Raw genomic sequence first — 72,089 nt, 5'->3', positions numbered from 1 at the left:
AAGCATTCGAGGCACAAGAAGCCAGAATGACCAAAACATTTGTCCCTTTTATTGTAGCAAGTTAACATAAGCATCAAAGCATAGACGCTAGGATGACCTAAATGTTGCTTGCATAGCAGACACACCAAACACACAGGAGATCCATCTTATGCTAAGTACTCAGTATTTATACTGTTAGCAATGACCCTTGTGTTTGTAATCTAAGACAGAAGTGTGCTAGATATACTCGCAGTGACCCGTACGTTCACTTAATAGGATGAGTATTAGTATGTACTATAGCATGAAGAGTTTACTCCAACAAACAAGGAGAAGAACCAATGTCATTGATGTATCTTTATAAAAGGAGTCGAGGTACACATGGCCATCCAATACGAGATGGAGGCTCTTATAATGGGCACGCCTTTTATAGGAATATATCAACTTGTTGGAACCAAACCACAGACAGAAAGCCAAGAAAAGATCATGCTCCCAGTCATTACTTCTCTAGTCGAAGATGACATCATCGAGTTGCTCAAGGAGATATGATAATGAAAAAACAAAGAAAACAAAGAAAAAGCTCAGCATATCCAAACAAATATATCATTTTTGAGCTTATTTTTTGGATTGATGTCAAGTGTCAGTGTTCAAAATATGTTTGAAAGAAATCTCTTTAGCAGGGTGACGACAGTAGGTAGATGCAGCCAAAATGACTAGTGACTGAGCTCAAAGAGGAATATTCATGATGAAGAACCTAAGAAGGACTAAGCAATAATAGACAGACACAGCCAGGACGACTGGTGATTGACGCAAAAGAGATCTTCCATAAAGGAATCTGGAGACATGAACTTAGCAATAGTAGGCAGACACAGTTGAAACAATTGGTGATTGTTGCGAAAGAGATTCTATTAGGAGAATCTTGAAGAGAGTGTCACTGGTGATAGTAGGCAGACGCAGTGTGGACCACTGGTGACTGTCACGAAGGAGATTCTCTGAGGATAATCTCAAAAATAGTGACACTAGTGATAGTAGGTAGACGCAGTGAGAACCATTGGTGACTGTCACGAAGGAGATTCTATGAGGAGAATCTCAAAAATAGTGACACTAGCGACAGTAGGCAGATGCAGTGAGAAACACTGGTGACTGTCGCGAAGGAGATTCTATGAGGAGAATCTCAAAAATAGTGACACTAGCAATAGTAGGCAGACGTAGTGAGAACCACTGGTGACTGTCGTGAAGGAGATTCTATGAGGAGAATCTCAAAAATAGTGACACTAAAGGGGGAATGCCCTCGAGCTATGACAAGACTCAATCCATGGATACATGAGTAGAAAGTAAGAAAAGCAGCAAAGCAAAAGCATGAAAGCGACTGTACAGAGTAGCTAGAAGATGCGCTGCAAGATGGAGCATTGGGAACAAGAGGCGCCTGTTTACTAGGTTTTTACCTTCTTGGCAAGATTCTCTTTTTTTTCTACCATGATGCCTATTTCTAGGTTTTCACCAATGGCACTTTTTTTTGTATTTTTCTCTTTTTGAATTTTTTTTTTTTTGGTGTTACGAAGGCGCCTATTTGCTAGGTTTTCACCAAGGTAACAATTTTTTCAAGACTTTTTCTAATTTTTTAGATTTTTTTCAGGACATATAGATATGTACAAAGAGCTTACTGAGATTAAATCAACTGTAAAACCGCTTTAGGTGGAGAGTGTTGACAGGCTTCTCCTTCGATTGTGGAAGGTTGATAGGCGCCAGATCCATATATGGCAGTAATGATATAAGGACCTAACCAGTTTGGTTTGAACTTTCCCTTTTGCACTTGTTGTTATTGATTCTTAGGGTTCTCTCTCAGGACGAGGTCACCCAACTAGAAGTCACGTGGCCTGACCCTCTGATTGTAACTTCTGGTCATTCTTTGTTGATATGCTCGCAGATGATCACATGCCACTTATCATTGCTCATCTAGTAACACAAGCTCTTGAAGCCGAGCTATCCTATAGTCGTCATCAGTGATAAGACCCTTCATAGAGATTCTCAAGGTAGGAATCTTGACCTCTATTGGTAGCACAGCATCAGCCCCATACACCAACGCAAAGGGAGTTGTGCCCATTGGAGTTCTAATGCTTGTCCTATATGCCCACAGGGCTGGGTTGATCTGGAGATGCTAGTCTCTCCCTGACTTACTGAATGTGCGATGAAGAATTTTGAGGATCGCCTTATTGGATACCTCAACTTTGCCATTACCCTGGGGGTAATAAATGGAAGACCAATGTTGTGTGATCTTGAATTTCTTGCATAGTTCCTTGAGGTCTTTATTCTTGAACTATCCTCCATTGTCAGTAATGATTGAGGATGGTACTCATATCTACAGATGATGTAGTTTATGATGAAAAGCATTACAGTTTTTCCATCAACAACTCTGAGAGGGACTACCTCTATCCATTTCATGAAATAATCTGTAGCTGTGATAATGAACTTATGTCCATTAGAAGAGGTTGGGTGAATCTGCCCCACCAAGTTGAAGGCCCATTGTTGAAATGGCCATGTTGTAGTAGAGGGAATCAGCTCTCTAGCTGGAGCGTGAATGAGATTCCCATGTAGCTGACACTGCTTGCAAGACCTAGCATACTTGATAGCTTCTTGCTCCATTTTGGGCCAGTAGTAACCAGCACGAAGGAGTTTACGAGCTAGTGTCAGGCCATTGGAATGAAATCCACAAATGCCTTTGTGAACATCGATTAGTGCACGTTTGGACTCATCAGATTCTAAACACCTAAGGAGTGTTCTGTTGAGACCTCTTCTATAAAAATCGTTAGTAATAATGACATGTTGTGAAGCATTACGGATTAGGTAACATTTCTCATTCCGGGTCAGACCTTCCAGAATGGTTTGATTACGAAGGTAGGAATAGATGTGATGGTAGCGGGATGATTCTTGCCCTATAATAGAATAGATCATCCTCGAATCAAGTGTGTCATAGGCTGGGTAGTGTAATGCTTCCACCAAGAACTCATGTCAGAGATCATTTTCTGGCATTTGTAGCAGGGAGGCTAGAGTGGCCATGGCATCAGCTGCTTTATTATCTGCTTGTGGAACTTGCTAGAAGGTGATGTGTGCAAAATACTTCTTCAAGTCATCAACCATGCACTTGTAAGGAATTATTTTTTCATCCTTTATTTGATACACATCATTTACCTGGTTGATAACAAGCTAAGAGTCACCAAAGATGTCTAACTGATCCACTCTCCATTCAGCTACAATTTTCATGCCATTGATCAAAGCCTCATATTCAGCAATGTTATTTGTACAAGGAAACAAAATCTTGTACGCTTTGGGCAATGAGTATCTTTGTGGTGTAATAAAGAGTAATCCAGCACCTGATCCGTATTGTGTGAAGGACTCATCGAAGAACATAACCCATGTATGGTGCGTGAATCTTAGAATTGACTCATCTGAGAAATCAATGTTCATTGGCAAAAGACTCTATAGGGGTGCCTCAGCCAGCTGGTCTGTAATTTCCTGTCCCTTAATTGCCTTGCGTTCAACATATTGGATGTCAAACTCACTGAGTATCATAACCCATTTAGCCAATCTCCCTATGAGAGCTGCCTTACTAAGTAATTATTTTAGTGGGTCTATTTTAGCCACGAGCCATGTAGTGTGGGTAAGCATGTAGTGTCTCAACTTCTGGGAAGCAAAGACAACTATCAAACAAGCTTTCTCAATAATGCTATAGTTCTTCTCATAAGAGACCAATGTTTGGCTCAAGTAGTAAATAGCCCTTTCTTTTTTTTAATTATCTTCCTGGGCCAATAGGATTCCCAGAGATGTTTCAGTGGCTGAAATGTATAAAAGCAAAGGCTTCCCATGAATAGGAGGCATCAAGATGGGTGGATTAACAAGGTATTGTTTGATATGCATTAAGCTTTGCTCACAATCCTGGCTCCAATTGAATTTCACACCTTTATGTAAGGTCTTTGTAAAGGGTTGTGATCTATCCGCCAATTGTAAAATAAACTTGCAAATAAATTGAAGCCTTCCCTGTAGCCCTCTCATCTAGCTGATGTTCCGAGGTGGTGGCATGCCCATTATTGCTTGTACCTTCTCTGGATCTACTTCAATTCCTTTTGCAAAAAAAATGTATCCCAGCAACTTCCTTGATGTGACACCAAATGCACATTTCTTTGGATAGAGTCAAAGATTGAATTTTTCCATATGATCTAGGATGGGTCCTAAATCTTGCAGATGAGTATTGCGTTTAGCGCTTTTGACCAAGGTATCATTGACGTAGTCCTCCATGGTTCTATGCATCATGTCATGGAAAATTGTAGTAACAGCCCGCTGATATGTAGCACCGGCATTCTTCAAACCAAATGGCATCACATTCCAACAAAAGGTTCCCCATGCACATGTGAAAGCCATTTTCTCCTGGTCTTCTGGCGCAATTTTTATCTGATTGTATCCAAAAAAACCATCCATAAGTGAATACATCTCATAGCCAGCCATCATGTCCATGATCATATCAATATTAGGGAGCGAAAAGTCATCTTTAGGACATGCCAAGTTAAGATCATGAAAGTCTGTACAAACCCTAATAGATTTATCATGCTTGGAAATTGGAACAATGTTGGATATGCATTTAGCATAATCAATTGCACGGATGAAACCAGCTTTTAGGAGTTTCTCCAAATCTGTTTTGACAAGCAATGCAACATGAGGGTGCATTTTTCGAAGCTTATGTTTAACTCGTTTAATGCCTGGTGCTATGGACAAATGATGCATGATAAGATCAAGATCCAATCTTGGCCTGTTAGAGTATGTCCACGCAAAATTTATTTTCTTTTCCATGAAAAAGGCAATGAATTGTTCCTTCTCTTCAAGTGACAGTAACTGCGCCAGATGTATCATATGAGGATGTTCTTCTATGCCCAGGTTAATTGGCTATGTTGGCTCTATTAACACTAATGATCTCTCCTGAAAGTGACTGGGAAGGACATCAAATATCTCATCCGCAGGTGCCTCAGAGAGGTTTTCACCCTTGGATACGTCTTTTGTTTTTACTTTTTTTGGATCTGACACTGCCACAATGTGGTTTTCACCATTGGATCTTTTGTATTTTTTCTTTTTTATTGTGTGACTGAGATATTTGATGTTAGCCTCAGTCATGTTGACGTTGTGCTCATTGGTGGAAGACGTTACAGGTTCGATAGCGTTTAGGTAACAAGCGAGAGCATAGTCATTCTGGAACAATGGGACTTCACTAGATGTATTAGGGTTCCAATCTATAAGCTCAAGATGTGTGAGTGAGAGAGTAGTGGTTGGTTCAATTGTGTTCACAGTATAGTCATTAAGTGCGTGGACCAACAATTTGAGACCTACGGTGACTTCGTCCATAGGTGTGTTCAAATGCCTCAGAGTATGAACATTAGTAATTGACGACTCTAGGACACTAGTTGAATCCAACCCATGTGGCCTAACCCTAGACGTTTCACCCACTTCGATTTGGTTTTCATAGACATGCACTTGGTCAATGTCTTTATCAGTAGTGGCTTCTGAAAGAGAGTCAAACTCATATTCCTTAGAATTAGTGCTACATGGTGAGAGATTATAGAAATCTCCCACAGTGATAGGGACATAGTCTCCTTGATCCTTTGGATTCTTACACAAATACTCAACACGATAGGATTGACTAGATTCTCCCTTTTTTGAATGATATTTGAGTTGCTCAGCATTGTCCTTAGAAGAATTACTAGTATCATCCACAGTGCTAACACGTGGCACAAAGTCATCTGGCTCAGCAAAGAATTTAGTGAGATCATAAGGGATAGGATACGGATAGGAATCCTCATCATTAGATTCTTCCTCTTGAGTATCTGACTCAGCTTGTGACTCAGTTTCAAAGGGACCTTCTTAAATCCTAGGCCTATTGTATCACTATTGCTTCGAGCTCTTGTTTTGATAGGATCAATTAGGCCATTTTTATTACACCCAATAGGGCCAGTTCTCTTGTAACCAAAACACTTCATATGCCTAAGACCAAGTCCATATTTCTTAGGAGTGATTTCTCGAGCTTGTTCTGTTAGGTCCACTGGAGCCTCTTCTTTGTAAAGCCATGCAGCAATGGCTCTGTTTTCACTTTCATCTTCTAAGGGAACTATAGCCTTGAAAAAAGAGCCATTAAACTTGGTCTGAGGTGTCAGCACGAATGGCTTCTTTGCTTCTGAGGGCCTCCCATAATGTCGAGGGGACTCTGGGAGAGATGTTAATGATAGCACTGGTTCCATGTGGTACTCTCCCATACCAGTTTCTTTCAGTTTAAATGACTGTTCAATTTGTTTTAGTTTATTGTCATGTTAATCAATGGACTCATGGTTAGCAGGGACAAAAATTTTAGCAGCTTTGAGCATATTGCAAGTATAGCTAGTAGTGGGAGGAATAGTAACTTCGGAGCCATGAAATGGGAACTTGATACATTAGTGGTATGTGGATGGTACAGCACACATCTCATGTATCCATGGCCATCCTAACAGAATGTTGTAGGCCAAGGGAATGTCAAGCACCTGACAGGTGACATCCCTTTCGACAGGACCGACGTGAATTGGTAAAACCACAAGACCTAGTAACTTTCATTTCACTTCATCATACGTTTTGATAGTGATCTTTTGCCGAGGATCAACAGAGTCCTCAGAATAATTCAATTGTCTAAGCAGAGTAGTAGAGACAATATTTAGGCCTGCACCATTATCAATGAGTACCCGACAAACATGTGTCTAGTGGATCATAACCTCAATGTGTAGAGGTTGATTGTGTGGATGATTTAGCGAGTTGTCATCCTCCTCAGAGAAGGTCATAAGATATGGTGAGGTTAGGTGACCTACCATGGATTGGAATCACTCAAGATCTAGATCTTGAGGAACATTTGCCTCAGCGAGGGCTTTGTCCAAAATCTTCCTGTGAGCAAGCAAGATTTTAAGCAGCTCAGAGATGGAAATCTGAGCATTAGTTTGTTTTAGCTAATTGAGAACACTATAACTGGTTATGGTCAAGTTCGTTGTGGGTTTTGTACCTTTATCAGATGGACCAGCAAAGGCTTTGTCTTTGTGTTGTTCAGGATTTGAAGTAGGAGGCGCAAGGCCTTTGAGCACCAACCTGGCACGTGAGCAAGTAACAGCATTAGCATAGTGTTGTGAAGGCGTAATATCCATTTCATCAAAATTAGGGCCCCTCAAGATAAATGGTGTCTTGGGTTTGTTATTATCTTGCTTTCCCTTGATGGTAATAACATCGCAATATTCAGAATCCACAAGTTCAACCATGTGAATGACATTGTCATCATTGGAATATGTATAGTTGACCTTGTTGTAGGGTTCTGGTTTTGAAGTCTCTCTTTTTTCATAAGCTGGGAAAGGTTATTTGAATGCCTTGTGATCTGAGTTTTTGTTATGTCCATCTACCACAAGATCACCAGCGTCAATCACGTCTTGGACTTTATGGCACAAGTTTATACAGTTGCTAGTTTTGTGTCCCTTGTTTTGGTGATACTCACATAATGGGGTCTCAGTCCACCATGTGGACATGGTTGTGGATCATAGGGACGAGGGTTATCCATTGGTGAAATAAGCTTATGTTGTAGCAATGTTTTGTAAACCACATCCAAAGGTTCTCCCAAAGGCGTATACTCTTGCTTAGGGCATGTTGTCCATGAGTTTCTCGGTTTGTTCCCAGACATCTTATTGTTAGGGGGAGATTTCTCAGCATTTTTGGTCGCTTTGAGGCAGTCTGTGAGATTAAACACTGCTTTAGCCGATTTGGGTGTGACATTGTCAACAACTCCATCATGTACAATTTCTCGGTTCTTGTTGACATGTTTGGTTTTATCCTTGTTGGAAGTGGAACCTTGTTTTGCGTCTCTTTGAAGAGTGAGTTCACCTTCCTTGACCATAAATTCTTCGATACGGATAGCTTGTGTAATCATGTCTTCAAAGGTACGTGGACCTTGTAGTTGGACTCTATACCCAAAATCAGGTAAGAGGTTATCAGTGAAAATGTCAAGCTTCTCCGTTTCTGGGATTTTACAAGAATACTTAGTGTATAGTTGTCTCCACCTTTGGAGGAAAGTGAGAAAAGGCTCACCAACTTTCTATTTAAGGTTGCATAGATCTCGAATATTGACATGGTGTTATATGTTATGAGAATATTGCTGAACAAATGAATTGGCAATTTCGTCAAACATCTTGATACCAAGAGGTAAATGTGAGAACCACTCCAAAGCCTGACCACCTAGGCTTCTAGGGAATAAATGCATGAGGTAGGTTTGATCATGTATAAACTCCATAGACAAAGAACCAAATTCTCGCAAGTGATCTTGGGGATCAGTAGTACCAAAGTACTTATCATATTTGGGTAGCTCTGTGCCTCATGGGAAAGGTGACATGTTTATACTTTTGTCAAATGGAAATGAACAAAGAGTATCCAATGTGTATGTCTTCATGGGTTTCTCTTTCTTGTGCATCATCTAAGCCAATTGATCTTGCATAATTTTCAATTGATTTTGGAGTTTAGAAGTCTCAGTTTCTTCTTCAGGTGTGACAATGGTTTCCACATTGAAATGAGAAGGTAACTTTGCTCCCTCTTGGGCAAGTTTGAGAAAGTACTTTTCTTTTTCTTCGTTGATTAGAATTCCCATGACCTTTTGGAAGTTTTTTTCTCTTTGACATTTTGCTATGTGCTTAGGGAGTATTTCCACCTCTTCTTGTTCCTCATCGGTGTCATAGTCTTTCTCTTTCTCTTTGTCATTCCTAGGTGGTTCTTGATGTCGACTATGACTACCATGTTTAGGTTCACGATTAGTTATTATAGGAACGTGTCAATTTTCGTATGTTGTGTTTCAAAAGGTTCTCTGGAGAAAGGATCATACATCGTGTTTGGGAATGTAGGACCTCTACCTGTCTCAGTATCCTCTTGGTACAAAGGATTCCTAATTTGTTGCAAATTTATTGAAAATGTTTGTTGAACTCGAGATGACCTGGCAGGTGAGGGAGATCGTGAAAATGCCTCACTAGCCGAACTGGATATAGATTGCGTAACGAAAGGTAAGCGACCTCTGACGCGATTACAACCCCTAGCACAACCACGTCTAAGGTTATAGGGATAAAACACGTTGCCACTTCTGGTTGTGACAGTCATAGACAAGGACAAGAAGCTAGAACCTAGACAAGGACTACACTAAGACTGAGTCTCAAAAAGGACAAGATAATAGTAAGAATGTTGTTCACTAAGGTACAAATGATCTAATTTAAAGGTTAGAACAGCCAGAGATTATGACCAATGCGAAACAAAGTATGACAAGCATTAAGACAAGGACCAAAAAAAACTTATGAGATGACTCTAGTCAAAGTACAAGACACAAGTCTTTGGCTAAGTGAAGTGTCACTGTTTTAAGACTGTTTGCAGATAGAGAGCGATAAATGGATGCAAAAAAAGATAGCATGCAGGCTGCAGATAGTTAAAACAGACCCAAATTAGTAATGCTGACACAAAGTCTCACGCGAGAAACCTTTACAGGCCATGCGAAGAAGTTTCTTGAATCACGCGAAAGTCAATAATAGTGTTTTAATTTTGCGTGAAGAAGTTCACAAGGTCGTGTGAAGACTGATGATAGAGGTTTAATTTTGCACGAGAACAAAATGATTTCATGGTAGGACAAGATGATTTTGCACGAGACCCAACTGATTTCGCATAAGAAGGCAGACCAGTTTTACAATACCAACTAATTTTAACAAGGTTTATGGACTTTTTAGATCGTTTTAGTAAGCAAGCAGATAAACAGGCACATAGAATAGCAAGTAGGTGATATCAAGCATGTCTGAAAACAACGAGCAAGGGCAAAAGCAACCTTGCGCATGAACAATCAAGTGACTTAGTACGCGCTGATTCCTAAGAGAGCTAATTGTATATGTTTTCAAAAAGTTTTGCAATCATGCATACATCCCTAGAAAATAAAAGTTGGTCTCTCTAAGGTTTTTAGTAATGTTTTGACTCTATAACTTTTATGACTCACAGGGGTGACCTCCAATCCCGATGCACCGAGGTTTCAACACAGTCTGAAAACTTAATCTTCAAGAGCTGCTGGGGAGATCTGACAACCCACAATGAACCACACCCATGGAGATTTTTTCCACAAGGACATTTATATAGCGGTTGTCACTACCACATCAAAAATGGCTGTTACTGCTCGAGGTTCCGTCAACATAGTTTTCTCTATAAAGGGATTGTCTGCTATGGTTAACCCTCTCTAAAGGTGACCGACTCATAATAGTGTACCACAAAGGGACTTAGCTTCTAGATTCAAGGTCTTGACACCTTTTCACTTTTAGCCCAATCAAAGAAGATAGATTAATCTGACATGCTAAATTAAGAGTATCTCTTAAAGATCTACGATATCAACTCTCAGTGATCTATCAACCTCTCCGGAGAAAGGATGCCTCAATCAACAAGTTGAAGATTCATCTATCTGTGAGATGCTCAAAGTATCCTCCCCACCTACAAGGAATCCATCATAGAGAGGAGTTTCACTAGGAACCCACTCTCTCAAGATCCACGAATCGTGTTCATGGGGCCTAATTACTATGTGTGTACAGATGTTGATTCCCGAAAGCAAATCTATCCAAAAGTAGTCAAAGAGCACAAGGTGGTACACTTAACGCTTTAACTAATGCGAGGTGAGTCCAAAGATGCGAAACATTTAACCCCTCACACAAGCCAAAACGAGTCCACAACTCAGAAACTAGTGAGTTCTAGAAAGCACAAAAGGGTTGCCTAATGGAGCATTTAACGCTTTTTTCCTGTAGACCCCTCCCCTTTAACGTGGTGATGATCTTGCAACCACAGTGTGAAACGAGGGGACAATGGATTTAGCAAGTCCAATAACCCAAAATAGCTATCTAAATCTATCACTAGTACCTAAGCCTACTAAATGAATACTAACGAAGATCACACCCTAGTATCAAATTATGCATGTGTTGTAAAATGAAAACATGGAAGGAAACACACACAAGCTTGACATGAGAGATGTTTTTTTTAGATCCAAATGAATTGTTATCAGTTGAGGAAGGTTACCTGGTGATCCTCGCAACTCGCTTAGTAGATTTTACCTGATTTTTAACAATTCTTGTGCTATTTTCGAAGCTAGCAAAAGCGAGATGCATTTTTTTTTTCTTTTTTTTCTTTTTTTTTTGTCATATTTGGATGGCCTTTCTTTCTTCCTTGTTGTTTTCCAAAAAAAAACTGCAATAAAAATTATTGATTAAAATTCCAAGATTTGCATCATGAGTTAATATTTTTTTTATGAAAACACGTAAAAAATTTATTAAAAAAAGAATTATAATCCAAAAAATTTGAAATTTTTACTGTAGTCTATAGAAAGTGTCCCAAATTGGCAATAAAAATTTTAGATCAAAATGTTGAGATTTATCTGATAAATTAATTTTTTTTATGGAAAACCATAAAAGAATTAATAAAAATATATTTTAAATCTAAAAACACTGAATTTTTTATTACAATATTTGGACATCATCCTAAACTTTTAGTAAAAATTTTAGATTTTAATTCGATGATTTGCTATGTAAATTAATTTTTCAATGAAAAAATCATTAACGAATTACTAAAAATCCAATTTTGATCCAAAAATTTTGCAATTTTTATTGTAGACGCCAAACATTGTCAAAAATCTGCAAAAAAAAATTCAAATCAAAACGTGTTATTTTACTAGCTCAAATAATTTTCATATGACAAAATCATTATAAATATATATATATAATAAAGTTTTAATCAGAAAAATCTGAAATTTTGCATGTGATTTTTTCTTATTGTCTAGAACCTTTAGTAAAAATTTCAAACCAAAATTCATCAAGTTAGTCTACTTTCTATGATTTTTATGAAAAATCATAAAAAGGATAAAAAAAAGAATTTTGATCAATTTTTATTTATTTATTTTTATTTAACTTTAGAACATGAGAAGGAAGAAAAAGAAGAAAAAGAAGAGAAATAGAAGAAGATTAAGAGGAGAAGAGGAAGAGGTTTCTCAAATGCTCATTTTCTCATCATTGTTGGATGTCTTCTCGAAGTGTCTTCAAACCTGTAACAAGACAAACCTGCAAAACAAGATATAAATAAAAAACTAAAATGCAAAACAAAAAGAATGAGGCTAGAAAATTGATTTCTTAGCCCCACGGTGGGTGCCAAAAATGTATGCGTGAATATGCGGCCTATGCTAACACACACACTTCAACATGGTCCTTATTTGCGGATTCATCCCAGAATGAACATTGGATTGTTCATTCGAAAATTAGCCGGCAAGGCGACTTGTTGCCTTCTATCTAAAGGGAATTGCTTGTTAGATATCCTCAGATTTGAGGTGTTAAGCAACCAGACCCTCTAAGAATGAAGGATTTAAGAAATGAAATTAATCTATATGATTATGCAGATTAATCTAGAATGATAAATGCATTCTAATCTAAGAACAAGTAAAGGAAACTAGATTGATCATATGCATATTATGCTAAATGAAATTAAGCTAAGGATGCAAATGTATGTAAAATATGAGCAAATGTGAGCAAATGTGAGTATGAATTCTAGCGGCAATTTGATGCAAATTCCAAATTCATCCTCTCCCAAAATGAAGAGATGAGAGTCTCTTAAATAGACCTTCCTGGAATCCATCAATGGTTGAGATCGATTTCAATCAATGGTCAGGATTAAAGATGAAGTTTAGTCATAAAGGAAGATTCCCAAATTAAAGGGAGTTAACTTATTTAATTTGAGTAGAATAAGGAGTTAACTGATTTAATTTGAGTAGAATAAGGAGTTAACTAATTTAATTCCTTTTTTATTAACAGTGAACTCGAAATTTCCCTTTTTGAACTGAAGAAGGATTTTGGAGAGATATTTAATTTAATAAAATGAGATATGCTCTCATAAATATATTTCCTATTTAATTAAATAATTTCATTTAATTAATTAGAGACACTTTCTTATTTAATTAAATAACTATATTTAATTAATTAGGAATTACTCCTATTTAATTAAATAATTTTGTTTAATTAATTTAAAAATAGCCTTCCAATTAATTAAATAATTTTCTTTAATTAATTAGAAATATCTTTCCCATTTAATTAAATAATTACATTTAATTAATCAAGATAGGCATATTTATTAAATTAAATAAATTTAATCCCATAGTACATTAGTCTTAGGAGATAATTTAATTTAATAAAGTATAAATACTTTTAAATTAAATTATAATTAAATCAAGTAGGTTTAATGTGACTAATATGAGTACGTACTATAGGAATTAAATAAGAAATGTGATGAATGCAGATTAGGGTCTTCTGCATCTGACAATTAAGTCAAGTAGGAAGTTAGATCAAGAATGTATCTAATGAAATAGGACTTTAGCAATGATCAAAATAGACCAGAATTGGTATCATAGCAATGAGCCAATTTTGGGGTATTACATTCGTGAGATTGTATGTGTGACTTTTTTGGAGTTGCGGACCCTAGAGAGTGTGATATTATAGGTTCCATTTTTCTCTTCAGGGAGACATTCCTTCTCTTGCGGTGTCGAGTGCTAGGAAAATCATAAGGAATCAATACACACATCCTTTGTGGAAGATAAATTGAGAGGGTTGTTGGATCATTCCTCACAAAGTTCTAAAAATTAATAATGATGGTTCTTCTCAGGGGAATAATGGTCATGTTGGTATTGCTAGAGTAGCGCATGATAGCTCAAGTGATGTTCAATTTTTTTTCAACTTATAAGGGTCTTCATATAAGTAATTATATGGAGGCTCCCAGTTTTGTGTATGTTGTGCTCTTGGTTGGAAATGGATTATTTGTAAATTTAAATCCCAAGTGGTGGTCACTTTGTTGAATGAGTAATGGCTAGATGATGTTAATTGTCATTTAGCTTTTGTTATTAAACAAATTCTTTGTTTATGCAGCTCTTTGGAATATGTTAGTTTTATTCACATTCCTAAGGAACGGAATGGAGTACTCGACTATCTGGCCAAATGAGCTTCTAATCAAATGTCGAGTTAGAATATTGTAGACATTAGACAATTAAGCATTGTTTTACTAGACTTCATGTAAATGAAACATGCTCTACAAAGTAAAAGGTACTTACCTTAGATGATACCCATCAGTTCTATAGAATTACCAAATGTCATTGAGTAAACAAATGTATATTTTTCTTATGAACTAAAATAATAATTAACATTTTTTTCTAATGATCTAAAATAATAATTAAATAATATATTTAAATTTTATATGATTCTTATTCAAACTACTTAAAAATCTTTAATTACAATTACTAAAAATACAATAGCTCTACCTAAATAGGTGGGAGAAGTAGAATCCTACTAATTTCAATACTTTCAATGAACATTAGATAGTAAACAAGTTATAAATGTAAAACATATCTCCTCTATTAGTACTTATAATTACCAATGGTTTTGATATAAATTCATTTATGTTTGGTGGTGGTTTTGGTTGAATTTAGGAAATTAACTTGTTTTACCTATGTTGAATTTTGATGGATGCTAATCTTACAATCAATGATAAACATACAAAGGCGCCTTGCTCCTTATTTGGTTCATCTTGGAATTTGTGCACTGTATCACTCTAATTTTCAATATCATAGTATTGTGTATTTTTTACTTTAGAGCATTTTTCTTTCTTGTATGAAAACCTCTTTCTTTATTGATTCATAAACACTTTGTTATTTGTGAGATTAGATTAAATAAATTATTTCTTGATGAGGAGATAAGTTTTTAAATTGTTTCCATTTTCAAAAGTTGTTTGGTGGATAATTTCTCCAGTTTCCAAAATCAATATCATTAGTTTCTTTGACAATTGTTGTGTGACGATTAATGTACATTTGTGTGATCAATAAGAGTTGTTGATCTTTTCTCTTGGTTTAAAAGCAATTGGAGTTTTCTATGTAAATTTATGTTGTCTATTTTATATTGTTATTTTACTTATTTTGAGCAATATTTTAGGTATTTGGTTGCACACAATATTTTGGTAACAACCGGTATCAAAGCCTATTAAACCTTTATTCCAGATTTGGTGTATATAAGTTTTATTAAAAAGCTTATAGGGGCACACTTTAATATATGGAGATCAAAAATAGAAGAAATACTCGCTTTCATAGATCTAGAGTTGTCGATTTAGAGAAAATCAAAGAAGCCACAAAATATAAATGATGAAGATTGGAAAATATTACTATGACCAATGCAAAGCCTTCAGGTACACCATTTGCTTCTCATTTTAACTGGTCATCTAATCAATGTCCCACTAGTATTGAAAAAAAAGAAGAAAGATTCAAAATTCCACATGCCTCTCCAATAAGAAATCTTATGTATTCTATGGTATGCATATGTGTCCTGACATTACACATTTAGTGGGAGTTGTAAGAAGAAATCTTGACATTCAACATTGGGCCACAGTTAAATGGATTCTTATAAGATACATCAAGGGATCAATTAATCATTGCTTGTGTTTTAAGGATGTTGATATCTTGTTGGAAGGATTTACAATGTTGATGTAGCAGGTAACATAGATTCTTGAAGATCTACAGTTGAGGAAATATTTATACTTTCCCAAGAACTGTAGTTTCATGGGTATATAGGTTACAAAAAGTAGCGGGCTATTTTCCACAAAAGTTGTTGCAGCAACTGAAGTGGGAAAATAAATGCTTCGGATTAGGAGATTTTTGGAAAAACTAGGTTTGCAACAAGAAAATTATGTATTGAATTGTGATAGCCAAAGTGAGATTCACCTTACCAAAAGTTTGGCCTTTCACTGGATTTGCCAAGTGCTTAATGATGGTCTACTACAATTGGAGAAAATATACACAAAAGATGATTGATATGTTAACAAAATTTTTACTTATGGATAAGCAATATCACCTCGGTTGCTTTGATACAAACTTGATAAAATATAGCCTGGAATTCAGTGCAACAAGGAAATATTAAAAAATAATGCATAAAACTCTATTTAATCTCAAGTAGGAGATTATTATTTGGGAGATCAAATAAAATAAATTGTTGATATTTCATAACGCACACATCCTCAAGCTTATTTTATTTTTCTCAAGGGAATCATGATCATGTTGGTATTGTTGGAGTAGGGTTAATAGCTCAAGAGATGTTCAATTTGTTTTTCCAATTTATAAGAGTCTTCATACAAATAATTACATGGAGGCTCTGGCCAATTTGTATTTTTTGGAGTGTTATTGTGCTCTTGGTTGTAAAAGGATTATTTGTAAATTCGAATGGGATGGTGGTGATTTTGTTGAATGATAGTGGCTAGATGATTCAATTAGCATTTAGCTTTGGTTATTAAGCAATTTTTTGGTCAAGTGGCTCTTCAGAATCTTTATTTTTATTTGCATTCCTAAGAAACGTAATGGAGAAGCTGATTGTCTGGCCAAATGAGCTTCTAATTAAATGCAGGGTTAGAATATTGTTGATAGGGGACGATTATCTCTGGAATCACCTCTCATGTTGAATCACTTAATGATTAAAGGCAAGGTTGTGTAGTGCTCTTCTCTCTACTAGCATATTAGCCCTTCTCTCTTTATCTCTTTTTATGTTAAATAAATTTGTATCCCTATCTGTTTATTATACATGTTATTATTTTCATTTACTTTCCACTTCACCTTTCCTACATTGAATTGATACTATTCTTAGCTTTGTAAGTTCAACTCTTCTTGAGAACCAGTAAAAAGTTCATCTCTTTCCTATACACATACGTGTGTGTGTGTGTGTGTGTGTGTGTGTGTATTTCGATATAGAAGAAGCTACCGATAATTCAATTACCAAAACAATTCTAAAATCTTTTAAGCATGCAGACTAAATGAATTTTACAGCCAAATAAAAATGTAGTATAGTAGCCAGGAAATCATTCATACTATAAATTTTTAAATAATATCTTCCCAATGAATTGGGAAGGTAAATATTCTTTTAAAAAAATCCTGAAGAATGATATATAATAGCAAACTTTGGATGTGGTTAATCAAAGAAAAGTTTGCAATATCATCATGCATGTTTTCCAAGACTTCTAACATGCCAAAAGAATCAAGGCGTCTACCCAGTGGACAGATTAGATATTAATTTATTATTTAATATTAAATTAAACTTATAAATTCACTATTTTTTAATTTTCTAAGAGTTTTAAATTTCTAAGAGTTAATAAATTAAAATATTCAGCCATTCTGTCGGATGCATAGCCAATTCGGAGAATCAATGCACCCAGCATATTCAAGCATATTCAATCCCAGATGAATAGTTTTGTCCGTAGGATTACAAATTAAGAGAATAACAAATTTTTGTTTATAGTTATATAAATAAAATGACGTTACAGATATAACTGATACAGTGGAAGCAAGGTGGAGGTATGGTTTTTCAGATGGAATTTATCGTGTCAACCCATTACATGCTACCTACAGAGTGTGCACTGTTGGGTTTTTAACCCAGATCAGAAATGTCGAAAGCACATTGTAATAACAAATTACAAAATTAGAAGTGATTGAGCAGTCCTTGTGGAACTCTCATAACATGAAGTTAGTTTTTAGGTAGAATTTTCTGTGCTTGAAGGTGCAGTCTTTTTGTATTTGTAGCAGCTGGCTAAGGTAATGAACATGCCCAGGTTGAGTAGACTCAAAGAGGCCAGAAGCCAATAAAAGTAATCCAAATGAGCTTTGTTCAAGTTGTCTGCAAACCAGCATTGATCCTGCTTTCTGCAAGTAACCTTCTCAGTAGCCAAAATCAGGAAACTACTCAAAAAACTACCAACTCCTATAACACTCAAATAGACAGCAATACCCAAGCTTTTCATTGTGTCTGGCATCTGATCATAAAAGTATTCTTGCATCCCTACCATTGTAAACACATCAGCTATGCCAAAAAGTACATATTGTGGAAGTAGCCAAAAAACACTTAGGACTCCATTATCCTTTGCTGCCTTGAGCCTTTTAATTTCTATCCCTGCAGCGACTATCATTGAAAAAGCAGAAAAGAACATACCGGTGCCTATCCTTTGGAGCAATGTTATACCTCTCTCATTTCCTGTTAATCTTTTTGCAATTGGAACAAAGAGGCGGTCATAGACAGGGACCAATAGCATAATAGGTATACCAATAAATAGCTGCATACTTGCAGAAGGGATCACAAAATGTTGACCAATTTTTCTGTCCATTGCGTTACCCTGTTTTGTGAAGAATGTGGAGGACTGTGCATAGACAACGCCATACATCAAACACGCCAACCAAATAGGTAACATGCCTAGAAGAAGTTTTACCTCTTCAACCTGTTGGACAGTGCAAAGTCTCCAATTGCGTTTTGTTTTGCACTCAAAGTCTAATTCATCTTCGATCGTTGCTTTGTCAAGAAACCTGAGAAAACAAGACTGGGACACTCATTGAAAAGAATCTCCAAAATATATAGTGCTAAAACAAACACAAATGAGAACTTGAAGAACTTGAACTAGCATTATTCCCAAATACTATTGCTGTCTACATCGATTTCCTAGCTTAGATGAAAAGTCAAGAAATTGCATCCAATATCCCTTCTGATTGGATTTTGGACTGCCCTGGAATGGAAGCTAAGGGAACATCTTGAAACTCCCTTCAGCTTCATCAGTAAATCATTGCCCATTCCCCAGTTTGAAAACACAAAAAAATCTCTGTTGCAATAATTTGAGCCTAAACTCTAAAACAACATTCTGCTTAAATATAATGGCACTAGATTCAAGGCAAATAGTACCATGGAGTGCTTACCTGAACTTGTTTGTTTTCAAGAGTTGTCGTCTTGTCTCTCTCCTGAGAAGCTCTACTTCTTGAATAGAAGCTAATTGATTTTGTTCTCGGAAAGGGATAGGAACATTCCGCTTGAAGAATGCTGCAACAAACACATGGATGACCCGAGTGAGAGAGCTTCCACTAGGCTGTTTGTTTCGGTAATACCTAGTCCCACACAAGAACACAATAAGTGACATTGCCATGGTGATGGCAGGTGTGCCAAATCCCACACCCCATCCGATATCATCTTGGATGTATGCAAGGACAGTGACCCCTCCAACAGTTCCCAAGCAAATACCAAAATACCACCAGTTAAAGAATGAAGTTTTATATTTTTTCTCGTTTGGGTCCTCGTCATCAAATTGGTCTGCACCAAAGGCCTGTAGGCATGGCTTGTGACCTCCTTGTCCCAAAGCAACCAGGTAGAGTGAGAAATAAAAAAAACCAATCTTAAAATTTGAAGCTCTGGAGCAAGACTTGGAATTATAACCGCATGATAAGGCTTGGAGACTCCTGAGAGAGGCTGATAGAGTTACCAAGATTAGCCCCTGTCACATTCCATTATATGACATGTTAATTGAATATAACAAACATGGTTAAAATACAGGAAAATGGAAATATATTCAGCTATTTTGAAAGCAAATGGACCTCCAATTCAGTTTCCACTTTCCAACATGGTCACAAATTCAGAGTACGGTCTTCAGTTTCCATATTCACAAGAACTCCCAGATTTGTAGATATGTGTCCTAAGCCAAAAGACCAAACAAGATCTTCAGCAAGGTAGACATTTTCCTTGTTATCCATTCACACATGCAGTAATGGGTGCTGAACCAAAAGACCAATCTGAGTTTTTGAGTCCAGTATGATCTACATTTGTTGTTGATTCATACATATAACAGATATGGCTGCTTAATTAAAAGGCCTAACTGAGATCTTTGGCAAGATGCCCACTGTTATTGTTTTACACATGCACCAAACATGGCTCCTTAACTAAAATTCCAATATGGATCCTTTGTCATCAGAATAAACAAGGTTCTTGGGCAACATGTAATGTTAATTGTTGATATAGATACCAACAGACTACTAGGGTTTGTTATTTGTCCTGTGATCCCTCAAGTGCTATGTTACTCTATGTTTAGCTGGTGACGTCTTCTAATGTTCTTTTATGCAATTTTGTTTGTCTTCAATATGAGCTTCTTAGAACACATATGTATGTTTAAAAACAGCCAAAACTAACTCTTTACACTGCTGATTAAGTTAGTTCAAGTGGTTGTACCATGATATTAAAATCTTTGGGGGTTTGTAACTTTGTTGTGTCCTAATGAGTCGAGATATTAGTATCGTCCTTACCTATTGTATATAAAATAGCTCCCATTTTTGGCTTTCACTTACAAACATCATAAAATAGAGTGACATTAGACTGGTTGGGAAATATGTTCGAATTTACTCTCCTCATCGATAATAATGACAAAATAAAAGTATTTTGCTGATAAGGAGAAGAATACTGACAAGCAAATAGACGAGTGAAGCAAAAAGAATTGTCCAGTACCGACCCAGATATGAATCTGCAACAAAAGCTCCCAAAAAAGGCAACAAGGATGCCACCCCTGACCATATGTTCACATTGCTTGCAGCACTGGCAGTGCTTTCATTTAAAACACTTGTGAGATAAGTTATCAAATTGTAAGCTATGCCAGCATAAGCAAACCTCTCCGCAATCTCCACCCCTGTGAGTAGCAAATGAACAAAATGGACGAGATCAAGATATAACAGCTGTAAATTGACAGATTCATCAAAAGCAAAGAAGAAAAGGGTTGTGATAGAACTTTCTACATTGTCAAAGTATAAAAGGTAATGTAGCTCAGTGTTGCGATATAAAAGTACACCAAATGGGAGGTCATTAGGATGGGTTATAACTGAATAATTATCAGCTCAAGTAGATTTTATTCAACGGCCTCAGAAAGAACAACCATAAAATAATATCTGTATCGATTCACATCAAGAAAGAAAACAACTGTGTTCCATTCCCTCTCATTTGCTGAATTTAAAGCCTAACATCGAGTACAAGACAAATTAAAGTGAATGCCAGAGTTGTTTTTTTCTCAGAATATCAATAAAACCCTAAAATATGATAAAATTAGTGTAAATCAACTACTTGCGTCAAAATTGCCACTGTACTGAATCTGATTCCAAACACTGATGTTATCAACTCTATGTCACAAGTTTTTCAGAAAAAATATATTAATTTTGGAAAACCTTGAAAAAGCCCAAAAAAGAGGGTTTATTCATACAAACCAATTATAAAAAGGGATGCCTTCAATGTTCCAGTGTGAGCTCTGATAACATAGTGGCCATGGAGATCCACTGATCCATCTTTAGCAAACTCTTCAGATGAGTGATTTTCCTCCATTGCCGTTGACCAGTCTCTAAACAAGTAGTGGGTGTTTCTCTGCGAGGGAAGAGGCCATGTTATGATTTTGGAGATAATGTATGGAGTCTGGATCGTTGGGCCGAGTTAAACTTATTTTTTAAACTATTATTATAACATCAGAAGCCAGAGTATATGGGTCAATGAGTTTGACTGGAAGATCAAATCTTAATGGCAATATTTTGTTAGGTGACATGACATTTCATTCTTATTAGGTGGCATGATTTTTCAATTATTGTTCTATTCTTTTAAACTTTAAAAAACGAAGTTTAAGAAATGATATAGAAATTGACAAGTTTTTGAAATGTAAGGTTAGACTATTGAATTTCAGGCTATTCAATTTTTCTATATAATTTTTAAAAAAATTATCAATCATTTATCGTCTATTTGTATTCAATTATATACATTTCTATTATATTTTATTACAAGCTCTTCTTCAAGTCATTTTAGATTAGATTTCAAATTCAAAATGTTAAACGTAAAAATTTAAATATATGTTTTTTATACTAATAAGTTTTATTAATCAATTTAATTTATTTAATGAATTGTTATTATATTTATTATAGACATTGTAGCATTTGTACAAACCTAGAAATAAGAGGGCTATACAAGTACACTTCAATGTATGAAAGAGAAAATGAATCAAAATTGGATTGAGATTTATATATTTGTGCATGTTGTCTACAAACATTACACTTAACCACAAGCTAGCATGTCTAAGGGGTTGACCAAAAAATAACTCGACCATAATAATCTAGAAATATCCTCCAATATGTTTGTTTGTACACACCACGCCACATTGACAACTTTAGACACAAGGAATGCAAAGGAGAATAAATCTCTATATACACATTTTGTTAGTTCAATCTTGTGTAACAAGGATCATTCTTGCACATTGAATCAAGGTTGTGACACTTAAGATTGCACTTTGAGAAATTGGATGTAAATCATACTAGCTTATAAGACTACACCAACACAAGGAATATCTTATAAACTAGGTGCATGAATTTATATACTATGGTACATTTATTTGACTAACTTCCATAGTAGTAGTGTGAATTTATGTAAGACGGAAAATATATTTAAGTGCACCATTAAAATAATCTAGGAGGTGTCATGCAATTACTAAGGCAAGGTGTCCTCATCGTATTGTCTAATTTTTACAAGAAAATAGACGATTAAATAATTGCAAACTCTCAACACACGAAGAAAAAGAAGGATCATGACATAAATCTATTATGATGTCCTTGTCTTGAAGGCAATTTGATTTTGTAAGTTGTGCAAGAATAAGACACAGTAGGTAGAACACACCCCCCCCGACCCCCCCCCCCCCCCCCCCCGCTAAAAAAAAAAAAAAAAAAAAAAAACCCACTTTGAAAGGTCCCCCCATGCATACTCATTTGGAACAAGAGAAAGAATTAGAGAAGGGCATAGAAGAGAAGAGAGGAGTAAAGGAAAATAATTGTGTGAAACTATGAAAATGTGTGTGTGAGTGTGTGTGTGTGTGTGTGTGTGTGTGTGTGTGTGTGTGTGTGTGTGAGAGAGAGAGAGAGAGAGAGAGAGAGAGATGCCAAGTGTTACCAAAATTGTGAAGAAGGCAACTAACAATATCACTAAGGTCACTAGGTAGTATATCTCAAAAGCTAATACTTCCTAGTTGGACAAACTATTGTTAGTGATCTATAGGCAATTGAAATTGGAATCCATTGAGATAGGTTGGCTCACTACTTGTATAAATCCTTGGAATTGAGGATGAACCTACAATGTAGTGTAGTATGCATTGCTTCCTCTTTCAATTGGTTGATTATATACTCTTCCTGTTTGGGCTGAGTATGAACCCTTAATTTAGTATGAGATACACTAAATCATCTTCTTGGCTTTCAAATCTGTATAAGAATGGGGAAAAGAACCCGACCCCCAATATATTGCACAATGCACTAGTATTCCTTTTCTTTATGGGATTTATTATGAATAAGAGATTTATATCCATTATGGATGAGTCAGTTGCTATTATCTTTGTGATGTATATATGAGCCAGTAACTAGCTGTTACAATTATCTTTGTAATTCCTTTTTGTATATGTGTAGTATGCTTGAGATGGTCGCTATATGTAAGATTTTTTATATAACCCTTGTGCATATATGTAAGTTTGTACAATAAGGATTGATATTGATGGGTATAGAACCAACGCTTAATGAGAATGGATTAAAGACTAAGTATATTCACTTAATTAATGGGCAAGGTAAAAGAGAGATTAAAGATATCAATAAGGGGGAGAATGAACTCCTTCTAACATTTGAGTGTAAAATCTTTCTCGTAAGAGCATACATAGGTAGGATCATTGTGAATGAACCCTCAAGGCTTAGGTTGGGTTGAAGGATGATCATTATAGACACCTAAAAATGGTAAGTGCTTGTATCTTTGGTTTACAATGTGTCATCTATCTAGTCTTGGCCTCTTGTTTGCACCGTTAACAAATTTTTATCTTTTTTTTTTCCTTAATTGAGCATTCATCTTATCATTTATTTTGTTCATGTTACTATAGTTTATCCTTTGTGGATATTTTTCACTTGTGAATAAATTATTTTGATAATTATTTAACCTAGGTCATTAGTTTGTTCTTAGGAGAATAATTATTTAATCATTTCTCCTTTGACTTGACATGTCCCCATTTAAGCACAAATGAATTATATGTATTTATGTACCTCTGTCACTTTTTATCACAATTAAATATAGAATAATTAATAAATGAGTTTTATTAATTGTACTTTCTTTTCATTTTATTTTGTCCTCTAGCTTTTTTTTTTCCACTTGTTCATTCAACTCCCTTTGCTTGGCCTTCTTATTTCAATCTTTTGTGTTCATTATCTTCAATCCAACCCATTCATGTTAGATCATAAATCTATAAATTATGCTCTCACCTCTCACTTTTACCAACCATGATTTCTAGTATCCTTTCATAAATGTTGTCAAATATCCTTTCTTTTTACTATATTTTTGTGCTTGTCAATACAAATAAAAATATATCAATAGAGGATAAAGAAAAAACAATTAGGCATCAGCAAAGAAATGCTTGTATATGGTTTGAAATACACTATTATTTATGTATTTTGTTTTGATATTCTTATGGTCAAAGGATTTTGATTAACATAGTTGTTATGGATTTTTGTGGCTCGCAAATCGTGTTTGAATCTTATCCCTTGATTGTTTGGATCTGTATATGGTGAACCCGATGTGAACCAACCCTATGTTTTAAAATTTTGGATTTTTATGTATATTTGTAGATTTGGAATTGGCTCTGGGCATTGACCTATCAACTTGTACATTTGGTTGAATCCATGCACACTCACAACTCATATTGTGCAATTACAACCCAAATTTGCACACTTGTTAAGCCTAGCTATGCAATTGCTTCAAAAGTTGCCCAATTGTCCCTATTTCCTATGCAATTGATTGTATCTGACTCCAATTTTGTTTACTTTTTATATATTTGATTGAAATTGCAGGGCTTTGATATGTTTGGTTAATTTATGTTTCTATTTTGGGTTGAAATTGAACCACATATTGTCTTTACTTATCACCTAGTGTAGTTAGAGGATGAAATTGACAACTAATTATCAATTGGTCATTTACAACAACCAAAAAAAATCTTTATTTGAGCTGGTTTGAATAATCACGATAATTTGGTAGGTCATGTTTTTGCATTTAAATATGATTTTGTGCACTTTCTCTAATTCCTGCATGCTTGCTTCAATTATTTTTCAATTGATTAATTAATTCAAGCTATGCATTTGTTTAGATTGTATTTGCATTTGATAAGGATTGTTGGTTCGTAAATTTTTGGTTTTTTGGTTTTCATTATGTCCTTTCAATTACCTAAATTTTATTAGGATAGTGGATTTTTTGTTACTAGTCTAAATTTGTGTAGTGTCTTGGTGATCATGTGGTCGAGAATATTATTCAAAAGTACCAATGAGTTTGTTGCAAGATCTTGGACAAATACATGTAATTTGAAACTTCATATTTTTTTTACTTAGATCACTCTTGACTTCTAATTGGTAAATGGACTCTATCTATGCAAAGTGTTTGGTGTGCTTGCACATTGTAGTGTACACTAGCTATTGCACTTAGTGTCCTCTCCCCTTGCCTTCTTGTATCTTCGATGTAAGGGAAAAGAAAAAGTAATTTTCAAACTTTTTCTTTGGTGGGAAAATAGGTGATCACCCAAAGGATGATCATGGGAGGTGATTTTCTTTGGTGTTCTATATAAATCTCTCCTGCATGTTGAAGCATTTCTTCAGTCTCCTTAATAACCACATTTACACGAGGTACATTAAAACCATGTTTTTCTTACTATAAAAAGAACTAGGGTTGTTTCTAAAATGTATAATAGTTGAATGGCTCACAAAAAACCTACCAGTGATCAAGTCTTGTTTAGTGCAAGGCGTTGACGTCATAAGGAATGAGGTTGGGATCATTCCCCAGGTGATTTTGATGGCGTAGATGCCCCTCAGTCTTTGGCTCTAGCCAAAGAGGTTTCAGGCGCGAGTGTATTAAATTTCTAAATCATTTAAGTGACGACATTTGTTTGTTAGTATCTTGCAGACCTCATACCTTCACTGGACTGCCTCCACACAAAAAAATGTTTAATAGTTCCCCAAATATTTGGCCCCTTTGAACGAATTGTTTTAGCAATTTGAAGCCCCCATAATCTAAATACAAGCATAATATCAAAATGAACTTCATAATCTAAAGACGAACATAACCATAACAAATCAATTATCATCCATAGGGTGTCGGCTCCCTGATCCCTTTGGCCCACGATGAGAAAAGTAGTCACGGAGTAGAGGAATATCTACGAGATCCCATGGGCCGTGACTGTCTCTTGGAAGTGCTTCAAATCTCATAGCCCCAAATGACACCTGACAACTCCTATGACTCATCTCGAGATCTCAAGCTCACATCTAGCCTCAACTAACTCCTTCTCCATCATATCCAGTGCGCACATAAGTGTCTTCACTCCTCTCTCCCTATCTGCATAGGTGTGAACAAGTCCTTGTGTAGATCAACATCTCATTGTGATTCATAAGTAATCTGTGATGATAGGGTATCCGTGCTACATGAGCCATATCTCTCACAACTTGACCCACAAGGTTAAACCGATTTCTTGTGTCAAATGCAATAGTTCAAAAACTTATTACCAACATATATACATAATGAGATACATACCTATATTTTAAAACTCAATATCAAATTTCTTACTATAATCTCCCCAATAGTATTTAGGATTGGTAGTAGCAGGAGCCTATGATATTGCTCAAACCTCAGGATGCTTCTAGGGGCATGGAGGCACTACTCTCTCCCCACACCTAAGTCACAAGGTTCGAATTCGAATTCGGCAAGGTCCAAAAATTCGAAAAAAATTCGACAATAAATTCGCATTGTATAATTTCAAAAAAAATGTAAATATATGATCCATTCTAAAATTAATAAAAAAATTACTTTAATTTACTTATTTACAAATTAATCAATAAATTATATTAATAATAACTAAAATAAACTATTTATTACAATATGATTTTTTTAATTTAGATTAACAAGTATATTAAAATAATACTAACTATTAGATATTAAAATAAAAAAATAATATTCAATTAAACTTTTAACTTCTAAAATAATAAATAAAATTAAAGCGATGTAATATTAATAATAATAATAATAAGTAAACAAATTAGAACTTCATGTTATAAACATTCGTAACTCTAAAATAAACAATAAATAAATAAATGAAACCGAAAAACCTATAGTAAAATGTAAAGTTTTAAATACATTGAAAAACTTCAGAAATTTTAAACATTTTAGCTCTATGTGGCCTGTTAGCTAGCTTTGGCAGAGAGTAAACAACTTCGGCAGGTAAACAGCTTCGGCGGAGAGTAAACAACTTCGGCAGAGAGCAAACAACTTCGGCAGAGAGTAAGCAACCAACACCAACGCAAGGGTTCCGAGCAATGCCAAGTCAGGCAGTGTTTCCACCAATGAAGCAACCACAAGCGACGGAGAGCCACTGAAGAATAGACGATTTCCAAGAACATAGTGATAAATTTTGCCCTGGCCAGTTTTCTCGTACGAATTTGATGCGAACGTTTTCGAACTTTAATTTTTTTTATACATTCGCCGAATTTCAAACCTCATGCCGAAAATTCGGCGAACCTTGTGACACAGCCCCACACTCACATAGTGATACCCCTTGATGGTGGTCACTCTGATGTGGCTCTCTGTAGTTGCCTCCTTAAGGGGTGTTAGAGTAAATAATTAATTATTAATTATTTATTCTATTACTTAAGCTTACTTAGGTTAATGCATATTTAGTATTTAATGCATGTAGTGGTTGTTGTTGACAACTCGGGAGTTTTCTCCTTTTTTAGCATATTCCACTTTCTGAGGATATGTGTTGAGTTGTCGTTTTTGTCCTCTACCTCCTTCCAGCTTGTTCTACAAGCTTCCATGAGGCCTTTTTAAACGGTCTCTCTCTCATTGTAATAAATTCCATTCACATAGCAATCTCATTTTTCCTATTGTGAAATATTTGCTCTTGCTCTTTCGGTTTCTCTTCAGCAAGCTATTTGCATGTAGGTGATCTTGGCGACTGCGGAGTTGGATTTCATCAACTCCTACATGGTATCAGAGCCTCCCTGCTGCTTCTTGTTTGAAGGATTTGTGAAGCCGTGATTCGAAGTCACAAACCCTAGTTTGTTTGTGCATTTTTTCTTCAAATCAGGGCTAGAGCAAATTTTTGGAGCACTTTCAGCCCAAACGGGCATCACCATTGGATCCGGAAGGCCGTTTGCAGTCAAGATTCATATAAAGCTTTTCGTTTTTGGAGACAGGGCAATTTTGGCGATTTTTTGAGGATCCCGGGTTCGCTGCCGTACGGATCGTACAGACGCAGCGCGAATTTTTTTTAAAAAATATTTTATTTCGGGCGCCGCCGCCGCGCCACCGCGGGGCCGCCGCCGCGCCACCCGCGCGCCGCCCGCAGCGGCCGCAGCAGGCAGCGCCGCCCGCGCTCTGCCGCGGCTCCTCCCGGCTCCGCCACTGCCCGGCCTCCTCCTGTCCGCCGCCCGGGCGCAGCAGCCTCCGCCACTGTAGACAGCGGCGCCGCCGGGTTTTCCTCCCGGGCGCCACTGCCACCGGCGGTTTCCACTGCTCCGCCGCCCTGCGGCCTCTCCAACCACCGACCGCCACGTGGCTTCTGCTGACGTCATATTCCGGTGCGCTGACGTCATTTTCCGGGCAGTGACATCATTTTCCGGTAAACGGATTTTTTTGCCGGCGACTGGTCTGTGACAGGCATACGGCCGTCAAATTTATGCCACTGTCTGTAATTTTCCAGCAAGTGCATTTTTGGAGCAGCAGTCGGTTTTTTGGCTATAACTTGAGCATACAGAGGTCTTTTTCCGATCCGAAAGAAGCGTCGGAAAGCTGACTCAGAGACGGACGCATTGGTGCTAGTTTAGCACGATTTTGAGTTCGTTTGAGCTTCCATTTTTAGTGTCAAAGTAGAGGTTTTTTCTGCACAACAAATCCAGGTTCCTTTCCAGTTTTTTTGCTCTCCTTAGTTGTTTTTTTGTGGTATTTGGGAGATATTTTTGTACGTTTGTGGGGGGGTGTCTTTCTTTTCTGTAATTTACTTCAGTTAAGACCCTTCTACTTCCGTCTTCTTCTTTCTCTCAATGGCGGATCCATCTATATCCCGTCTCACACCACACAACTACCACACATGGAAGGCACAAATGACTAGACTTCTAATGTCAAGAGGTATATGGTCTTGTCTGGATGAGCATCAGCCCAATCTCCAATGACCTTTTGAGATTCTACAACACAGGAACAAGATGGATGAAGCCATGGGGCTTATTGCACTCAACATTTCAGACAGCTTGTTGTTTCACTTGGATGGTTTGACTACTCCACGGGCTTATTGGCTAAGATTTCAGACTTTGTTTGGACAAGTAAATGAGTTTCGGGCACTTCAGCTAGATGCAGAATTGACTTCTTTGACACCTGATCACTTTCCCACCATTGAGGACTTCTTGATGAAGTTCAAATCTCTACGTACACTTTTGCAGGGATGTGGGAAGAACAAAACAGATGATGAGTGTATCTTTTTGGTACTCTCAAAGTTAAAGGGACAGTATCAGATCTTCTCTTCCACTTTCTACTCCACTATGGATGCCTTGGGTGATAGACATAGGATGCCTTCATTTGAGATATTTTGTAATCGGTTAACCCGTGAACAATCAAAGATTACTCAAATGGATTCACTTTCAAGTTCTCAGTCACAGGTATTGCTTTCCAAGGTTACACAGGAACAGAAGTTGAAGCAGCTATCAGATCCCTCTTCTACTAGTTCATCATCTTCTAACAAGAAGGAGAAAAAGAAGACCGCAACTCCTACCTGTTCCTATTGTGGGAAAGGATCTCATGATGAGGCACGTTGTTTTCAGAAGAGATGTGATGGCTATGAGAAACAGATTGCTGATTTGCACGCTCTCTTTCAGAAGAGCACTATTTCCTCTCCATCCTCTTCTACCTCACAAGGGTCTTCTTTTCAGGCTTCTTCCACCTCTTCAACATCTACATCAGATCTTGGAAAGGGTCATGCATTACAAGCTTCTATTGCATCTTCTTCACAGGTTCCTTGGATACTGGATTCAGGTGCTTCTCACCATATGACATCTTCTCAAGGTGTCTTCTCCACTCTTGAGGCTTCTCCTATTCCTCACATTCTCATGGGGAATAACACTGCATTACCAGTCTGTGGGAAAGGTTCAGTTCACATCCAAGATGGTATATTCAATGATGTATTGTATGTTCCATCTTTGTCTGCCAACCTTCTCTCAATTTCTCAGATTACACGCAGTGGATCAGGGAAGACAGTTGAGTTCACTACTGATTCAGTCTTCATTCGAGATCGTGCTACAGGAGATCTTATTGCTACAGGGGCAGTTGATCCTTCCACTCATCTCTATACCTTCTCACACTTTGGTCCACCATCTCCTTCGCGGGAGCATCGTGTGGTGCAGTCAGGACACTTGAACCTTTGTATTGTTCCTGAGATCCCTATTTTGACTGCCACACCACAACCAGATAAGGGCTTTTCCTCTCTACAAGATTCTCCTTCCGCTCTACCTGATCTTCCAGCTTCATTTATTGAGACTCCAGGTACACTTGTTGCAGATACTTCAATGGACATTCATGACAATGTCATCACACCTGCCTTGGGAATTCCCGTTTCGGTTCCTCATACATTCTCTTCTGGACATCAGCTAGGCTTTCCAATTGCTCCTCTCGCGCAGGGATTTCCTTGTTACGTACCTTTGTTCCTTCCGAATTGGAATTTCATTGGTTCGATCATCTCTACAGGAACTCCATCATTATGGGGGGGGCTTGGTGTCTATTCTCATGGGGGGGCTGGTTGTACTTATGGTTTTGAGAGAGTCTCTTGAAACATTTCTGGCGGAAGTTGTCCTTGGGGGGATTGGTTGAGGCCTTCCTTCCTTCACTTCATGTTTTTTAGCATGTTGTTTTTACCTCTTTTTGGAGGAGGGTTTTTCCCACAGGGTTTTCCCTCTTTCTCCGTTTTACAGAGGTTGCATTGTACATGGGTACCTAACATGGCCTCGTTGCCGGGACCCATTTTGCATTTCATCTTAGTTTTGTGAGCTTAAGGCATTTCCCTAAGTTGCACTTAAGGGGGGGTGTTAGAGTAAATAATTAATTATTAATTATTTATTCTATTACTTAAGCTTACTTAGGTTAATGCATATTTAGTATTTAATGCATGTAGTGGTTGTTGTTGACAACTCGGGAGTTTTCTCCTTTTTTAGCATATTCCACTTTCTGAGGATATGTGCTGAGTTGTCGTTTTTGTCCTCTACCTCCTTCCAGCTTGTTCTACAAGCTTCCATGAGGCCTTTTTAAACGGTCTCTCTCTCATTGTAATAAATTCCATTCACATAGCAATCTCATTTTTCCTATTGTGAAATATTTGCTCTTGCTCTTTCGGTTTCTCTTCAACAAGCTATTTGCATGTAGGTGATCTTGGCGACTGCGGAGTTGGATTTCATCAACTCCTACAAGGGGGTCTAATCTATATCCTCCACTTCCTCATCCCCAGCTCCTCTCAGGTCACCTCCCATTGCCATATACTTCTCACTGGGTATCCAAAGGTCCTAGATCGAATTTTGAGGGGCTTATTAGGACTTCCACTTGCGTACAAATATGTGATGTTTTGATGTTATCTTTGAGATGTGGTTTATTGCATATGATATGTTTATGTGATGCACTTGGGTACATAATGTTTATGTTATGGTAACTTATATTCAAGACAAAATTGTTAAATGCATGTTTTACCCTTTGGTTCTAAGGGTTCCTTTGCAGGGCATTACAATACTTTCTGGGGTGGAATTCAAGCAAGCTAACCTTCTTGACATTTTTTGTTCAAGAACATCTCAAATAGCTACCCTTCCATTAAATTTGGAATGGAGTTCAAATGTCTAATCTTCAATCCTCATCAATATACGAAAACTTGTCAAATTTATTTATTGAATGATTCTTTATTATACTATTATAAACAAATTTTTCTTTAGTCAAATTAATTTGTCTATCAAACCTAACAATTGTCTATTTGTCAATACAACCTAACAACTATCTATTTGTTAAAAATTATGTTGATCAATCAAAATAACTTCTACATAGATTATAACTTATTATAAACTTTGTCAAAGTTAAATTTCCTAATTCTGTAAATAAAATCCAAAGTTCTGTAAATACAATCCAAAAGTCATCTACTTTGTCAAGCTAAAATTTAAAATAAAAGTCATTGTCAATAAAAAAAACCTACCAAGAATTGAACATGAAGTAAACTTTGGTCAAACCTAACGACAATTACTGTGATCCCACTTATTAAAATTGAACTGTGACGATCTGTAGACTTTTTATAAATGGGACAGTTCTTAATTAGATTCCACCCAACAATCCAAACAAATAGATTTTGTAGAAAAAATAGTCCCACCTATAAGAAAGATATACTATTTGTATGTAGTAAGCAAAAGCAATGGAAGAACTTTACTCATCAGATGAGTTTGTTAAAGATGGATCAGTGAATTTTCATGGCCGCCCTGTTATAAGAGCTCACAGTGGAACATGGAAGGCATCCCTTTTCATAATTGGTGTGCATGAATAAGCTCTCCGTTGTGGGTCTACTATTTTCTAGGTTTTACAAAATTGTTACCAGCACTTAAGAGTTCTTGTGAAAAATCTGCGACAGACGTTGAAAACACATAATATAGAATAGATCTCTTGGATTAATATTTTCAAGCTCAACTTCTAATGGAAATTGTTTTACCACGTTGACAATTTAGAATATAGTAGCTGGTTTACACTGATATGAGTCCTCTCTACTCTCATGTTTTTATTTTTACAGCAGGAATAAGGAATAGAATAAGAAACAGTTATTTTGTATTCTCTTTAACGTGCCTAAACTTGAAGGAGGGTCTAGATGTTAGTTCTTCTTAAATAAGAGGAGATGGTACATAGTTATTTTTGTTGAGTATCTGTTTCAAGAAAAATAGATTTTTATATGGTTGTTCTTTCTGAATATATTGAATAAAATCTTACTTTAAGCTGATAATTTGCAAGGCTCAACTAGAACTCGTCCTAATTACCTCCTAATTGGTATCACTGGACTACATGTCCTCTAATACTCAGACATTGTAGATTGTTGCATCAACATGACCAACCCTTTTCTTCTTTTGGTTTTGAGGAGTCTATCTATTCAGAGGCAATTTTCAACCATTAAATTTATTTGTTAATAACAGGGGTGGAGATTGCAGAAAGGTTTGCTCATGCTGGCATATCTTCAAATTTGATGACTTATCTCACGAGTGTTTTGAATGAAAACACTGCAACTGCTGCAAGCAATGTGAATATATGGTCAGGGGTACAATACATATTGCCTTTTTTGGGAGCTTTTGTTGCTGATTCATATTTGGGTCGGTACTGGACAATCTTTGTTTCTTCGCTTGTCTATCTACTTGTTAGTATTCTTTTCCTTCACAAAATCCTTTTCCTTAACGTTACAATCAATGGGTAGAGTAACTTGGAAAAAAATTCCTTAACCAGTATTATCTACAGATTTAGGAGTTCTTGTGAATATTGAAACTGAATATGCACTTGTTCGAAACTGAATCAGATGTCCATTTGCTTTCAAAATAGGTGATTATGTTTTCATTTTCAAGTTTTTTAACATATCCAAGTAACACTTCATACAATGGAACGTGACAGGGGCTAATCTTGGTGACTCTATCAGCCTCCCTCAGGAGTCTGAAGCCCTCACTATGCAAGTATATGTCAGAGTCTTGCTCCATACTCAGAACATCACATTTTAAGATTGGGTTTTTCTTCTTCTCACTCTACTTGGTTGCTTTGGGGTCAGGGGGTTACAAACCATCTCTACAGGCCTTTGGTGCGGATCAATTTGAAGATGAAAACCCTAAAGAAAAGCAGCACAAAAGTTCATTCTTTAACTGGTGGTATTTTGGTATTTGCTTGGGAGCCCTTGCAGGGGTCTCTGGCCTCGTGTATGTCCAAGATAATATCGGATGGGGTGTGGGATTTGGCATTCCTGCTGTTACCATGGCAATGTCGATTCTAGTGTTCTTGTGTGGGACTAGGTTTTACAGAAACAAACTGCCTAGTGGAAGCCCTCTCACTCGAGTGATTCATGTGTTTGTTGCGGCATTCTACAAACGGAATGCCCCTGTTCCTTTCCGAGAACAGAACCGATCATCTTCTAGTCAAGAAGAAGAGGTTTTGACAGAATCAAGAAGACAACTCTTGCAAACAAACAATCACACGTAAGCACTCCATGGTACTACTTGCTTTAAATCTAGTGCTATGATGCTATCACTTTTGCCCAAAATTCTAGTTTAGAGTTCAGGCTCACATAATTGCAACATAGATCATTCTTTTGCTTTCAAACTGGAAATGGACCAAACGGACCTTGGTATACTGCTGAGTTTAAAGGGAATTCAAGATGTCTACCAACTTTCCATTACAAGCATGCCAAACAAATGTTTGATGCAATTTTAAATTCTAGTTTAGTAACAGCATTTGGGAAGTTTTCACTTTTGTTTGTTTTTTAGCCCTATATGCTTGGGAGATTTTTGGTTTTGATGAATGTTGTAGTCTTGCTTTTTCAGGTTCCTTGACAAAGCAACAATTGAAGATGAATTAGACTTTGAGTGCAAAACAGCACGCAACTGGAGACTTTGCACACTCGAACAAGTTGAAGAGGTAAAACTCCTTCTGGGGATATTACCCATTTGGATGGCATGTTTAATGTACGGCGTTGTCACTGCGCAGTCCTCAACATTCTTCACAAAACAGGGCAGCACAATGGATAGAAAGATTGGTCGGCATTTTGTGATCCCTTCAGCAAGTATGCAATGTTTTATCAACATATGTATTATCCTATTGGTTCCTTTCTACGACCGTATCTTTGTTCCAATTGCGAGAAGATTATCAGGGAATGAGAGGGGTATAACATTGCTCCAAAGGATAGGCACTGGTATGTTTATTTCTGCCATTTCAATGATTGTTGCTGCGGGGATAGAAATGAAAAGGGTCAAGGCAGCAAAGGATAATGGACTCATAGACGAACCCTCTGCAACAATCCCAATAAGCGTTTTTTGGCTGCTTCCACAATATGTTCTTTTTGGCATGGCTGATGTGTTTACAATTGTAGGAATGCAGGAATACTTCTATGATCAGATGCCAGACACAATGAAAAGCTTGGGTATTGCTGTCTATTTGAGTGTTGTAGGAGTTGGTAGTCTCCTCAGTAGTCTCCTCATTTTGATCATTGAGAAGGCTACTTGTGGAAAGGAGGAGCATTGCTGGTTTGCAAAAAACTTGAACAGATCTCATTTAGATTACTTTTATTGGCTTCTTGCTTCTTTGAGTGTGCTCAATCTGGGCATGTTCATTACCTTAGCTAGCGGTTACAAGTACAAAAAGACTACATCCACTGACACAGAGAATGTGGCCTAAAAACTAACTTCGTATTATACCTATGAGAGCGCCACTAGTACTTCTTCATCAGTTTTACTGTTGTAATTTGTTATTAAATTGTAGATATATGGCCTTGTAGGTGCTTTCCAAATTTATGAACTGGGTGAATAACCCAACAATGCACCCTTTAAGTAGCAGCATGTAAGTGGAGTCAATCTCTCATATTCTGCTAGAAACCAGATGAAAAACTAAAAATTCTATGGGTTGACACCATAAATTCCATCCAAAAATCCATACCTGCACCTTGTTTCCACCATATCAATTATACTTGAATCGTGGGAACATCAACTTATATATGTAACTGAAAACTTTTATTATTCTCAATTAAGGAGAGTTTATTTTAAACCTTAATGGTTCTACAGGAAAAACTACCCATCTAGGCTTCAATAAGCTTAGTGCATCGATTCTTTCAGATCTTTTCCTAATCTTTACATGTTAGAACTGTTGGAAAACATTCGTCATGATATTGCAAATACTTTGCTTTCATCAACTACATCCAAGTTTGGTATGACATATCATTGTTCAGTTTTTTTTAGCAAGAATGTTTACAACTTGTATGACACATCATGTTCAATGAGTCCTACTTATCAATATCATGTTCAGTTTTTTAGCAACAATGTTTGCATTCACTCTTATAGGACTCATTGAGAAAATATTATTTAAATAACTTTACTATGAATTACTTCCTCTCTCCTAGAGTGTTTTTTTTTCCTTGGAAAATCCATGCAGTGTCTATGAGCTCTCTTTCTATTGGGATACCATCTTCATCGATTTCTTGGATGTTGAATTTAATTTCCCCGTTTTGTGATTATTCAAAGAGGATTTGAATGTTCAGAATTGTTTTGACAGTTAAATTATTAGTGGTTTTTTTCTTATGAGGAAGTAGAACTTTTTAATTTTTAATTTTATATTGAAAGAATACAGGTTACAACCTTATAAGAAGACCAGAGACAAAAGAAACTAAATGGACACAAAAAAATAGCAGTATAACAACATGACTATCATAACATCAGTCGTCACAGCAGTGCAGAATGACCAGCTACATGAAAAAGAGACATCATAGTAGTATATCCATCATTACAGCAGTGTATTAGTCATTACAACAGTAAAGCAACATGACTATGAAATTCTGTCTAATGCCAACCTTATTTGCTCTGAGCAATTGTGTGACTTGCGATTTGATATTTTTTATATTTGGAAGTCCACTTTTTGAGTTCTATCTCAGCCTTGATCTGTAGTTGAGAGAAAGGGGAAGTGAGGCAGTATACTATATCAGAGCTATGTTACCAGAAACAAGAAACGTAATGGCAACAGAAATGTTATGAGAAATAAATGTTTTAAAAGTTAAGTATCAACTATGTATCAGAGTAAAGTCTTCAATATAAAAATTTCTAATAACATCAACAATAGTATTAGCATGAGGGCCTGCTGAGAAGTCCCTCTTTCCAGTTTAATTTGTGTTTAAAAGATAGCGATGAAATGATTAATAATTAATCTTCTTATTTTTTAACAAACTAGCAATCCCAAAATTCATGTCTTATGCTTTCTTGGCTATGACAAGAAGGTTGGACCATCATACATTTCAACTTGTTCACAATAGGCAATTCTTAAAGTAGAATTTTCCAAGCAATCAATTGAGCATTTGAACTAACTTTTGGTTTCTATAATTGAACCAAAAAAATTGTTCAATATTTCTCTTTAAACCTATAATTCCATTTGGAGTTTAATGGAGGCTTTAAGGACATATGAAGAGAGGAAAAAATTAGAAAAGGGTATGAAGACATTCATAACCAATCTTCAAAGAAATTGCATTCGATAAGAGTCCATAGTTTAATAGACACATTCAAACGAACCAAAGATTGCACAAAGTTGAGAGCATCATAGACAAGTAAAAGGAATCATTTGGAAACATTAAGGCAAGAGGTTGATGTTGATTCTGACAAAGAATGTGCTTAATCTACCAAATAGATGAAGTGGAGAAGCTAAATCCATGTTGAAGGCAGTTTTCTCTCCATTTGACAAATATGCTGAAAAGCCTTCCATATTTAAAGGGAAACATGAAGTATTTTATCTAGCCACCCAACTTGTTACCATTTATCTTTAATAGAGGCAAGACTAATGGGATTCTATCTTCCATAGTCCAATCTAGTCATTTCTAATAATCTATTTACAACCAAATAAGTCATTGTGATTTTGGATTTATTAACCTCAAACCATCTTTACATTTAGGCTGATGCATTAACTAGATATAAATCTCCTATAACCATTTCAGTTTGCCTAAAGAAGTTGACACACAATTTTAATTAAATAATCATACCCTTTTTTAGAAGGCATTCAACACTTGTTTCAAAAATATTTTATTAGCAACCTATTTTACTAGTCAATAATAGTAATTTATTTTCTCCATTAAAAAGTTTATTCATAAAGTTAATACATTTGGTGTAGAAGTTTAATCCGAAAAAAAAGTGTATTCCTTACTCTATAAAGATACCCAGTCCACATATGATCTTGAGAGACACAATACAATTTGTAACATCTCAAACCCTATTATTATCCAAAGAAAATATTAACTGCATTCCACTTGAATTGAATTTAACTATTTCTTTTAATTTTCTAAGGAAAGTAAAATGTTGTAGAATATTGAGATAGAAATAATTGAACTAATTGAAAAGAAAAGAACCTATGCATGTTGTCCTTTTTAATAGTTTCTTCTTTAGCTTACATGTATCATGATCGAAATAGTATCATTAGGGGTTTTTACCACCCAACCATGAATCTTTTGACAGTGAGTAATAGTCACCCATAGTCAGTCATCCCAAGGACATATTTGTCTTCATAAGTAAGAATTGCACTATTGGTTCCAAAAATTAATGTATGTTACATGTAGCATAGTACCACCTTGGCCAAGGTTTTAATAAGTACAATAGATTATACCAAACTCATTTAAGAGTCCCCTGACAATATAATTTGGATATAAACATCTTGATGACTTTAACCTCTAAGATATCATAAGTTTGAACAAGTGCATATTTCCCATTCTAGAGCTATTTCTTAACAACAACTTATTAGATTAATCAACAATTTGATCATAATTAAGGAGGTTCACTCTCATTAGAGGACTCTATGGATCAATAAAAAGTTGTTAAAACCTCTCAAAGACTTAGATATAAGTCTCCAACATAATATTGAGAGTGAAAGATTAATGATGTTTCAATCCAATCAAAGTTCATAACAAAAAGGTCTTCATAATGAAATCAAATTAATAAAATTCCACCCTTACTAGATATTTATAAAAATAGAACTTTTATTTTATATATTGTATGCATAGTATCTCAATGAGTCTTTGATAAGTGTTACTATGAATATACATTCTCCTAAATATCAAATCTGTCTGCAAAATTCGGAAAGAAACCATCATTGTTCAAATGTAGATTAAATTTTTGTATTGACTTCAACATTAAGAAAGCAAACATATGAATGCAACTATATGACATAGGCCAAGTATATACAAAGATGTATGGTCCGATCCATTAAATATTCAATGCGCATGCACACCAGAGATTGCATCATTCTCAACATTTTGTGATTTTTTACATGTGGATTCTTAGCAACTAAAAAGTTTATAGTTCGAATAGGAAATGTCAACTTGTAATATAAAAAATGAATGATATCTTTTACTTTATATGACATATTTTCATTAGACAAGTTCTCATAGAGAACAAACTTCAAATATTATGCAAAGAAAATATGCTTAATAACACTTTGAGGGTTTTTGAATTCTAAGAAGGTGGGATTTTATTTTCAATGCAAGATTCTATGTGGGGGCCTCCTCTCTCTACCCAAATGTAGGAGAATAATACTTTCAAAGGGTCTTGCTACTTAGATAAGTCAAAAACCTCATTGGTGTGATTATGTAAATGGGCTTCGGTACACCAAAGAAAGATACACTGACCTATCATAATTTTGGAGATTGAGCATGACTTTTTTCTTAATATTGTTATATTGTCTAATATATAGCATAGTAGCAACAATGGACAATTCCTTTTATGGGCAGGTTTCTTTCCTTCTATCCTAATATACATATAGTCAAGAAATGGGTTGATGAGTTATTAAATTCAAAAGGTTGTGTTACTATGATAGCTACGATGAAAGGTTTATTTATGTACTTTTTCTCCTCTTATTGAAGAACCATGGTGCTTTAGCTACAACATTAGAGACAATATCTTGTTTTTCATAATAAAAGAAACAAGAGGGTTTTGGCCCATGGAACATAAATAAGTAGCACATTAACATCACATTAACCACACTAGCACATTCAATACTTAAGAAAACAACCTTACTCTTACCTATATAAAAAACATAGTACAACCATAGTGCAGAGTATTTAAAGTATCAACATATAAGTCTTTAAGCTGAAAGTAAATATAAATGCTTCGCCACATAGGAAGGGTAATAAAAGTCTTGTTTAAAAAGTTTCCAAAGCCATGCAAGCTTCTATAGACCAAAAAGTAAAAATAATATTAAAAAACATAGCAAGGAATTTTTATAACAACGTAGCAATCCATTCCTTCTTGGGAAGCTCAAAGTTCCTTGTGGTCATTGTTACTCTTGGCCTTAGTGTCAGTTATTTTCTCCTACATCATGCATAAAGTGATGGAGCATACATGCATGACCTTGATTGTGAACTCGTTTTAGTCTTTGATACACTTGTTTAAACTATCCACCTCCTTCTTAAGCTCACGAATAGCACCTTCAAGCATCACCAACTAATTTTTTATATTGCCTAGCATCCCTCCCCATCTTAGGGGTAGTAGTGTCCATCTTTGTAGCCTCCTAGAAAGAAACTTGTGTGGGAGTGGGGTTGGGGTTGGGAATAGGGGTCAAGTTTTGCAAAGGACCAATAGGGGAAAGGGGTGGGATTTTTCTCAGTGGGGGGAGGAGAGTCACGAGTCTTGTTGGAAGAGTGGGTGGAGGACTCAACGATGGTTTTATCAAACACATGTAAGTGCACAAAGATATGGTACCAAAAAGATGCAACTTTATTTTATTTTCCAATTCAAAGCATAGTGCGATCACACAATAGCATGATCACAGTATTGTGCGATCACACTATTGTTCAGATAGTGTGAACCACAAGCTCAATTTTTTATTAAAAAAAACACTAGCACACTTTAGCGCATGCACACTATAGCGTTAGTGCGCTTTGTAAATTTCCAACATAATATATTTCTATGTAATAAAAAATTATTAATTTTCGAATAATGTGTGTTATAAGGGGTTTAAGGACCCCTTAGCACATATAATGGTTTGAATGGGTCACAAGGAGTTATAGATTATCCTATGATCCCTTTTGACCCATTTGGTCACATAATGTGTGTCTTAAGGGGTCATCAGACCCCTTAGCACACATATGATGGATCCAATTGGTCAAAAGTGAAATAGAGTACCTTATAACCCCTTTTGACCCATTTGATTGCATAATGTGTGTTTTAAGGGGTGTAAGGACCCCTTTGCAGACATGTATAATGATTTGAATGGGTCATATGATATCCTATGATCCCTTTTGACCCATTTGATTGCAAATGTGTGGCTTAAGGGGTTTGAGGACCCCACAACACACATAATATGATAAAATGGCATAAAAGGGGTCGTAGGGTACCCTATGACCCTTTTAACACATTTGATCACATAATGTGTGTCTTAAGCAGTCTATGTAATGCCCACCCCTAATTGACTTTTCTGTTATATTATTAGATTCTTTTAGGCTAGTTTTCTGATTGTATTTTATGATTATTGGTACTTGGTTACCAGATTTGATTCAGATGTTGCTTTATATTCAGTTGATTTATGTGATGAGTTATTTAGTTATTTTAGTTATTTTAGGATTATTTTGATGATGACATATATGTTCATTTTGTGACTTTCAGTTATGTCATGATGTTAGTTAGATGAATGATTTATATACATTTTTTATGGTTACTTACCCCATACTAATTGCATGTATATGGTGTACATGTATGATGTTTTCTTTATGTTTAACATTTCTGATGTCGTTGAGGGAGGGAGTCTTAGTCACCTACTAATCGAGATCTACACAATGCACCACTTCCCGCCATTACCTATTTAGTTTAGAATATATGTGTTTGTACATGCATGAATTTTATGTAGATTGTAGGTACCGGGTATCAACTTCACTGAATTTCTAGGATGAGCGTACCCTATCACAACATTTCAATGGTATAAGCGGGGAGATAATTCTTGAGTCAAATCCTAACCTAAGCCAATTTTCCTAAAAAATAGGACAAGTATTTGAGTTAGTTTCACCTTTCTGAATTCATCAAGTGATGTGAATTTGTGATTTTGACCCTGGAATTTGTTTTGGTATTTGGTTTTGTGGGTCCATGATGATTTTCTGTTATGATTAAATCAAATTAAAAGATAATTTAATGATTTAATTTGATGTAAATTTTATTAAAAAAATTCAACATTTAATTATATTTAATTAATTAAGAAATTAATTAAATAAATAAATTGAATTTAAAGATCTTATTAAAGTTCTAATTTAGGCATATTTATATTTATTTAATTTAATAATTATTATTTAGGGGTTTTATTTTTAATAATAAATTCTAAATAATAATATTAGTTAAATTAATAATATTATATTAAAAATGTCTCATTATTTTAATAAGAAAGAGAACACAAATTTAATAAAGTTTATTTTAATTAAATTGTATAAAACTTATGCAAGAAATTAAAATATAATAAATTAATTAAAGAGAGAAAGGAAGTTAATTTGATAAATATATTTTAATTAAATGGCAAAAAGGTTGTGCATGAAATTTAAAATATAATAAAATAATAAACAGATAAAGATCAACAAGTCTTCTTAGGTGATTGCATAATCGAAGCCCTAAATTTAGGGGAGAACTCTTTATTAGAGATCTAGAGCTCATTATGTAATTACACAGGTTTGGAGGCACTGATTTTTGGGAAGGTGGTTTTCGAAAGAGAAGGAAATTCTGGTGTGTTTTGTGCATTCATGGTTTTAGCATCAGATCCAAGTAGGATCTTTTGGGTTTGTGTAGTAGTTGCTCATTCTTGATTTCTCTGTCTTCTTCGTGTTTGTGAATCTATTTTCAAAATTGAATCGATTTGAAACCCTTGTATGTGATTTTATCATTTTTCATCTGAGAAACCTCTATATATGAATTGAATCTGTAACCTTTGTTCGTGATAATACTATTCTTCATTTTGAGATCATTTGTATGTAAATTGGAAAATTGAAACCCTCGTGTTGAATTTATTGTTCTTCGTTTCTTGAAAGACATTTGTGAATGAGATTAGTTTTGAAAACCTTGTTTGTTAATTTGAGGATTTGTATACAGATTGTTAAAATTGGGTTATGGGGTTTGAATAGAAAAAAACAAATTTTTAAATTTAGTTCAATTGTTTATTCCAACTTTTTATCTCAAATCTAGATTGGGAAGATAAAAATATATTTATATATTTAAATGTAAATTGCAAAGGTTATTGTGAGGGCATGGTTTTTTTTTTTTTTTTAATATAAAACAATTTTTTTTTAAAAAGAAGAAGACTTTGGGGGTCTGCATTTTTTGTATGAACGTGTTGGGGGGTGGGGGGCTGGGGTTGGGGTTTGTTTTGATTTGTTTTAGAACAAAAACAAAAAATAATAATAAATAAAATATTTTAGTGGGCAAGGGCCACCACTCCTCCCCACCCACCTTCTTCCTTTCCTCGTGCGCTGATGACAATGTGGCTACCTATGACAAGCCTACTACCGATGCAATAGGTATTGCTGATGGTAGAAGTAGGGCTGCCGTGACAGTACTTCCCAACCGGCGAGCTTTAAAAGTATATTAAAAAGGTAAGGTTTTAATTATTATTTTTAGTTTATTTAAACTTTATTAATAATTTTATTATTATGATAAATATTATAAATGTTAGTATTATTATGTGTTAAAAAGTATTATTTTATTATTAGATTTATAATTATTGTATTAATAAATTAATATAAGTTATTTTATTAATAGATAATTATAATCATTAATAATTTAATGGGTTTTGAATGAATTATAATAATATAATTAATTGAAATTTTAATTAATTTATTATTACAATGTAATTGTGAAATAAATGGGTAATTGTAAATTTGGGAAAATGATTATTTTAAAATAAACTCATATATTACTTGATGATGTAATTATGGAAACAATTTCTATTACTAAGGGAGTTCTTATTACATCTTTTAATAAATCAATAACCATAGTAGTTTTGATAATTTGATAATGAAAACTAGAACCTTGTTTGTGCATCGAATATTCTTTTGTTTTGAAAACCTTGTCAAAATATAATACTTTGAAAAGACAAAAATTGTTAACTAGTTTTTTATTAAATGTTGTGTTTTGATAATGAATTGAACTATGAAACATGTTTAATCAACTTTAGATGAGTTAGTTGAATCATCTAGGATTCTAGTGAACTTGGAAACCTATAGTGAAAATTAAACTGTGTGTTTTCCAAAACCTAATGACTTTTGTATGTACTCTTTATGATGTATGGTTTACGATTATGGGTTTTAGGGTTGACTTAGCTTTGACTAGTCAGGATGTTTACCAGAGGCTTGGGAGTTTTTTCTATGATGTCATGATGATGTTTTGTGCACAATCTTTTATACCTGACCATGGTGATGTGTCATGTGTGTGCTGTGATGAGTTTGATCAGATGTTTTGATGTGCTTTCTAGTTTCTTGTATAGAACTGAGGTGAATAGTGTGACTTTCCTGATATAACCTTTGAGGCTTCGATTAGTTATCCTTGATTGCTTCCTAGTTGCTTGTATAGGACTAAGGTGATTGAATGATTTGTTCTTGGTGATGTCATGTTTTTACATGGATTTGGATTATGTGCACTTGATTTTGGATTAGTCCTATTAGGATGATCATATTGGTGGAATTTGTGATTATGATTAGTGACATTTAAGTGCTTTCTAGTTGCTTGTTTAAGAACTAATGTGTGTTTTATAGTCATTTGAGATCTTTTTCTTTTACTAAGCTTAGCGTAGGTTTTTTGTATTTCATGTTGGGAAGTGGCTTCCAATGGAGGCCAAGGCCCTAAAGAGGTTGACGGGTAACCCATTGTAGGTTATTTTAATAAGTGATAACATTTCATTAAATGGTTTTAAAATAAATTAATAAGATATTGGTACCACAGAAAGTCACTAGGGGGTCAGAGTATTAAAAGACTACCAGGGTAACCTTAGAGCTGACTTGGCAATATGCCTTGTTTGTACGATAGGATACTGACACCGCATAGAGACACTAGGGGGCTGAAGTATTAAAAGATTGTTAGGTAACCTTAGAGTTGGCTCATGTGACAAAACTTGCCCACTTACATAGTAGATTTCCTACGTGTCTTTGTTTGCCTTTGGGATTAGTTGATACTTGTGTCTTGGTACCCTTTGAGATAGTTTTCTTTCAGGTGATTCCTTGAACCTAGATGTTTGTTTTGATTTTTTTTTTGTTATCCTATTTGGGATTTGAGACTAGCTCCTCAACATGGTGGGAGTGCACCTTTTTGGGTTCCACAAGGTCAGGTGGTAGTACATTTTCTTATACCATTGAGATTCGACCATTGGATATTGTTGTTGGATGTGTTTGTGTAGATGCTCCTTTCTATCTAATCTTGTATTTCTATGTTGGATGGTTATACTCTAAGAGTATTTTATTTTATTTCATAGATCTTACAAGATGATGTAATCTATTTCATGATGTATATTATTTTAGCCTTTCATACCCTATGACCTGTACAGTGGATGATTGTGCATTCTAATTGTTGCCATGTGGCATTCGAGATAATTGTATATTGTTTAAATGGAATTTGTACTTGTAGTTATCATTTAAATGTGGAATTATGTTATATTGATTTTAGTATTAATTTAACTTAAATGCGATTCAACGTAATGGGACCCTTAAGAATTGTAATTCATTTATGATGGTGTTGTGTATGTGAGTCAATGCTTTTGCTATATTTTATCTAATGTTTTTGTTTATTATCTTTAAAAACAAATGTTTGAAAAACTTAGTGAAACTTTAGGTTAATTTCTTTTGGATTCCTTGGTGGGGTGTTATAGTCTATGTACCCACTAACACACATATAATGGTTTAAATGGGTTAAAAGGGGACATAGGGTACCCTATGGCCACTTTTAACATATTCGATCACACAATGTATGTCTTAAGGAGTCCCCAAGCCCCTTAGCACACATATAATGGATCTAGTGGGTCAAAAGAGGTTGCAGGGAACCCTATAACCCCTTTTGACCTATTGTATTGTATACTTTTTTTCAGGGGACTGCAAATCCCTTAGCACACATATAATGGTTTGATTGGGTCAAAATGGGACATAGGGTACCATTATGACCCCTTTTGACTCATTTGATCACATAATATGTCTTAAGTGGTCTAAGTACGCTTTAGCACACATATAATGGTTTGAATTGGTCAAAATGCATCATAAGGTGCCATAGGACCCTTTTTGACCCATTGTATCACATAATGTGTGTCGTAAGGGGTTTTAGGATCTCTTAGTACACATAATGTGATTGAATGGGTCAAAAGGTGTCTTAGGATACCCTATCATCACTTTTGACCCATTTAATCACATAATGTGTGTCTTAAGGGGTCCTCAAACCCTTAACACACATATAATGGATCTAATGGGTCAAAAGAGGTCATAGGGTACCTTATAACCCCTTTTGACCCATTTTTATAGTATAATGTGTTTCTTAATGTGTCTAAGAACACATTAGCTCACATATAATGGTTTGAATGGGTTAAAAGGAATCATAGCGCACCCTATGACCCCTTTTAACCCATTTGAAAGCATAATGTATGTCTTAAGGTGTCCAAAGACTCCTTAACACATATAAAATCATTTGAATGGATCAAAAGAGGTCATAAGGTACCTTTTGATCCATTTGACACATTAGATAAATAATATGCCTCTTAAGTGATTTGAGGACCCCTTAACACATATAATATGACCCTTTTGGCACATTTAATCACATAATGTGTGTCCTAAGGGGGCTAAGGACCCCTTAACACACATAATATGATCAAAAGGTTTAAAAGGGGTCATAGGGTACCATATGACCCATTTGATCACATAATTTGTGTCTTAAGGGGTTGAAGGTTCCCTTAACACATATATAATGGTTTGAATGGATCATATGGTGTCTTTAGATATCCTATTAGCCCTTTTGACCCATTTAGTCATATTATATGTATTTTAAGGTGTTTGAGGACCCTCTAGCACACATATAATAGTTCAAATGGGTCAAAAGGTCTCATATACTACTCTCTTACCCCTTTTGGCTTATTTGATCACATAATGTGTACCTTAAGGGAATTAAGGATGCCTTTGCACACATACAATGGTTCAAATGGGTCAAAAGGTGATATAGGGAACTCTATGACCCCTTTTAACCCATTCAATTGCATAATGTGTGTCTTAAGTACCTAAGGACCCCTAAGTACATATATGATGGTTAAAATGGGTCAAAAGGGGTTATAGGGTACCCTTTGATCCCTCTTGACCCATTTGACTGCACAATGTGTTTCTTAAGTGGTCTAAGGATTCCCTTATAACACACATAATGATTCAAATAGGTCAAAAGGGGTTGTCGTGTACCCTATGACCCATTTTGACCCATTTGATCACATAATTTATGTCTTAAGGGGTCATCATAGCCCTTAGTAGTCATATAATATTTCAAATCGGGAAATAGGGGTCATAGGGTACCCTAGGACCTATTTTGACCATTTGATCAATTTATATGTGCTAATGGGTCCTTGAATCCTTTTAACACACATATAAATGTTAAAATGGGTAAAAAATGGTTATAGAGTACTCTATGATCCTTTTAAACCCATTTAATCACATAACGTGTGTCTTGAGGGGTTAGGAGACCCCTTAACAAACATACAATGGTTCAAATTGGTCAAAAGTGGCCATAGGTTACCTTATGCCCCCTTTTGACCCATTCAATTGAAAAATGTGTGTTTTAAGGAGTCCAAGGACCACTTAGCACATATAATGCTTTGAATGGGTCAAGAGGGGTCAAAAGATATCTTATGATCCCTTTTGACCCCTTTGGTCTATAATGTGTCGAGAGAGAGAGAGAGAGAGAGAGAGAGAGAGAGAGAGAGAGAGAGAGAGAGAGAGAGAGAGAGAGAGAGAGAGATCAAATTGGCATGAGTGTGCCCTAAATTTTATATTTTACTATATATATTATGTTTTATGTATATTTAAATGTTATATTTTATGTATATGATCCTAGTGCTCAAATTGACATGAGTATTCCCTATTTGAAAGGGTTTTCTAGTCTTTATTTATTACTATTTAGAAAGTATGCACTATAGTGTGTGCCCACTGTACTGTGTGTGTGCTATTTAAATTACTATATTTTCATAGCGCACTAGCACTATTTAAAAACCAATATATTTTTCATAGAGTGCTTTTTAATGATTCACAAGCCCAAGCCTTTAACTTTCCTTAGGGATCCATCCCAAAGGCTTGGTGGCCTCAAACAAGTTTGTGATGTGTTTTCTAGCAAGCATATCGAAAAATGGATAACTTTTCTTATGTGCTCTCTATCAAGTTTCTTTGTGGTTGAATATCAATAAAATTAGGTTACATGATATTATAGATCTATGTGTTAGCTATATAACCATATAATTTATTTTGAATATAAACTATTTAAAGCATTTCAAGAATAATTTATTTTGAATGTAAGTCCATTTTTTCTCAAAATCCAACGTGTAGTACTTGGGGGTTAGATTTTGGTTCATTTGTTGGATTTTGTAACAAGTTGGTTTTTTAGAAACTAGACTATATTCTACATACTTTTAAAAAAAGACAAGTTTTGACTTTTGATTAGTTTTTGATGATTTCTAAGGGCTATACACAAATATTTCACATTTTTGGGATGTGTCAAATTATAAAATTCATAAAAAAAAATATACATAAAAAAATTACCCAAAAATATGGGATAAACTGCATGGTGTTAGGTAACTTTTTACTAGAGCGATTAAAGAATTTTAGAAAAGAAGTTAGTGTTTTAGGGGGATCACACTTGACACTATATTATGTTTTTACTAAAAAAATAGTACCACTTTGTGAGGCCTCCATTTTTGAGGGCCTTAAACTCCACCTTATTAAAATGAACTTAATAGTTTCAAAACTAGTTTAAAGGACTACGACTTTTGTTTTTGTCATATCTTTAAATTTAGAGTGTAACTATCATCCAATTCTTATCGAAGTTTAAAATTTATTGATTTAAAAGAATAAATGGCATCTTATACCCCCTTTTGGTACCACAACTTGTACACTTACCCACTCTATGCACTCATTTTTTTCAAGGTCTGCGTACATTTTTCCTTAGAAATTATTTTGGACTTGCATGCACCAAGGATCTCAATGTGATAGCCAAAATCAATCGTGGGAGGACTAGTGTGTTTTGTGCAAGTTTTCTCACTAAAACTAGGGAGGAGGAAGACACCATTTTAGTCACTTTCCTACTATTTCTAACCTGAGAGGGACCAACATCATGGGTGGAGCCAAGAGGGGTAGAGTCATTCATAGTAATGACAAGGACATTGATAGGGAGAAAAAGGGCGTGATGAAAATCATACAACCTAAACATAAGGCCCTCATGTAGAATACCATTTTCCCTGCCCTTATGAACAACCTCAATATTACTCTCCATAGAGTGTAACAAAAAGAATAGAATGGAAATGAGGTCTTTAATGCACAAATGATTGAGGAAGGGAGATGATAAAAGTAGAAGATAGTAATCTGACCTTATAGAGTGACGCATTTCATGATAATGTGGCAAATTTAAGGCCAGATTCTTAGAAGGTCCTTCCTACTATATTCGCCTTATTTCTTCATAGGCTCTTCCACAAGTGACCTAAATAATTGGCTGAGAGTGTCATAATCAATTTTTTTTCTCATTTTTTTCCATTTTTTCCCATCAATGGAAAGCCAGTTACCTATATAATGACCTCCTCATTTATCTCAAAGCTAATACCCTACACTGTAACCCTTCACTCAGTCCATGAAGAAAGGAATTTATTGGAGATGATTTCGTCATGACCACTAGTCATATATTCTATAGAAGCAAAGATTCATCCTTCTTCACAAACAAACATCACCTTCAAACTATTCTTGAAGGTGTCATCAATTTGTTTGGATCAATGCGCAGCTTGGCCCTGTAGACACCTAAATCTAATTACACCATTAGGTAATCATATTTAGTCATCTTCTAGGATATTATAAATTAAATATTTATTACTTAATTAATTAATTGTCATCCCCAAGTTAATTAATTTAATTTAATTAACTATAAGTCCAATTGATGAAATCAAATGATAACCCAAAATCAATCTATCAATTAAATCCATATTCCTCTATTAAATTAAATAAATGCTAAAATCTATTTTATTTAATTTTTCATCCCCATTTATTAAATAAATCATTTAATAAATTATCCTAAACCCCTAAACCATCCCTAAAACCTATCCTTACCCCTAATCCAACCCATTCACCCATACTAACCTCACTTAGCCAACTAACCCATCCCATCAAAGCTAAGCCACTTACCTCTTAACCCCCTTCCTAAGCCAAGCCTAAACACCCTCCTAATCATGTGCACAACTTTAAGCAAGGGTTAAGACTTGCTAACCCAAACCAAAGTCAATGGTCTCCCTTGTCCTCTTCCATCCCTATCCAAGAGAATTTATCACTCTTACATGCCATTAATGCCTCTTGCATCCCTCTTCCACACTCTTCCTCCCTCATTACTCCCCTTGACCCTCCATTTTGACTACCCAATCCCCTTGTGACACTTGTCACAAGGCTAGAGCTTTGAAGAAGCACAATCCATGTGCTCTCCTCTCATTACATCCTAGCCCTTCCTCACGTTTTCTCCATCCTTACATCCTAACCCTCCATCTCACTACCCCTTAGCCTATAAATTGAGTCCTTCCCCTCTCACAATCCATCATCTACTAATGCAAACTTATAATGCCCCACCAACCACTACAACATAGCCATTTTACACCATTTCCATGCTAAAATCCACTTACACATCCATTGTTGAATCCTCCACTCATCTCCATGCTTGATAACAAACCCACTACTTGAAGCATGAGCACAACCGAGCACACGTCAATCATTTTTGGACATATCCATGTCATCAAAGGTCACACTCAAGGAGCTTACCATTTTCAGTTTGCCTTCCTTCATGGTGTCTACCTTTTGTCTTATCATAAGTGTTGCTTTAATTTAGTTTGTGGATGTTAAAATAACTCTTAATGTTTGTAGCATGCTAGATTTTATAACATTACATTTTGGCATGCCTGGTGGGACCTCACATTTGGGTCATTTTAATCATATTTGCACTTATTTTGTTAATTAATTGAAACTAACATGTTGTGATTTTTATTTTGTGTGTTAGTTTTTTAACATTAATTATAGGTATATTAGTCTTTATACAGGATATGCACTCCTAGCCACATAATCCATTTTCCAACAGTAAAACCTGACAACACTAATTTTTTACGAACTTGCAGTTGCAATTTCGCGAGAAGAAATTTGTGGGATTATGAACTCATGACCATAGGATCACATTTCTCACAAATTTCATCTTCCCATTTCAATCCTACTCCTTCATATACTTGTGGGCACACTTATTATTGCTAATGAGTGCATTGGGAAAAACCTGCAAGAACGCTTAGCCAAAAAAGCCAACCCAAAAATCTAGTTTCCAAAATTCACCTTCAAAATTGCAGTTTCATTAGTTAGTGGGAACACTTTTCATACTCAAGTGATCACTCTGTTGTGGGATCACACTATAACTATATTTCCTGCGGCCTGCTTTTTCTCTTTTTTCACCAATTTTGGGTACCATGATCTCGCTTTGTCTATTTGCGAGATCGCTATTTGACTCTCACGAGAACGCTATTTAGAATAAAAAAGGAAATTTGACTTTTAGTGGTTTCATAGAATATGAGCTATTATGAGTTGATTTACACATATAAAAAATAAGAAAAAAAGTTAAAACAAATTTTTGCATAGTTAAATATTCATTTTAGGGATTTTTGGGTGACTAATTGAGTTAATTTTTTGCAAAATTACAGATTGGAGCATTTATAAATTCCTAATTATGTATTTTTGCAGGTCTTTCTTAGGAATGAACTTGGATGCTTAAACACTTGTCTTTGAATGCATGTTGCACTTAATTGGATAAATCAAACACATTATTAAATGACTAAAGTTAAAACAAACCAAATCCAATCTTGAGTGCCAACATCGATTGAACAAATCTTTCATTGAATGTATGTTGCTAAAATGTATCTTGAATGTCTATAAGGACCCTCCTCATAAGTAATTATCAAATATGAATTCTCTGTTAAAATCATTTTAAGAGATTTAAATGGATATGAAATAATGTTTATATTGTGAATGTCCTAATGAAATTGAGAGCAGTGACACATCCATGTTTTAATGCTTAGTAATTCGAGAACTACTACATTATCTCAACTATTTAAATATTAAAATTTCACTAACAATGATACAAGGCATTTTCACCTGATGATAAGGGTTTTGATTTTTGGTACCTCAATGATTAGGTTTTATGCTTTCAGATAGTTCAGTATTCCTTAATTGGTGATGTTTATGATGATAAGTATATGCATGCCTAACGATGATTATCCTAGTATATTAATCTAAATTAATGAATAAGTTATGTTATATTGATTATGTGTTTACTGATGATTAAATGTGAGTAGAAATGAATTAAAAAACTAATTATTTGAAAGATGGATGTTTTAGTTATGTGATTTCTCTAATATGTTATATACATATATGCATGTGATTTCTTGAGCTACTGATGTGTGCAGGATATTTTAGCCAGGAAATCTAACAAAGAGACAAAATTGAACCCTATGTACTAATTGTGGAAACTAGGGTTGAATCTAACAAAAGATGCAAACCCTATTGTTTGTATTTTATTTGTATCGTGATTGAATGAATGTATCATTCTATAAGCATTAAGTGTTAATGTTTTGTAACAGTGATGTTTTAGTGTCGCTTGACACTTGTGAATTGTATATGCATTCCAGCATGATAGTTAGGATTAACTGAGTAACCTAAAGATCTAAATTAGATTAGGTTAGCTACCTTTTTGCTAATCAGTGAATAATTGGGGTTAATTACCCTAATCAAGATTAGTTAGTAATCTACATTTTAGAAGGTTGTTATTAAGTCCTAAAACATTTCTAGCTTTTGATAAGTCTTTAATTAATCCTAAAATCCTAAAATCATGAAATCTAAGTACCTGCGAGGTATGGGTATGGGTTGGGGGCATTTTTGATCCCCCTAGCCCCTTTTGTTGACTTTTATGGTCACTCAAAAAACCTCATTTTTGCTTTATTGCGAAAATTGAGTGTTTCATCATAAGTTGGATAACTTTAACTCCACCTTGAGGTTAGCCTTAGGGTTAGTTGTGTTAGAAGCCTCTAGAACTTTAGGCAAGTTGGGGGGAGTTATTGCATTTTAGAGGTAGTTGAGTTTTGATCTTATTTAGAGGCATTTTGAGAGGGTTTGAGTGTTCACCCAACCTCTAGTTTTAGAGGGATTTTCAAAATTGAAGGAGAAGGAGAGGAAAGCTAGCTCTTCTCAAACTTGTTCATTGCCATAACCTATTTTCTTGAAGGTAGGAATACTTTACCTCTTTTTGTTTTCTTATAGTGCTTCATGTTTCAGTTTTATTACTATGTATGTTTATATGTGTGATGAGTATGTTGGGAGGGATTGGAAACAATTTTTCTTCAATGTTTTTCCTTTGTGTTGTTTTGGAATTTCAAAGTTTTCTTTCATGGGTGTTTGGCATTACTCACCCTCGGATAGGGTAGAAGTAGCCATTTTTGGGAAAGGTCTTTAGTTGGACTCCAATAGTGTAGAGTCTCTTTTCAGGACAAGAAGAGGGAGAGAGGGTAGGGTGTTATGGGCTCCTACCTATTAGTACAAACCATGTATGAATTTTGGCATAAAAGAATGGAAGAACGAAAGTTCTTGAGTTATAGCCCCAATTGGGCACCTATTTTGGTGTTGTGGCTGACATCTCCTATTGGAAAAATCCACCTTCCCCCTAGTTTTGATTCAATGTTGAATCTTGTTGTGAAAACCTAGTATGGAAATGAATGTCTGATTTTGTTCCTTGTTATGTTTGTTTGTCACCTGGTCAGTTTTGTTCCCTCCACAATCTTAGTGATGCATTGCAGAAAATGAAATGGATCCCTTGTTAAGGACCATGATGGAAATTTATATTGATTGTTGAAATTCAATTATGTTCAGGATTAAAATCCTGTGTAGAAATGTTGTGTTTAAACTCATTGTTGAAATGGCAACGATGTCGAGTTTTCTTCTTGGTTCTTTCTTGACGGAGCCCTTGAATTAGGTGGTTCAATAAAATGAATGAGAAATGACTGAACCATGTTTGTTGATAAAAATTAAGTAATATTCTTGCTTATGACATTTCGGGTATTTCAGTTTTTGCATATGTTTTCTTAAAATCAGATGTAATGATGTTTCACCTTCTTGCAACATTCTTATGTTTCAAAATTCTAATCATTTGATTGAGGTTAATTATATAACATGGTGATTTATATATATTAAGTTATGCAATTTAAGTTTCAGAATATGTTAAGAAAATTTGCATTTGATTGATACTTAAATTTCGTAATTATAACTAAGTATGAGGAAGTTAAATAATTATATTTGAATACTTACATATTACATTTAATCCTATTGTCACTTGAAAAAAATAAAAAAATAAAAAATTTGTCAGTGTGCTTTTACCTTGTATTTTGGGCACAACAATGTCATGGACTAAAATCTAAAATTTTCATTGGAATGCATGATTAAAATAATAAACACAATCTTGAATGCCAAGGATTAAAGAATCATTTCTCTAACTCACACTTTGAATTTGGGCATAAAACATGTTTAATCAATCTCGAGTGCCTAAAAATCAATGAACCTTGTGGAAAAACACTTCAAATTTTGGAGCTTAAAAAAAAATTCATACAATCTTGAGTGCCTTAAAGTAAAATTGTTCTTATTCCTATCATTTCCAAATCTTTTCACTCGATCAATTTCTTAACCTGATTCAATTTTATTATGTTGACCATTGCTATAAATTAGAAAAGAACTTTGCATGCTAAACACGAGTGTCTTCAAGAGTAGACTACAAAACTTAAAGCTCCATTGGGAAAGAACAAAGTCTCTTTTAAACCTAAGGCCACTTATGTATTCTCTCCTCTCATTCCTTTGGGTGATCTTGAGTGTGTAAGAAATAAGTGACCTTGTCTTTTTATTTTTAGGAGGCCTGCTTGGGGATTTCATCACCTAAGGGGACGACCTCAACTCCCATGTCCTAGCAGAGTATAAATAGTAGGAGGCGAATCTAAAGACACCTCTCTTGGAAGTAGAATCTTATCACTCTTGTCTAAGCCCCAAAGAATTTTATACCTTTGGGAAGTGAAGGTGGAGATTTGGGTTACCATCTCCTCCTGACTGGGTGACATTGTTCTATTTCATCTACGGATTTAGGCCTCATGTACTTTATGTATATCGAGGACACCCCTAGCTAACTTTATATATCCTAGTCAAAACCTTATAAGATTGTTGGTGTATTTAATGAGCTTGAAGTGTCTTTATTGTTGTTAGCCATGTGAAAAACATTTTTTGAACATACATATATTTCAAATCTGGTTATTAGTGTCCTTTTACTAAAAATAAATCCATTACTTGTCTACCTCAAAATTGTTTTTTCCTTTAAAGGATTGCTTGTCCACTTGATCCAAAGAAATTTTCTCAAAGTCAAACTTGGGCATACTTAACATAGTCACTGCCTCATTAGAGATTCATCCAAACTTCCACAACATTGTCATCCTAATCACATCCTTTCTTACACCATTCCAGTCTTACATCAAGTCTTCCTTATCCTTAGATAGAAAGTCTTCATAGTCATTCTCCACCCCATTTTCCATATCCTTTGGAGTTAGTATTTCCTCCTATCCTATCACGAGCTGTAATGGGCACCCCTGGATGTCCAAAAAAACTAAACCAAATTGCTGAAAGGAATTATGTCAAACAGTTTGCATTCAACTCCTTAAAACCCCTTATAACTCCGAAAATCAAACGTTTATTTGTTTGTTGTGTTTCATGCATGGAATTGGTATCATACAACATAAACAAGAAAGGAACTACACTAATATGCAAAGTGGAAATGAACTGCTACTAATAAAATGTTATTTTCAGAATTCATAAAACCAAATACATGGCAGATTTATCAACTCACTAATTACTTCAGCAATATTGTCATAATACTCCAGCCCATGCTTACGAACTTGCTGCTGCAATACTTTGTCCTTCAATCAGTCCACTACCTTCGTAATACCATTCCCTCAAAGCGGCATTAGCGTCGGACAAGTAGTGAAGAAGATATGAGCAAAATACCAAATCTGCCTGTAGCCGGAAATGCAACTAAACTGCCTGATAATGAAGCCAAAAACAAAGAATTCCAAAGGCCAAACCCCAAGGGAATGACGTCTAGAATGTTACAAGAGAGGATAGACGTCCTCAAATGCCAAGAACTGAGCTGCAACTCACATACCAATTTCTTCTCATATTCAACCTGTCTAATGAAGCCACAAATGCTTCCTTTTATTCTATTCCCACGGGTCCCCTCAACTCATATGGGCAATGTGGGATAAAAGATGTGTAATATAAAACATATATTAAAATACCCCTTATGTCTCCCTTGGGTACACATCACCATAAAATATATATATTAAAGTAACACTTTAATATTTTACAATTAAATTAGATGTTACTTTAATAAAACTTCAGGCATTAAAATGTATTAGCAATCGGACTCCGAATAATGCGAGTGATAGCTCATCGGAAAGCTCTCACCGAGGAGTATCGAGTCCAATCACCAAAATTGACCTGCACTGTGTCCTGCCAACTTACTAAAAATAGTAAGTATGCCTGAAACTAAGTAAATCAACTTCGTTTTGGCCCAAACTGGAAATGACTAGACCAAAACACTCCAAGATCCCATTAAACCCTTCGTTAGCCCTCGGGACCATGTAGAAAAAGGCTAACGCGCACACACTTGGTCAACTGCTAAAATGGGGACATTACAGTCTGCCCCCCTTGAAATTGCTTGTCCTCAAGCAACCTCAGTCCAGCCTGCTAAATAACCTGCTCACTCTCCCATGTAGAATCTTCCTCCGGCAGGTCTTTCCATTTGACCAAATACTCCTTCACTATCCTGTTTCTAAGCTTCCTCTCTCTGGTATCCACAATAGCCTCAGGTACTAACACAAGCTTCCCCTCCTCATCCAAAGGGGGTAAATTTGCAGAAGGCACTACACTTTGACCAATGGCTTTCTTAAGCCTAGACACATGAAACACATTGTGCACTCGATTGCCCTCTGGAAGCTCAAGCTCATAGGCGACTTTGCCCACTTTGCGAATCACCCTGTAGGGACCATAAAATCTAGGTTTCAACTTTTCAGCTTCGCTCTTCTTGAGCGATGACTGTCTATATGGTTGTAGCCTCAAGTAAACCATATCCCCTACCTCGAAGCTACGCTCTATTCGTTGCTGATCAGCATACAATTTCTGTTGATTCTGGGCCTGTTGTATATTCTCTTTGAGCACTTTCAGGATGTCCTGACTATCCTGCAATAAGTTTTTGGCTTTGGGCACTCTACTGTCCCCCAAAACTAAATCCATGAAGCTAGGTGCTTCATAACCATAGAGTGCCATGAAAGGAGTCATCTTGATGGACATATGATAAGTGGTGTTATAACAATACTCTCCCATATGCAACCATCTGATCCAAGCCTTTTGTTGTGTAGTTACATAGTTCCTCAAATATCCTTCCGCCCATTTATTCACAATCTCTGTTTGCCCATCTGTTTGCGGATGATAACTAGTGCTAGGTGTAAGATATGTACCACACAACCTAAACAACTCTTGCCAAAAAACACTCATAAACTTACTATCCCGGTCGCTGACAATGAATCTGGGCAGCCCATGTAACCTGAATATCTCTTTAAAGAAAAGATCTGCCACCTGTGCTGCTGTGTAAGTGGACGGAATAGCAAAGAAGTGAGCAAACTTCGTCAAGCGGTCCACCACCACATAGATGCAATCCCTTCCCTGCACTCGTGGTAAACCAGTGATGAAGTCCATCGAAATACTTTCCCATTTCCTATCAGGAATGGGCAAGGGCTGTAATAAACCTGCAGGAAATGTGTGTTCTCCCTTATTTTGTTGACAAACCATACACTCCCTGACATACCTCTGAACATCATCCTTGAGCCCTTTCCATGAAAATCGCTCTCGGATCTGCCTGTAGGTCTTGAAGACCCCCGGATGTCCTGCTGTGGGTGCATCATGAAATGCCTTCAATATCGCCTCTCTCAAATGTGATGACGGAATCAAATAAACCCTGTCCTGAACTCTGATCAATCCATCTATCACCTCATAGCGATCATCCTGTATGGTACCTGAAATCAATCCAGAAGCCCAAGAATCTCTGACATACTCTACTATAATCCGATCTCTCCAATCACCTGAAATCTCTGCCAGAGCACATAAGTGAGGTCTCCGAGATAAGGCATCAGCCACCACATTTTTCTTACCTTTGACAAACTCTATGTCAAAGTCATAAGCCTGCAATTTAGTCACCCATTTTTGTTGCCGGTCATTAAGATCACGCTGGCTCATGAAGTATTTAATACTGTTGTGATCAGTCTTGATCACAAAATGTCCACCTACCAAATATGATCGAAATTTGGCCAATGCATGCATTATGGCCAACATCTCTCGGTCATAGACAGAATAACTTTTCTCAACTCCTCGGAGCTTCCTACTCTCGAATGCAATGGGATGCTTCTCCTGCATCAATACTGCTCCAATCCCATCACCTGATGCATCACAATGAAGCTCAAAAGGCTTTGTGAAATCCGGTAGAGCTAGAACTGGACATGAAGACATTACCTGCTTGAAATGCTCAAAACACCTCTGTGCTGCCCCTGTCCACACAAAGGCTCCTTTCCTGGTAAGATTTTTCAAGGGTGTAGCAATCTGTGAGAATCCCTTAACAAAGCTTCTATAAAAACCACATAAACCAAAGAATCCCTTAAGCTGTGTAAGGTTTGTGGGAGTAGGCCACTCTACAATAGCTCTAATCTTTTCGGGATCAACCCGAACGCCATCTGCACTAATTATATGCCCCAGGTAAAGGAGCTCAGTCATGCCAAACTCACATTTAGATTCCTTGGCATACAATGACTCTCTCTCCAGAATAGATAACACCTCCTCCAGATGATGTAAGTGCTCCTCCCAGGTCTTACTAAAGACCAAGATGTCATCAAAGAAGATCAAGACAAATCTCCTCAGCTGCTTCCTGAATACCTGGTTCATACAACTTTGAAATGTAGCAGGTGCATTGGTTAGACCAAATGGCATAACCATGAACTCAAAGTGGCCATAGTGACATCGGAAGGCTGTTTTCTCAATGTCCTTTGCTCTCATCCTGATCTGATGGTATCCGGATCGCAAATCAATTTTGGTGAAGAAGCATGCCCCATGCAACTCATCAATCAGCTCATCAATCCTAGGAATGGGGTACCTGTTTTTAATTGTTTTCTTATTCAGTGCCCTGTAATCGATGCACATGCGCATTGTCCCATCCTTCTTCTTTACCAATACTACTGCTGAAGCAAAAGGGCTCTTACTGGGCCTGATATGCCCCATCTCCAACAAATCCTTAATCTCCTTCTCTATCTCATCCTTGTGTTTCTTAGGATGACGATAGGGAGTAATCATAACTGGTTTGGCTCCCTCCTCGAGCTCAATAACATGTTCCATCCCTCTGTCAGGAGGAACCCCATGAGGAATATCGCTAAATACTTTAGCGTGTCTATCAAGTATCTTCTGGACATCTAGTGGATGACTCTTTTCTTGTGGCTCTGGTGAAGTTGGCATAATGTGGCACTCTGCCGCCCACTCTATGCCATCATGACGAAAAAGTCTCTGCATTCTCCTCAAGGACACTATTCTGCAACCTCCATCTGAAAGCCCTCTAAGTACCACAGTTCTCCCCTCATGCTGGAATCTCATCTCCAATTTTGCTAGATTGAGTGTGAACTCAACTAGTGAAGCCATCCATGTCATGCCGAGGATGACATCATAATCTCCCATGTCCACAACATAGAACTCATCTTCCAACTCGTAGCCATCTCCAAACCTGATGCGAAGATTAGATATCTTCCAAGTGCATAATAACTTATCACCGCCACCATGACTCTAAACCCATCATGCTCCTCTGTCTGTAACCCTCTCCTGGCTACCAACTGTGCATCTATGAAGTTATGTGTAGCCCCAGTGTCAATAAGAGATATCACTTTCTGCCCCTGGATAGTACCCCTGACCTTAAATGTGATTGCCTTTTGGGCCCCTGTCAAGCGTGCCAACGATCTATCATCCTTAGGAATGTTGCTCTCCTCTATAGTGTTACCCTTATCTGAATCGGAGTGCTGATCCTCCCCTTCTGACTCTGACTCTTCTGCTGAAAAATACTCCATTTGATTTTCCTTAGCCTTGAGAGAACATTTATGAGATAAGTCCCAAGGCTCTCTACAATGGAAGCACAGCTTCTTCTTTCGAAGTTCATTCAAGGTTTCATTGTCTAGTCCTTTTGATCCTTCTTTGGGTTTGCTATACTCTTTCTGAAATGATTTTTTGTCTTTGTCTTTGCGGTAGGAAGAATCTGTTGAATGGTTTTTTCCTTTGTATACCGAAGGGGCTAAATCTCGTGCCTTTTTAGTTGCTTCAGCTAACGTGAGTGGATCATGTCCCTTCACCCAACCTCGTAATGGATCAGCAAGAACATCATAAAATAACACCACCAATCTCCTAGGAGAGATATCAGTAACAAGTACAGACAAGCGCTAAAACTCGGCAATGTAAGCATCCACAAAACCTGACTGTTTTAACTGTGCTAGCTCCTTGAAATGTAACTCGGGATCCTTAGTGTCAAATCTCCCAATCAATGTTTCGGTGAATTCCTCATAAGATGTAATCTGATTATGCCCCAAAGTCACCATGCCATGATGCCACCATTCATGTGCAACGCCATCCAAGTGCATAGCCGCATACTTGATAGCCTCCTCCTCAGGCATAGGATTAAGCTGCAAGTATGTATCTACCTTCTGCACCCAAGCTCGTGCAGTCATCTTCCCTGAAGCATCATAATAAGGTAAAGAAAGTTTTCCAACTTTCTTCCTCAGCTCAAAGTTTTGATTCCTCCCTCCTGCTTTAGGCATGTGTCTCATCCTCAAGTCCATATAATCTCTAAGAGAAATATCTGCCTGAAACTCTGGTCCACTAGCCTCCCAGTCCCTCCTGAACTAATCCTGTAACTCGGTAATCTGCGGTTCATTTACTGGATGAACCGGATCTCTGGGTGGAAAAGTGGGTAGAAGAGGTCTCGAGCTCACAGTCCGTGCTGGGCGTGCAACGTGTCTAAAGTTATCAGCCTCATTCCCATTGTTGCCGTGTCCATTATTACCATTAATGTTATTCTCAGGACCATTGTTGTTGCCTTGGCCTTCATGGTTATTGTTTCCCTCATTGTTATTGTTTCTGTTGTTGGCATCACCTGGATTAATATTGACACCCATCTGTCTAGCCATGAGCTGCAACATCATGTCCATTCGCCTATTCTGCTCCTGCTGCATACGCTGCCCCTGCTTTAATGTATCCAGTAACTGTCAGAACAGTACCTCCCCTTGATCTGGACCAGCATTTCTGCCTCCGCCTAATCCTGTATTCCTGTCATCTCGATCACCCATATTATTGTCCTGATCACAGAATATCTCCTCTGTGTCTGTATGGTTGAATTCAATGTCCCCCTGCACGGATGTACTAGACTGTTTGCTTTGCAAGTCTGAAATCCTATTTTGTCTTGCTCTGGTATCACGAAAATTATAAGACCCCTGTCGCATGCTCAAACATAAATGCTTAGCCTATGTTTTTTTTAACTTACTTTTTCCCTCTATCCGGCTGTTCCAAATTCCCTATAAGACCTCCACAGGATGGCAGGACTTATAGCTCTGATACCACTGTAATGGGCACCCCTGGATGTCCAAAAAAACTAAACCAAATTGCTGAAAGGAATTATGTCAAACAGTTTGCATTCAACTTCTTAAAACCCCTTATAACTCCGAAAATCAAACATTTATTTGTTTGTTGTGTTTCATGCATGGAATTGGTATCATACAACATAAACAAGAAAGGAACTACAATAATATGCAAAGTGGAAATGAACTGCCGCTAATAAAATGTTATTTTCAGAATTCATAAAACCAAATACATGGCAGATTTATCAACTCACTAATTACTTCAGCAATATTGTCATAATACTCCAGCCCATGCTTACGAACTTGCTGTTGCAATACTTTGTCCTTCAATCAGTCCACTACCTTCGTAATACCATTCCCTCAAAGCGGCATTAGCGTCGGACAAGTAGTGAAGAAGATATGAGCAAAATTCCAAATCTGTCTGTAGCCGGAAATGCAACTAAACTGCCTGATAATGAAGCCAAAAACAAAGAATTCCAAAGGCCAAACCCCAAGGGAATGACGTCTAGAATGTTACAAGAGAGGATAGACGTCCTCAAATGCCAAGAACTGAGCTGCAACTCACATACCAATTTCTTCTCATATTCAACCTGTCTAATGAAGCCACAAATGCTTCCTTTTATTCTATTCCCACGGGTCCCCTCAACTCATATGGGCAATGTGGGATAAAAGATGTGTAATATAAAACATATATTAAAATACCCCTTATGTCTCCCTTGGGTACACATCACCATAAAATATATATTAAAGTAACACTTTAATATTTTACAATTAAATTAGACGTTACTTTAATAAAACTTTAGGCATTAAAATGTATTAGCAATCGGACTCCGAATAATGCGAGTGATAGCTCATCGGAAAGCTCTCACCGAGGAGTATCGAGTCCAATCACCAAAATTGACCTGCACTGTGTCCTGCCAACTTACTAAAAATAGTAAGTATGCCTGAAACTAAGTAAATCAACTTCGTTTTGGCCCAAACTGGAAATGACTAGGCCAAAACACTCCAAGATCCCATTAAACCCTTCGTTAGCCCTCGGGACCATGTAGAACAAGGCTAACGCGCACACACTTGGTCAACTGCTAAAATGGGGACATTACACGAGCTTAATCCAAATCCAAATATAAACTTACCAACTTATCCTAATCTACATTTTCATATTCATCCATATTCATCCTTCATCCCCAAATCATAATGTCACAATCCTATTATGATGAATTTAGTCATCCCATTTTATCTCCCACTCCATCTTATTCCAATGATGATGAAGAATTGGTCGACTATGATGGGTATATTGAAAGCCTTAGAGATATTCCTCCAAACATCCTCCAAAATCCAAATATTCCTCCAAACTACTCCATCATTCCTCCATGCATACCCACTAGTACTCCTTACCATGCCTTTTACAAGGGAAATTCGTTATTAAACTCATCCATTCCTTCCTATATTGTGCCCACATATTCCTCTTATATATCATCCACGTATCCATCTTCCTCCACCTTTATATCCCAATCTTCACCCTTCCATAACAATGCTACTCGTTACATCCCTAGTCCAAGCCCACCATCCCAATATCCTCCAAACAACTTTCTAAATGCTCCAAACAATCCTATTTATGTAATGCATCACCCTAATCCTCTTACTCTTCCCAATCCCACACATGCATCTCCAAGGATTTTTACAAGGAAACCCAAAGAAAATCCATCTTCCACCCCCATCATTTCTCTTACATCATACTATCGCTATCATCCCTATTTCATTCACCCCACTTATCAAAACCCTTCCATCTGCTACCTCCCATACATCAAATCCCTCCAAATCCAATCCACATTGCCTCCTCCTAGCATTAACCAAATCCCATGTAATGAACCTAATGAGTCCATCCCTCATCAACTCATCCCCATTGAAGAATCTCCCACCCATCCATCTACCTCACTAAAAGAAACCATCCATGCATCTCCTATCACATCATCCACTCCAATCCAATCTTGTTAAGATCTTGTCCAAAAAAATGTTGAAATATCCCATGGAACAAAAGAAGATCCCACCATCCCACTTATTCCCCTACATGATCCACTTTTACCATTCACTCCACCCAAAGATCAATCACCATCTCCTCCATAGAAAAATCCTACCCTTTCATCCACAATTGCACATCAACATCCTCTTGTTTCCTTCATCCCTCCATCTCAAGATCCATTTCTATCAACCCATCCAAATCAAGATCCTATGCTTCCATCCCCTCTACTTCATGATTATACATACCCCATAATCCATGGTGATAGATCTACAGAAGAAAAACTCACTATCATATTTGAAGCTTCCACTCCTCCACCTAGTAATGGACTTACGTCATGTGTTTCAAATAATAAACATCATATTGAAGAAAGAAAATAAAAGTATATCTCTAGATGTTGGTATCCATTCTATCTCTTTATGGTCCCAAGTCCTTTCATCTTTACCCCAAAGTTCCCATCCATCTTATTCTACATCTATCTTAGGCCCTTATCCTACTACTTCTTTCCATCCCTCCATTTTGGGTCCATATATCCCTTCTCTAAATCCCCCCATCCTTTCCATCCATTTTAGGTACTTATATACCTAATTTGAATCCTTTATCTCCTCCATCTATTTTGGGATTGTTTCCTTCCTTTCTTCCATTTATTCTAGGTACATATCCTTCATTTCCTCCATCCATTTTTGGCATTTATATGCATCCATATCCTATATTCCAATCCATCACTCCATCCCCTCAAATCCACAAGCTAGATCATCAATGACACTCATCCTTGAATACATTCCAACCATCAAACTCTATCATTCCATTTATAATCCCTCCATATCATCCATGCTATTGTTCCCATACCATGGCTATTAGAAGAAAATTGGATACCAAAATCAAAAAAAAAAAATCCAAAAATCTAAAAAAATCCAAGTTTCGACATGTCCCTTCTAAAATACATGTTCCAAAAGAGAAAAATTTGATTCAAATTAAAGAAAAAGTCAAGAGGCCACAAAGGCCCAAGCTGCAAAAGTCAAAAATCATGTAGATACCCAAGATGCTCATAAAAGAAATACATCTCAAAGAAAAATCTCAATTGGCATCCATTCTCGCTACTCATAAAACCTCATCTGTTCATACTTTATCCAAATCTCCATATATACATCCTTCATCCCCCCAATCCACTTTTAGTCCTTATACCTCTTATCCTACATTTCCAATCCTCCACCTTCTGACTCTACTTTTAGTCCTTATATTTCTCTTCCTCCACATTCTACTTAACCTCATTCAACACCATCTTTCCCACTACTTTATCACCTTTCTAGGTGTGTGCCAATGATGATCTTTCCAAATTCCTCATCCATTTTCCCACAAGTCGTGTATCTTCCCATCCATTATCTACCAACTCCCACCCACCATTCCACTCATTTAATCTAATCTTTTTCTACCCATCCTACCAACATCTAGGAGTAAAAATGCATCCAATTTTTTATAAAAAGTGTCCAATGATGAAAACTTGGCAATTCAAGCACCGTGGACAAGTACCATGATGGAAACTTGGCAAACAAGTGTCATGTGTGATCCTTTCATCCAAATGCACTACACACTTGGGGGCAAATTCCATCACCCACAATACCATCCACATCTTATCCATTTCACCCGCCATCCTCCTTCGGATCTTGATAAAAATAAAGTCCACCACTAGATACATGATTTTGGTCATCCTTTTTGACATCCATTTCCCATCAAAGTTTGTATCCACCTATCCTTTATCCACCCATTCTTTCATCCATATAATCCCTCCATCATCCTCATCTGCCAAACATAATTATCCCCTATCATCCCTGCTCATTCACCTTTCCTATCCTAGCTTCCATCTACCCCATTATCCTATTATCATCCAACCCTCTATCCTATCACACCCCTTATAAAACTTCCTCTTGAATAAAATATGATAATTGGGGGTACTATATTCCTTGGAGATCATGTTGTGTCCATCTTTCCAACTGCCAATCTAGTCCTATTTTCATCTAGTCATACCCAAATCCATTCATCTCCCACTCCCTAGATTTTTTGCATTCCTCTATCCAAGCTTCTACCAGTCATACCCTTTTCTTCTATCCTTGCACTTCTCACCATCTCTCCATCTTTCCATTTCCTGGTACATCTCTTGTCATTGGTATCTAGCTCTAGGCTATCACTATATACCCCAATGTTATCCATTCCTATCCTAATGCTCCTAAAAATATACCATCCATTGCACCATCCCATTGCACATATTTCAAATCATCCAATCACATTCTTAATCTTCTACCCAACCTTGTTAAAACCATTGGTCACAACCTAATCATCATCATTGGGATCCATCCTTCCCACTCCTTGTCTTCAGGTATATCATTTCCTTATCCACATCTCCCTATCCACCCTCAATCCCCTCTATCTACTCATCCTAAAAATTTTTCTATCCTCTCATCTTGAACTTTTCATCTGCTATCTCCTCATCCCAAGCTTTTCATTCACTATCTCGTCATCCCAAGCTTTTCATTCGCTATCTTGAGCTTTTCATCCACTATCTTCCCATCCCAATCTTTTCATCCCCTTTATCTTCTCATCCTTTGGTTTTCCTCTATCTCCTTATCCCACACCTTTCCTCTATCTCCTCATCCCAAGATTTTCATCTGTAGTCTTTATATTTTTATTCACTATCTCCTCATCCCAAGCTATTCATCCACTATCTTTTCAATTTGAGATTTTTATTTGCTATCTCCTCATCCTGAGTTTTTTCATCCACTATCTCCTCATCCCAAGCTTTTCATCCTCTCTCTTCCCATCTCAAGCTTTTCATCCCCTTTATCTTCTCATCCCATGGTTTTCCTCTATCTCCTTGTCCCACACTTTTCCTCTATCTCATCATTCCAAGCTTTACATCCGCTATCTTGAGATTTTTACTTGCTATCTCCTCATCCCAAGCTTTTCATCCACTATCTTCTCATTCTGAGCTTTTTCTCTACTATCTCCTCATCTCGAGTTTTTTATCCGCTAAAATTCTCATCCTAAACCTTTCATCCACTATCTTCTCATCTTTATCTTTCTCGCTGCTATCCTATCATGTTGAGATTTTGTATGGTAATCCCTTGTAAATACTTTGGTTTGTCAGTTGTATATTCCTTGCATGCCAGTCCTTTTCTTGGTACCATTGTATATCTCTCATCTTTTCATGTTAGTTCATGCTTGATCATAAATTATAGTTATCTTGGTTAGGTGCTCTAGTGAATCCTTGTACGAGATCCCTTATCATCAAAATGTTTTCCTAAACTATTCTGATTGCCCATCTCATTCTAGTCCTTGATATTCCTGGTAGATCCTTGTAGGATGCATCCTTTGTCTCATCTAATCTTGGCCTGTCAGTAGCCAGTACTACCAATCTTTTTGGAAAAATGTTACTTTTTATGGATTTACATTTTTTTTCGATTTTTTTTTTTTTAGGATTTAAAGTTTGGTTCTTAAAGTATCTCTTCCAAGTGATTTTGGTTATTCCCTCCTCAAGGTCACCACCATCTTTTATATCATGGTGTGCTGTGAATGGGGAAATTTGAGAGCAAGGTCTTGATCAGGTCTTTCATCTTTCTTTTCTTCCTGTGAGTCAGTTGGATGTGACCCTTGCATATTCTAAACATGTGACCACCTATGGTTACATGGTGCACTTGGGAAATATCATTTGTCTATGGGATACTCAATGTCATTTCCACTTTGATTTCTTCGAGATTCATGTGTGATGCTGGGGCAATCCTTGTGTGTTTATTTTGAGTGAGTCCAATGTAATATTGGTGAAAAATCCTTGATGTTCATAGTAACCTTGGCATGTACCCAATATTCCTATATCAAAATAAGTGCTCAACTACATGGTGGTGCTCCCCTTTATAACACCCCCACACTCAAGCTTCAATAAATTCCTTCATATTTTCATCCTATCCAAATATCCCATCCTATCAAAACATCCCATCCTATCTAATCAATCCTATAATCATGATTAGATAGTTCTATCCATATTAGTATCATAGCTCCTACATCAATCATAATCATACTCATCACCATTCATAATCCTAGAATCATAATCTCCCCAACCCTACCATCTTTCAAATCACATCCTTGGGTTCATTTTAAACATCCAATCACCTCCCCCTGTAACCAGTGTTCTTAACCGTTGGTTATCCTTGCACACAAGGTTTTCCTTTGTATCATTCTCCCATAGTGAGAGTATGAGCTTCCTTAAAACCCCCTCTCTTAGCCACTCTAAGCCCTCCTACTTGCCGTAGATTCTTGTACTTTTCAAGAAGTTGTCAAGCCTCACCTTCTATCCCTACCACCTTCTTGAGGGGGCATCACATAGTCCATTCTCTCCTCTTCTATTCAAGACTAGGGCAACCATGTTTCTTTAAAAATCTTCTTCGCGTCATTTATATTTGAACTTCTTTGAAATAGTGTTGTCCCAACACTATGTCAAAGATAGACAAAATGTAGACACCTAAATCAGATTACACCATTAGGTAATCTTATTTAGCCATCTTCTAGGACATTATTAATTAAATATTTATTATTTAATTAATTAATTGTCATCCCCTAGTTTATTTATTTATTTAATTAACTATAAGTCCAATTGATGAAATTAAATGATAACCCAAAATCAATCTATCAATTAAATCCCTATTCCTCTATTAAATTAAATAAATGCCAAAATCTATTTAATTTAATTTATGATCCCCATTTATTAAATAAATTATTTAATAAATTATCCTAAACCCCTAAACCATCCCTAAAACCTATCCATACCCCTAATCCAACCCATTCACCCATACTAACCTCACTTAGCCAACTAACTAACCCATTCCATCAAAGCTAAGCCACTTACCTCTTACCCCCTTCCTAAGCCAAGCCTAAACCCTCTCCTAATGATATGCACAACTTTAAGCAAGGGTTAAGACTTTCTAACCCAAACCAAAGTCAATGGTCTCTCTTTTCCTCTTCCATCCCTATCCAAGAGCATTTATGGCTCTTACATGTCATTAATGCCTCTTACATCCCTCTTACACACTCTTCCTCTCTCATTACTCTCCTTGACCCTCCATTTTGACCACCCAACCCCCTTGTAACACTTGTCACAAGGCTAGAGATTTGAAGAAGCACAATCCATGTGCTCTTCTCTCATTGCATCCTAGCCCTTCCTCACCTTTTCTCTATCCTCACATCCTGACCCTCCATCTCACTACCCCTTAGCCTATAAATTGAGCCCTTCCCCTATCACAATCCATCATCTACCAATGCAAACTTATAATGCCCCACTAAGCACTATGAAATAGCCATTTTACACCATTCCCATGTTAAAATCCACCTACACATCCATTATTGAATTCTCCACTCATCTCCATGCTTGGTAACCAAACCACTACTTGAATATTGAACACAACCAACCACACATCAATGTTTTTTGGACATATCTACATCATCATAGGTCATACTCGAGGAGCTTACCATTTTTGGTTTTCCTTCCTTCATGGTGTCTACCTTTTGTCTTATCATAAGTGTTTCTTTAATTTAGTTTGTGGATGTTAAAATAACTCTTAATGTTCATACCATGCTAGGTTTTATTGCATTATAGGCCCCAACCATGGTAGTGAAATGTAGAAATAATTGAATGATGTTGTAGATGAAAATGACAAGTTGAAAATTACTAAAGTCAAAAAAAGCATTTTGATGGTTGTCATAATCTCCATTTTGCTTGTAATAATGACCATTGGGAAAGTACCACCTTGTAATGTGTCCCAACCGACTGTACCCATGTGAAATTTCAATAATTAGATCCTTTTTGGTATGAGCCCCAAACTTTTTTAAATTAATTTTTACCTTGGGAATGATGACATAATTATTACTTTCATAATTCCAGTAGTGCTCATGCCTTGTTATAATTCAAATATGCTCATATAAAATTGATGGAAGATTTTTGCAATGAACTCTCCAAGTCATCATCAAATCAGACCAGGTGCCACCATAAAGGGTAGTCATCATTATAATGATGGAGAAATTATCACCATAGTTATTAGTACCATTACCCAAGCTCTCTTTAACAATATTATTGGTGTCTTGCATGGTTAACATTATTGACATTGTGTTCTTCCTTCCTTAAAAGGTTCTAGGTATCCTCCAATATCTGATTGTCTACCCTCCAACATCTTAATCCTTCCATTGTAGCCCAACCACAACTATTGACTTAGCAACAACATTATCCTCCCAGTACTTATGGTTGATCATGTAGCTTTGGAAGTAGTGTAGAAGGGTAAAAAAGTCATTAAGGATTGAGTTAGCTTTCTAACCCACACTACACCCTCTTTTAATAGCCTAAACATTAATTTTAGAGTCTCCTTCAATGACATTCCTAGTGATTTGTATAGAGTTAAAAAAAATTCAATCCCCACAACAAGGCCATTCCTTAAACTTGGTTGATTGTGTGATCCTTACTAGTTCGTCATAAGATGCCAAGAGTTGGCCACAATAGTCTTGTAAAATTCGACCACCTACCTACATATGACTTTTGGAAACCCCGTCAAAATTGAGTTTGCACCACCCTGGGGGTGGAGAGCATTTGACATTGGCTCTTTCTACACTTTTGGAGTTGTCTAAATTGTCAAACCCCTATAGGAAGTTCCAGCCCTTAGATATTCCTTGATCTAGAAGCCATGGGAGTGAGTGATTAATTTCCAATTACAACTCAAAATTTTCTTTGAGAGCATGCACAACCTCAAGTGGAGAGTGGTTTGGGGTGTGCTTTCTTCATTTCTAAAACCCCTATTATTTGTTTCCTTCCAAATGCACTAACATATGTGCACTAGTAAAATTCTACACATTTTTTGACATGCATTGGTTGATTTTTTGACAAACTCCATCGTTGCTAATTTTTCATCAAAATTTTGATGACAGAAGGCAACGCCAAAATCTTTGAATTTCAATGCTGGAAAGCATCTAGGTTTGATGAGGATGATATAGTATCGAAGCCATCCTCATCAAAGATAAGTTGTGGGCATCAAAATTTCAACAGCAATGAGTAGTTGGCATCAAAATTTTGACAACAATACTTTTTAAAAATAAAATAAAATTTGGTAACATCAACCATTTCTATCACCATAATCAAAACCATGAGAAGAAGCATTCACAAATTAGAATCTACGCCAGACTCCCCCCTTGCAATCATGAGGGAAGAAATCTTAACTGATAATAAATGTTCCCCAAACACATTATGTTTGTACACAAGTTATTATTCCTTCTTAAAATAAACATAATTGAATGAATTATTTAGGGAGTCTTTACATATTTCAGATTTTCATACATGTTAGTGAGATTTTAGACTTAATAAAAATTCTAAATTAAAATTGAATCAATCAACTTTTAAAAAAAAGAAAGTTGCACAGTTATGGAAAGATCACTTCTTCCTGCCACTAATCTTCTCGAGTAAGGATAAATGATCATCCAAGGGAAGACAATGTGTATAAGAGACAATTATAGAAGATTTTGGGAAATAATATAATAGGATTTAAAAGGGATCAAGCGTAAGAGATGTTTATTTTTAAGGACAATTATATCATTGTAAGTTGTATTAAATAAACTAGAAACAATGTTAAGTATGTTAAAGGTGTAGCATATTGAATAGAAAAGTAGAAAGAGCATTTCCACAATTAAAATATAAAACACAGGTGTCCAAAGATGTTTATTTCTAAAACATTAACATAAAAATATTTTATGTTAAATGATAATGGATGGTATCATCATTTTGTGTTCAAATATTACTGTCACTCATGAAAAGACTATTAAAACCACATTGCACCTAGAAATAGTAAACATTGATCTATAGAGTTCATGTATTAAAAGAGAAATCCTTAGAATTAATAGTAAGTCATGGGGTACATGTATTAGAGGGTCATAGCTTATTTATCTTAGTCGTCATAAGACCCATAATAGAGGTAATGTACCATTTCATAAGTATGAAAATCTTTTAAATGCGCAACTACATCTATTATATAGAAAAAGTGTAAGCTTCCAACATATAAAGAATTGAGTTTTTATATCATTTATTTGATACATTGATATCTATGATATATAAAATGGACCAATCATGATTATTGCATTCTAGCTATCTCAAATGTCTCAATATGAAGAGCATAACCCACAGTTTTATGGCAGAATGAGGCATAAATTTGGTAGAATTGGATCATTATATATTTTTTGAATGGATAAAGGTACAAAAATTACTAAAGCACTTTGTAAAATGGTAGGAAGAGAGTTTCTTCCCATGGTTCATACAATTTCATGATGAAACCAAAGCTTTTTCCAAAGGTCTC

At 36.1% G+C, this 72,089-nt stretch overlaps 2 protein-coding genes across 5 annotated transcripts; one reads left to right on the top strand and one right to left on the bottom strand.

Annotated features, from left to right (window-relative positions):
* Window positions 1-17,340: 17,340 nt before the first annotated feature.
* On the bottom strand, window positions 17,341-21,364 carry LOC149541846 (protein NRT1/ PTR FAMILY 5.10-like). The gene is made up of 4 exons (XM_089796927.1): window positions 21,125-21,364; window positions 20,339-20,556; window positions 18,809-19,377; window positions 17,341-18,424 (listed from the first exon to the last, which is right to left on the bottom strand). Exons 1-4 carry the CDS (start codon window positions 21,237-21,239, stop codon window positions 17,602-17,604), a joined length of 1,725 nt encoding a protein of 574 aa, XP_089653053.1. The 5' UTR covers window positions 21,240-21,364; the 3' UTR covers window positions 17,341-17,601.
* A 10,908-nt stretch (window positions 21,365-32,272) lies between these two features.
* On the top strand, window positions 32,273-35,741 carry LOC149541845 (protein NRT1/ PTR FAMILY 5.10-like). 4 transcript variants are annotated; one of them, XM_089796924.1, is made up of 4 exons: window positions 32,273-32,488; window positions 33,137-33,310; window positions 33,754-34,174; window positions 34,520-35,741. In XM_089796924.1, exons 1-4 carry the CDS (start codon window positions 32,374-32,376, stop codon window positions 35,367-35,369), a joined length of 1,560 nt encoding a protein of 519 aa, XP_089653050.1. In that variant the 5' UTR covers window positions 32,273-32,373; the 3' UTR covers window positions 35,370-35,741. The 4 variants fall into 4 exon arrangements, with proteins under 4 accessions (XP_089653050.1, XP_089653047.1, XP_089653049.1 ...); XM_089796921.1 differs by having other exon boundaries at window positions 33,137-33,354; window positions 33,603-34,174; XM_089796923.1 differs by having other exon boundaries at window positions 32,376-32,512; window positions 33,137-33,354; window positions 33,603-34,174.
* Window positions 35,742-72,089: the final 36,348 nt, after the last annotated feature.

Source organism: Cupressus sempervirens, chromosome 8 (genome assembly GCF_028749045.1).
Source record: "Cupressus sempervirens isolate cs-2001-9-10 chromosome 8, ASM2874904v1, whole genome shotgun sequence".
Lineage (NCBI taxonomy): Eukaryota > Viridiplantae > Streptophyta > Pinopsida > Cupressales > Cupressaceae > Cupressus > Cupressus sempervirens.
This window is presented reverse-complemented; position numbering and strand designations above follow the sequence as displayed.

What these genes read in the sequence shown, in the direction of transcription:
- LOC149541846 (XM_089796927.1), bottom strand. Translation starts at nt 21,239, where the DNA reads ATGGAGGAAAATCACTCATCTGAAGAGTTTGCTAAAGATGGATCAGTG. An exon ending in CTTCACTCGTCTATTTGCTT is followed by an intron (nt 19,378 to 20,338) that starts GTCAGTATTCTT and finishes GGAATGTGACAG; the next exon opens with GGGCTAATCTTGGTAACTCT. An exon ending in TTGAAAACAAACAAGTTCAG is followed by an intron (nt 18,425 to 18,808) that starts GTAAGCACTCCA and finishes TTGTTTTCTCAG; the next exon opens with GTTTCTTGACAAAGCAACGA.
- LOC149541845 (XM_089796921.1), top strand. Translation starts at nt 32,374, where the DNA reads ATGGAAGAACTTTACTCATCAGATGAGTTTGTTAAAGATGGATCAGTG. An exon ending in GGCATCCCTTTTCATAATTG is followed by an intron (nt 32,489 to 33,136) that starts GTGTGCATGAAT and finishes TGTTAATAACAG; the next exon opens with GGGTGGAGATTGCAGAAAGG. An exon ending in TTGCAAACAAACAATCACAC is followed by an intron (nt 34,175 to 34,519) that starts GTAAGCACTCCA and finishes TTGCTTTTTCAG; the next exon opens with GTTCCTTGACAAAGCAACAA.